Raw genomic sequence first — 72,089 nt, 5'->3', positions numbered from 1 at the left:
AGGCGAAGATCGAGGCCATCATGGCCTGGGAACCCCCCAAGACTCAGACTAAGGTCCGAGCTTTTCTGGGCCTCACCGGATATTACCGCCGCTTCGTGAAGGGATACGGTACCATTGTGGCCCCCCTCACGGAGCTTACGTCCAAGAAACAACCTTGACGGGTAGTCTGGACGGAGGCTTGTCAGCAAGCCTTTGTAAAACTGAAGCAAGCCATGTGCGAGGCCCCGGTCCTACGGGCCCCAGACTTTTCCAAGGAGTTCATTGTCCAGACGGATGCATCGGAACATGGCATTGGGGCAGTGTTATCGCAACTCAATGAAGAGGGTCTGGATCAACCCGTGGTCTTCCTATCCCGGAGACTACTTCCCAGGGAACAGAAGGGGAGTGCAATAGAGCATGAAGCCTTTGCAGTGGTATGGGCTCTGAAGAAGCTGCGGCCATACCTGTTTGGCACGCACTTCCTAGTTCAGACCGACCACAGACCCCTTCGTTGGCTGATGCAGATGAAGGGGGAGAATCCCAAGTTGCTAAGGTGGTCTATCTCCCTACAGGGAATGGACTTTCAGGTGGAACATCGGCCTGGAGTGGACCACGCCAATGCAGACGGTCTCTCAAGGTATTTCCGCCTTAGTGATGAGAACTCCCAAGGGGTTGGGTAGCTCTCCCCACTTTCAGCTGGGGGGGACGCGTGTTAGACCTGTCAGCCCTTTGGGTGGTCCCTCCTCATCATTATTTATTTTGTCCCACTTTTGCCTCAAACCCTGTTAGTATTTTTCCTTTTTGGGAACCACCAGACTTTTTAGTGTTGATGCAGGGTCAGGGAGCCATTTTCCCTACCCCTGGAACTTCTGTCTGAGGGCCTGAAACACAAAATGGTGGCCACCCATTGTCACCTGAGACATAGCTGGAACCTACTAGTACCTTCCAGAACATTCTAGAACCCTGTGACAGTGTGAGGCAGGTTTAGAATGTTGGGAAGCCAGCTCAGAGTAGGCAGTTGGCACCTGACTGGAGAGGAGAGAGGACAGAGAAACAGAAGGAGGAAGGAGTAAGGCAGCAGGGGTGGAAACTTGTGCCTGGAGTGGGGTCCAGAAACCCACCCTTGATACTAGTCCCTACTGACCAAGCCCAGCCTAAAGCCCTGTGTGGGATAAAGACCAGAAAATCATCTTAAGGACCTGAACAGCCGGAACAGGCCTTAAAGGAAAAGAACAGCAAGTTCCTGACCTGTTTGGTGGAATCCTCCTGGAGACCCGACGTCGAGTAGCCTGGAGACCTGGAGCCCGAGGTGGAGAAGCGGCGCTGACAGAAGGCAGACGTCGTACCCGGGGCCGCTAGAGGTCGAGTGAGGGCGCCGACGGAGGTCGTGGAGAGACACCGGAGGTCGAGTAGAAGTCACCTGAGGTCGAGGTGAGGCGTCGACGGGGGAGTGAAGTCCGCCGGAAGCTGAAGTAAAGCGCGCAGGAGGTCGGGAGTGGAGATCGCACTCCGGAGTCGCCGGAACCCGAAGTGGAGCCGACGGAGGTCGGGAGTGGAGGTCGCACTCCGGAGTCGCCCGGAAGCGGGGGAACCGTGACCCTGTGACGCCGGAACACAACATCGAGCCGAGGCTGCCCAGCGACATCCATCCGGAGCCGCCTCACGGCATCGACCCGGCGTCAGGTAAAGCAGATCGACGCAACATCGAACCGAGGCCGGCCAGCGACATCGAATCGGAACCGCCCGACGGCATCGACACGGCGTCAAGTGGAACAGATCGACGCGACATCGAACTGGAGCCGCCCAGCGACGTCGACCCGGCGCCGAGCGGAGCCGATCTTCGTGAAAAGGGCAGTAAGTGGTAGAAAGGGCATCTGAGGCCCTGTGGAGCCCTAAAAGACCATTCTTGGGGCTAGAGGGGTGTTAGGACCAACCTGAGAGTGCTAGGGGGTGAACTGAGACTGGTGCAGGGACCTGTGTGAGGGACTGTGTAGTTGGAAGAATCAGAACCTTAGGTTTCCCTCATTCTACCTCAGCTTAGGCCCCAGCCTTGACCACTCTAGGTGGGATATCCCCAGGCCACCCCAGAGACCATAAGCTGTACTTGGGCATGGTAAAATCAATCTACCTCATAAATGTGATCTGATTTGCAATTGTTTGATGGCTATATTATGTATTGAAGGTGTTTTATTTATTGTCTGACCGTATTTATTCCTGCCTTGTATTTATTGTCTGACAGTATTTATTTGCCCTATGTATTTATCGCACCTCTATTTATTCCTTGTGTATTTATGACCTAATCCTATTTATTGCACCTGCAAAGTGTTATTATTTAATTGACCTGCTATTTCTGAAGAAAATCCTTTTGTATTGTATTTGTTTCATACCCCTGCAACTAAGAGAAAAACTAAGATAAACACAAAGAGATTCTTTCATAAATTTTTACGGTGTAGAGTCGTTTTTGGAACGGATGAACGCATGGTTATTGTGAGGGTGTGACGTACGCTTAACACGGTGCCTGACCCCCGACCGCTCGAGCCAAGCTACCCCTTGTGTTGGGAAAAACCGGGTGACTGCTAACCCGGTTGCCCGGGGTTTTCTAACATATACACTATCTTATTAGAGTGGGAAAAGGGAAAGACCCTTTTCATTATGCAACTCTCACCCACTCTAGTAGTGGCATGCTTCATTATCGGGTTCAAAGGTCAGGGTGGGCTTGACCATATTTGTGGGAGCTCTTATGAAGAAGGCTGTTTAGGAGGGTGTAATGTTAAAGATACAATTCCTCACCCACTCCCAAGGTATCCTTTTATTGGTGGGGTGGATGGGAAAGTTAAAAATGAGGGTGTAAGGATGTGATGGTACCATGACCCTAAAACATCAACATGTTTCAGCCCTGTTTTATCGGCCTACCTAAGAACCTGGGCTTTCGTCAGGGTGGGTTGGTAAGTAAGTTACTCCCCCAATGAATGTCTAACGTGTGGTTCTTTTTATGTGGCATGCTAATAGTCAAGGCATGCATGTAGCGTGTAATACTTGCCACTATTGGGGTATTACCCAAAGCTTTTAAGAAAACTTGCATTGCAAGCAGAGGAGCTGAGCCATATAGGTATTTGAATGGGACGGGACCATTGATGTAGGTCTGACTACAGGGCCGCCCCACTCAAGCCCCCGTGGGAACAGTTTTATCAAACACTTTGGGTAATATCCCAATAGTGACAGAACTGCTTAGTGAGTACTGTTTGGAAATAAAGAGCCCGGCACGGTAATACATCAAATCTAGAGCAAGTTCAGTTTGCTTAGCCCTGCACAACACAGTCCATGTCACTCAGATAAAGAAAATAAATCAGAGCCCTTCTCCCAGTTTCACCTGATCAAGAACACAACTAGGGGCAGCTGGTGTCAATGGGCATCGCACTGACCTGCCCCTACTGCCCTTAGGGATGCGCCAAAAAGATAATAAAAAATAAAAAAACAAGTAGCTGAAACTAAACTACTACTTGGTGCTCTAGTTTTTTATCGGCAGCTGTGATGAGCTTTGCAGAGGGCCTGCTGCTCATGTACCTGCTGGGCGAGGTAATCTTCGACCTGCAGGCACAAGCTACAGCTGTGACATCATGGCAGAGGGTGTGCCGACTTACAATGCCGGGGATAAGGCTGGATTTCGGTAGCTCACACAATGACCCTGGGAGGAGTTCACAGAACTCCATTCATTTCAACGGTAGAGGGTGGGGGAAGGGCAGGTTGAGAGGGAGAACAAGGTAATTTGGGTGGTAACAATTTATAGCGGTGGTTTCCAAACGTTTTACTGCGGGACCCCGGTGCGCCGTTAGTAGCAGCCAAGGGTGCCGCACATGTCTTTGGAATGCGCAAATCAGGTTGTGAGCAATTTCGAAATGATGCGTCTTTTGACGCCCTACCTGTCAGCCAGAGTCAGGAATAGTGGTATGGCCCAGTGATACATTATTATGCTTAGCTTTAGAGCCATTTGTGCCTGCCCCGGTAGGACAGCGAGATTTAATATACCATTTTTAGGTCTCGACCTTGCTATCGCGTAAGCGATCGCAAAGCGAGACTATAGAAAGCGGGTTTGAAAAGTGCTCCCAAAAAGCGGATTGCATGGCTAGCACGCGCACAATCACGCGCATCGTGCCGCCATGCAATCCGCCTTTTGGGGGCCCTTCAAAGGGTCCGCTCCCCCGCCCCCAAGCGCGTGCGCGCAACGCTCTGCCGGACTTGTCTTGTTTTTCATTTTTTTTAACTTTAAGCGCGAGGCGCGCGTGCGGCCAATGCTTGTTCTTCTGCTGCATTGCCGTTTATTCATTCTTCTTTCTGCTGACTTGTGACCTTTTTTGTCTTCAGGCTCATGAGGTGTTATTAGTCTGCACTAACATAAGCTTCAATAACGTAAGCTCGGGAAATGCTGCAATGGGAAGTGGGGGCATACAAGGACGCTGCTTTTATCCTGGCTGCTTTGGGGTGAGAGGTCTCCCTGGCCTCATAAGGTTAATCTGTGTATTTCTGAAGTTGCGGAACAGAATACAAATAGCCCAACTCCTCCCACACCATCCCCAACCACTGCTTGTGGAGAGCTCCTCACCCATATCTCTTCTTTACATTCCAGGAAATACGTTTTTAACCCCGGTGCTGAGCAGCAGAGCTGGGCCTGGCACAGCGCCCAGACCCGAGCTCACTTCCTTTGAGAGCAGACAGCAGCAGCGGCTTATTTCACTGGTCCCAGGACTAGGACATGATCCGCCCGGGACTCTCCGCTGCCACTGTAGTATCAAGCATTTGCAATGCATCAGGTCTTGCATTTGCGACACTCTGAGCTATTGCCATTGTAAATGACAATGAATAAAAGGCATTGTTCTTTACAATGCCAATAGGTCAGACTCTCGCAAATGCGAAACCTATTGCATTGTAAATGCTTGTTTAGAAGGTGGCTGCATCTGTGATTTGAAACAATTAGCTTGTCTAGCGTTAGTTACGCTCTCGTATCGCCTCATGGATGGACTGATTTAATATTAACTTGTATGTATTTAGCGTAGAGAGGAGTCACGCATTGCACTTAGAATCCATAGCGGCAGTAAACCAAAGAAAAACATCCTTCGGCAGCTCACCCGTTGAGGTTATCATTGAACATTAACTGCCACAACTAGTTATGCTGTCTTTAGCTTTTAAAGAACACAACTTTTTTCCTTCGGATAAAGGATGCCACCTTTATGCAGCGCGGGCTGGTGACGTAGATGGACGCGAGTAAACCACACAAGGGCATTGTAGAGAAACCGCTCGAGGGAAGCCTTATGTAATTTGTGGTTTACAGGCTGTGTGAGTTGCACATTTGTTGATGTTCACAAAAGTGTTGCCTATGAAATTATGGGTTATTGTTTATATGTAGTGCAGACTCTAAGACAACTTATGTACACGGAGTTGGAAAAAGAAATCGGAACACTCGGGGAACGTCAGTAATCTGAAAAAACCTAAATGAACTGGTTGGTCTCAGCTCTGCAGTCTGTCAGATTTTGTCTGGCAGTGCTGACTTTAGATTCCAGGACTTGCACTTAATCCCTCTAGATTCACAGGTTTGGATTTGCTTTTCAGTTTTGGTTAATTCCAGTTTTGAGACGGTTAGAGGTTAATCAGAAAGAAAGTGAAATAGATTCCTCAGATTAATCTCTAATAATCAATTGTTCAAGTAGAAACCAGTTATGCATTTCACTAGTGGCAGTTAATTACATCATCATTTTGTGCTAGTTACAACAAACAAGCATTTTCAATGCAATAGGTCTCGCTTTTCGAAACTTTGACCTATTGGTATTGTGAATGACAATGCCTTTTATTATTGCAGGTTTTTTAAACACATCAATAAAAGGCAGTTTCATTTACATTGCCAATAGCTCAAAATCTCGCAATTCCGAGACCTATTGCATTGCAAATCCCAGCTTTTTTTTTAGGGGGGTAAGGGGGAAGGTCGGTCTTCCGCCCCACTCCCTGACATCAGATTACCCGTTTCCCGAGTTTACAACTAAACACCGGTACTTTTCCAACTTTGTGCGCAGTGTTTTACTGCTGTGAAGTGCTTTGATCTGTCAGCCCGTGTTGAATTAAGCGCCCAGGGCAGTACTCTCATCTGTGGTGTAGCCATTTTGAATCCCAACAAAGCCAACGCACTCTTTCATCTTTCTGATGCGGATACAAAGAGCAAAAGTGAGTTTGGAAAGAAGGCAAGCATGTTTATTTGCAGAGACGGCTGCGCTGCATACATCTGTGAAATATTGGTTAAAGGGGCCCTCGAGTTTAGATTAAAAAAATGAACAGCAACAATAGGCTTCTGGAATGTTCTATTGTTTCGTGATGTCATCTGAGGTTTAGAGATCTATTGTGATGTCTATCACTGTAAGGCTCCTTTAAAGGAAGGTGTTAGCGCTTACTGCAGATTACTTGATTCTAACAACTTCTTAACTATAAGAAAACTGGGGCGTGAAATCTTTAACCGAGGATTTGTTTACACTGGTGAATGACACAACTAGGTCAGTAAGATTAGAACGTACCTAGTTACTTGGGTAACTTGGTTACTGGTTACCTGTGGAAACAGTAACTAAGAGTGCGTATTGAAACGCTTTACATGAGCACCAGTTACATTACACAAGGGCACATTCATTCATGTGGAGATTATTTTAAATGATTTGCCCAGAATCCCAGGATGTTGAGCCGACGTCAAGATTCGAACCAGGATACCCAGTTCCAGAGTTGGCAGCTTTGGTTGTTATGCCACATCCATATAGTCGCTCCCCGCTTGCACCTGCCTCTGAATGTTGCTCTTTCTCCCCTAGTTCAAGCTTGACAACCCTCCTCTTACCTCCGTCTTCCCTCACCCTTCAATAGAAGTATTCTTTGAAATAACGTCACTACCATATCATTGCACATTAGTCATTTGCATACGCATGCGTGCATGCCTCTGCCTCCCTGCAGCTTCTCTTGTATAGCCCAGCATGGGTTACCTCGTATGGCATTCAGTGTTCTGCAGAGCTTATATATATATATTCAGGTACTCACTTTTTAGAGTACCGATTTCCTGAAAAGTGCCTGTAGTCTCCCATTAAATATACTTCCATAGTGCTGTGAGGTGCAGGTACTTTCCATTTCAAATTAAATCTGGTGAAAAATATATTTTATACCTACGCGTCGTACAATTTTTGTCGTGATACGTTTGCATTTTAAAAGCACTGTTTTGATTTTCCCACTCAAAGCACATTTTTATTTCCAAGCACCGAAGATGATCTCTCGAGGCCGAAAACGCAGCAGCACGCTGTTACCAGGAAATTGCAGCCTTGAGGGAAAGTGCAATGCTTTTAAAGTGAAACAATCAAGAAAACAAAACGCGAATACAAGCCAGCTGAGGATCAATTCCACATTAATTCCATCAAAGCCAAGGTGACAAAGCTTGCTGTCCTGAAAAGTCAAGCAAGGAAAACGCTGTCTCAATAGAGCGCTCCAGTAAAAATCCGTGGGTCACTTTAGACACTTTAAAAAAAAAAAAAATTTAATACTTACAACTTTCTTTTAATATACTTATATAACTCGCATTTTCAAGAAGTAGACTGTCATGTCTGTAGCGGAACCGGGCTTCAGCCATTCAGACCCAAAGCTTCAGTGTGCCTTTGACTCAGTGTGCCTGCGTGTGTGATCATGTGCTTCGGTGCACCCGTGTGCCTCTATGTATTAGTGTCTGTCGCACCGCACGGGGTGCGTGTGTTTCTCAGCATGTGTGCCAGTTTGTAGTGCAGTTTCTATGTATGTCTGTATGCGGGGGTCAACAGGGGGTAAAAAGACATTGTCATTTACAACGCCATTACTTTTCTTTTTAGAAGTTGGTCAGCAGCTGTAAGGCATGTAAGTAGCCAGATGTGAGACGTGCGTGTCAGGCTGACAGACCTTCCCATATGAAACGTGAAGGCACTGCTGTGCCGGCTGCTCCGTGCTGTTTTTCCTCATTATTGTTGATAGTGGAGGGCGCTCCCTGCAGAAAACGACAACGTGTGTCAAAAGCTAACATCGGGGAGCCAGTGTCCCACACCATGTAAACGGCAATTCATTTATGTTCTCAGTTCAAAGCATGGGACGGGCGCAATCTTCTGGAGGATATGGAATCTGTTTTTTTCTGTGAACTTTAATTTGACAAGGATTGTAGAGGGTTTAATCTTTATTAAAACTCAAATAACACATCTGAAGGCATGCAGTGTTGCAAAACCTCACTTGGCTGGTAAATCAGAATATTGGTTTGATTTTTACGTGAAATTGATTTAGCGCTCCCTCTTTATGCGTCTGTGACCTGCTCTTCACTTCTTTCTCTTTCTCACACAGTCTTTCTGCTCCCCTGTCTATTTCAAGCTCATTCACCACTTCGTGCACAAACTTCCTATGCCTCTCTATCTATTCTCTGCAGCTCTCAATCCATCTATCCACCACATCATTCAACTATACAAATACACTACACAAATCCATCTATCCACCACATCATTCAACTATACAAATACACTACACGCCACAAAATTCCACAACTAACAATTCCAATGTAACCCACATAATTTGACTCCACACCATATACATCCACTCCAAACCAAAACACAAAAGTAAAAAACATTGTCATTTACTATGGCAATAGCTCTAACTCTCACAAATGCGAGACCTATTGCATTGCAAATGCTTGTTTTTCCCCCCTTCTTTTGATCACTATCCGTCATGCTGACAGGGCGGAAATGAGTGAGAACCATCAAAGTACACACAGAAATTAAGACTTTTTCAATGTGTTCCGGTATGGCTCTGCCTTTTTTCTAACACGGTGAGGGCTAAGTTCCACAAAATACGTCACACGATGACCGGAAATGAGTGATTCCTGCTCGAAAAGGAACCCAGCGCAAACATGCAATTAGGTGTTCAGTGCATAATTTTCAAGTGATAACAAAAGCCTACAAACACTCACTGCCCGATCTCCATATTTTGTGCGAACGCAGAAGGTTGTCTTTGGGTGTGATTCAAGGTGAAAGGGAGCTTTAGATTCTGGCAAAAGATCGCGCTCTTTTCTTGGGATTTTGGATGGGTGCTTTAATTGTAAATCTAATTTTCCTTGGTACACAGTGTCGCTGTTGTGTGATTATTAGAACTAAACAGAGGAACGTACTGCCTACAAACACTGCTCTCTAGTGGTAATATTTTGTAATGGGGTCCTGTTGTTTAGGGTCCAAAATATAAGTAGGTCCAGTAGTCAAATTTGTAGTAGAGGACGATTGTCATGTGACAGCTGCTGTTTCGTTTCCATAGATGATTTTTTTGGTCCTACTGACCAACTCGTAACAGACTCATGTATAGGTCTCCCCTTTTTGTCGGGTTCTGCTGAATCGAAGATAATTGCATTTTATTTTAATTCATACTGCCAGCCTTGGCTTTGTAAATCAGCCTTTCAGTAAGTGAACCTCATTTAAATATATCCAGCTGCAGCGAAACATACAGGGGAGTTACACGTGCCACCTGTATAATCGGAATCATGGTTTGGCCCAAGAGCGCATGGTCGACATACGCACGTACGTGTTCATGTAGTCTCCGCATACACAGATGACTGTCGAGCGTTATTGCTGCCCATGTTTTGCCGCGCCTCTGAGGACCCTCTTAACAAGTTACATCAAGTAGGTTGCTAGAATAACTGCAAAGACAAACTCGTGACCACCAAGCCGGTGTATTTTTAAAGAGGCAATCATATTTACCCCTCTCCACGGGAGAGAAATGAAAAATGAAAATGTGACGGGGTAAATAGGTTACCAGCAAAAATATCCAAAATGTCGAGTATATAATAAGACACTTATTTTTCTCTACATTTGTCGATAAAAAGTACTTGTGTTTGGGGCAAAAAGGCAGCGCCGAGTTTTGTCTGGTTCACCTGGTACAACATAATACGACCAGTCTTACCAGGTCCTGGTATTTCAAATTCTGTTAAAGGCCGAATGGGCCCATAAGATCAAGGGTACCATTTGCCTTTGGCAATTAATATTGTACTGTTTCTCACTAAACCAATTAAAGTTTTTAATAAGCGACTGTTATATTTTACTTTTGTTACAAATGTGATTATAATACCTTCATTGGCTTCATTCCAATTAATTTCAGGGAGAAAACTGGAAGTACTCCTGAGGTCAGGCATACATCCCCCCCACAGGTAATAAAAAATGACATGATGGGGCGCCACAGCCAACATGCAATTATGTCAAGGGAGCCACAGGTCGAAAAAGTTTGGGAACCGCTGATTTATAGTCATCCGGAGAGAGGGCGGGATGTAGGAGGGGAGGAGGGGTGCAGGTGGCTTCTCTCTTCATTCCTTATGAAGCTAAAGCTGATCCTGAGCCCTTTCTCTCAGGGCACCTTTCTCATCTTGTTCATTGCAGCACAGGCGCAAAAGAATACAGGTTGGCACCTATGTTCCCTTTAAACTGAGATTACATGAGCCCCCTGGCTACATTAGAGAGTTCAGATATTTTTAGGCACCAGGTTAAGCGATTTGCCCAGAATCATATCACAGGATATACAGCGGGTGCCGAGACTCAAACAGTGTTTAGTGTTTATTTTTGTTTTCTCTCGAAGGGTAAGTTACTTACCTGTAATTCTAGTTCTCTTCCAGGGGTATCCTCATCAAAGTCATAAGCACTGAATATTCCCGCCCATGTGCGGGGACCCCGGAAATAATAAAATTATATATGTAAAAAACATACATATATACAGCTCTGTATATGTATAAACATATATCATTTTTTCCAAGCAAATGCAGCTCCCATAAAAGGCTAGGCAATGTAAATATACACATCCAATAACACACATATATCTATATATATGTATAAAGGTATAACAATACACCCAAATCTCTTTTTTTTTTTTTTTTTTTAATGAGGTAAACACTCATGAGAAAGCAAAAAATAAAGAGAACAAACTGTGGAAAAACACAGATGTATAACACATTGCCAGCCTGCAGGCTGCATTGCAATACAATACCATAGAGACTAAAAAGCCCTGTACAGGTAAAAACTGGCACCGTGCCTTTAAGGCAGCCCTGACTTCCATATCCCATCATGCCTCAGGGGTGACAGTTAGGTCAGTTGTTCTTTGCGGGACCGTAGTCCTAAACACAAAGATATACCTTTTCCATAATGAATAATACACCTCTTCTCATTTGCCTGGGGAGGTGGGTGGGTTGCTTATGACTTTGATGAGGATACCCCTGGAAGAGAACTAGAATTACAGGTAAGTAACTTACCCTTCTCTTCCAGGGGATCCTCATCAATAGTCATAAGCACTGAATAGAGTAGCAAGCTCCCCTTCCACCAGCAGGCAAATGAAACTAAGGTTGTATCACCCATGGAGAAAAAGAATCATGAAAATGATTATGTTTGGAACAGATTCCTCAAGGAGGCTTGTCCTACTTGAGTGTCTGCCCTGGTGTCCGAATCCAGACAATAATGCCTGGTAAAAGTGTGGACAGATCTCCAAGTGGCTGCCTTGCAGATCTCGGAGAGTGGGACATTATTGAGAAAAGCCGCGGTAGCCGCTTTTCCTCTTGTCGAATGCGCTTTAGGGCGCGCCCCCAATGGTTTCTGAGCCAGTTGGTAGGCCAAAGTAATACTAGAAACAATCCACCTAGCAATGGAACGTTTGGATGCAGCAAAGCCCATACGGACAATCCCATAGTTCACAAACAATTGGTCAGATTTCCTGATATTCTTAGTCCTATCTAGGTAGAATTTTAGGACCCTTCTGACATCCAGAGAATGCAACGCCCTCTCTGCCGGAGAGGAGGGGTTGGGAAAAAAGGTTGGTAAGGAGATGGCTTGGTTTACATGAAACTCCGATACCACCTTGGGTAGGAACGAAGGGTGAGTTCTCATCACCACCCTATTTAGATGAAAAACAGTGTAGGGTTCTTTAGAACAGAGGGCCTGTATCTCACTGACCCTCCGTGCTGAAGTGATGGCTATTAAAAATGCTGTCTTCCATGTGAGGTGCTGTAGGGTAGCCTTATGAATAGGCTCAAAAGGTGAACCCATGAGCTTCGACAGAACCAAGTTTAGCTCCCAGGAAGGAGAGGGAGGTCTAACAGGGGGATAGACTTTCTTGAGTCCTTGCAAGAAATCCTTCACTACCTGCACTTTAAAAAATGACTGCTGTGAAGGCGAACGCCTGTATGCTGTTATGGCTGCTAGGTGAACCTTTATGGAAGAAAATTTCAACCCTGCCCTTGCTAAATGTAGAAGATAGGGCAAAATTACATCCTCCTGGCATTTAGTGGGATCATAATGATGCTGAGCACACCATATATAAAATCTTTTCCACTTACAGAAGTAGGAGTGTCTTGTCGAAGGCCTCCTGGCTTCCTTCAGTATGGACATACACTCTTGAGGGAGGTTCAGATGGCCATACTGGAGGACTTCAGGAGCCATGCTGTTAAGCTCAGCGAGGGAAGGCTGGGATGGTAAATCTTCCCCTGCATCTTGGATAACAAGTCCGGCCTGCACGGCAGCCGCTTGTGGGGGCGGATCGACATGTGTAGGAGATCCGTGTACCACCACTGCCTCGGCCAGTCCGGTGCTATGAGTATCATCTTGGCAGATGAATTCTGTAGCTTGGTCACCACCTTGGGAATTAGTGGGAGAGGCGGAAAAGCGTACACAAATGTCATTGACCAATTGATCAAAAGGGCATTCCCTAGGGATCCTGGTCGATGGTATCTTGAGGCGAAGCCTCGGCATTTTGTGTTTTGCTCGTCCGCGAAGAGGTCCACTTGCGGGCGCCCCCATTCCCCGAAGATGTCTTCTAACACTTCGTCGTTGATTACCCAGTCCTCTGGCTCTTGAAAATGCCGACTGAGCAAGTCTGCTTGCACGTTGAGTTCTCCTGGTAGGTGCACCGCTTTCAATGAGATGTTCCTTGCTAGGATCCAGTGCCACAGGGACTGAGCTTCCAGCGAGAGCGTTCTGGATCGAGTACCCCCCTGCTTGTTCAGGTAGTACATTGTGGTGGTATTGTCCGTCTGTACTAGAATGGTACTCGTCGTTATCGCAGGTAGGAACGCTTTGAGGGCTAGGTGGACCGCCCTGAGCTCCAGCATGTTGATGTGGTACAACTGTTCGCTGCTGGACCACCGTCCTTGAGTTTGCAGAGTCCCAAAATGCGCACCCCATCCCTGAAGGGATGCGTCGGTGATTAAGGTCTGAGTTGGGGGCTCTTGATGGAAAAGAATCCCCACTTGCAGATTCCTTGGCTTCAGCCACCACTTGATTGACTGTTTGGCTGCAGAGGAGAGGCAAACCTTTTCTTCCCACAGAGAGTTCCTTTGATCCCATTTGTCCTCGAGATCTTGCTGGAGAGGACGCATCCTTAGCCTGGCATTGGGCACTAGGAAGATGCAGGATGCCATGGCCCCTAGCAGAGATGAGATTTGCCTTGCCGACGACAGATTGCTGGTCATAATCTGTCTGCCTTTTAGCATAATGGATGACTGTCTTTCCTCCGAAGGAAACACTTTTCCTACTACGGAGTCTATAGTTGCACCCAGGTAGTGTATTCTCTGCGTTGGTGAAAAATTGGACTTTTTGACATTCACTCTGAGACCCAACCTGCGACATAAGTTCAGGCATAGCGACAGCTGTGTCCGCACATTCTGTGGCGATGAGCCCTTTATTAGCCAGTCGTCTAGGTAGGGATAGACGAAGACTCCTGCGCGCCTCAGAGCAGCCGCTACTACTGCCACGCATTTTGTGAATACTCGAGGAGCTGACTTCAGGCCAAATGGGAGGACTTTGAACTGATAGTGAGCGTTGCCTACCACAAACCTGAGAAATTTTCGATGATTCCTTAGGATGGGAATATGGAAATATGCATCCTGAAGGTCCAGTGAACACATCCAATCGCCCATCCGGAGAAGAGGATATATTTGGTGGAGCGCCAGCATGCGAAATTTTTCCTTTCTTATGTGCTTGTTCAGTATCCGTAGGTCTAAAATGGGTCTGAACTCCGCCTTCACACTCCTCTTTTGGATGAGAAAATATCTGGAGTAAACTCCCTTTCCTCTCTGGTTTATGGGCACTTTCTCTATTGCAGATTTGAGTAGTAGCGTCGCTACCTCCTCTCTGAGCTGCTTTAGATGCTGGGATGACTTGACAGGAGGAATCGATGGGGGGTGACTTTTGAAACGAAGCGAGTACCCATGACGCAGTATATTGAGTACCCACTTGTCCTTTGTGATTGTCTGCCACTCTGGAAGATGATGCGCAACACTTCCTCCCACCGGAGCGGTGGACAGCATCGGAGGAAGCGGTTTCTCATTGCTTCCCCGGTGCTTTGTTTCCAGCATTAGACTGCCTGTTGTTACCTCGTCCCCTGGATGGCTTGCGGGACTGGTATTGCTGTTTCTTTTGACCTTGCTGGTCCTGGTTCTTTTGCCAATGAGGGGTTTGAACCCTCTGTTGGTAATTGCGCCTGTCATTTCCCTTGCGGCGTCGAAACTCTTTCCTCTTTTCAAGCCCGACTGCTTTCATGGTCTCCAGCTCTGCTTTCATACGGGCCATTTCCTCGTCTGCATGGGACCCAAAAAGAGAACTACCGGAGAAAGGCAGATTTAAAATTCTTGCCTGCGCTTCCGGTTTCAGGGCCGTCAATCTAAGCCAGGATGATCTTCTGGCTGTGACTCCATGTGCATATTCATGCGCTGCCAGTGTTGCCCCATCCGCCGCTGCACTTATGATCTGGTTAGAGACTAGACTCCCCTCATGCAAAATCTCTTCAAAGTCCCGTCTGTCCTCTGATGGAACTTTTTCAACGAACCTCTGAAGAGAGTCCCATAGTGACCTATCATAGCGCCCCAGAAGAGCCGAGGCACTTGCCACCTTCAAGCTTGAGGATGCTGAGCCGCAAACTTTCCTCCCCCAGGAGTCTTGCGTTTTACTGTCCTTATCTGGTGGCACCGTTGAAGAGCCAGCTACTGCATGCGTCTTTCTGGCAGCGGCGGTGATGACAGAGTCCGGTGGAGGATCTGTTTTAAGGAATAGCGGATCCTCCGGAGCTGGACGGTACTTTTTTAGAATTCTCGCCGGCGCCGTTTTGGTGGTTGCTGGCGTGAGAAAGATATCCATTACCGGTTGTAGCAAACCGGGGACTAATGGCAACAACGGGCGTGTCACTGTGCGCTCATGAAGAGTTTCAAAAATTATGGATGTGGTGGTCTCCTGAACCGGCATAGGGATACTTAATTTTGTAGCTCCTCTACACAACACTTCTTGAAATGTAGAAATGTCATCTACCGGAGATACCCGAGAGGGTGGCGTCTCCGAGAGTGTCGGTGAATAATCCCTTTTGGATGATCTGGAAGAAGGGGAGGTAGAAGGGGTCCTACGGCGCCTTCTCTCTGATCTGGTCGACTCTCTTCTGAGGGAGGCAGACCTGGATCGCCTTCTTGGTGCTCGAGAGTGACTTCGGGATTCTCTTTCTCGAGATCTTGGTCTGATCGGTGTCGCTGGGAATACCACGCCCCTTATTCTTGTTAGCGATGCCTTTATTGTGTCTGTCATAGCAGGGTCCTGAGGCATCTCCCTTACGGGACTTTGAGGCACAGCATTGTCCTCCTCCTGCGAACTTTCTCTTGCAGGAACTGGAGATTGATGTACAAGCTCTGGTGATGCTGACCTTGAACCTGAGCCCTCTGATCCTGAAGGCGAGATAGAAATGATACGCGGTGACTCCGGAGCTGTATATATCAGTCTATGAGGAGATTTTCGCCTTGAGACTGGTCGAATTGTGAGGCGAATATGTGAAACCTCCTGCGTACCCTCAACAGAGGGCTGCCTCGACGGTGATAAGCCTATCACCGGAGATCTTTGACTCGAATCTTCGAGGCTCCGAGCTTCCTGTCTCGACGTCGAGATTACCTTCGACGGAGGCTTCATGTACCTCACCAAAGCTTTGGAGACCTGTGAGGACGGAGGCACCTGCCTCAACGTCGACTCCGACGGAGGCCTCTGCCTCGACGTCGACTCCGACGGAGGCCTCTGCCTCGACGTCGACTCCGACGGAGGCTCCTGCCTCGACGTCGACTCCGACGGAGGCTCCTGCCTCGACGTCGGCCCTGACGGAGGCGTCTGCCTCGACGTCACTCCTGACGGAGACTTCTGTCTCGACGTCGAAAGCTCCGACGACGTCGAAAGCCTCCTCGCCGTCGAACGATGTTTCCTCGACGGCGATCTTGATCTTGACGGCGATCTTGGTCTCGACGTCGACTGTGGAGATCGTCTACGTTCTTCTCGCGACGTCGAATGATGTCTCGCCGACCTCGACGTCGAACGATGTCTTTCTTTCGACGACGAACGATATCTCTGTGCAGACGTCGATCGATCTTCTCTCGACGTCGACAGATGCTTCTTCGACGTTGAACTATGGCGCCGAGTCCTCGACGCCGAGCTTTTAGACGCCGTCGACGTCGAACGCATCCTCTTCGACGCTGAATATAAAGTCGACGTCGATTTTCTCTTTGCAGCATGACTTCCCCTTGACTCCTCACCTCTCAGCGACGATCCCGCCGCTGGAGTCTTCGACGCCGAGCCCGACGTCGATGGAGAGCAAACAGGGACCAACTGCTTCGACGTCGACCGTTCTGCTAGGCCATACAGCCTAATCCTCTCCCTCTCCTTTAAAGTCCTTTTGGAAAGGTCTTCACAATGACGACATGTTGCTGGAGAGTGAGAGTCCGGCAGACAGATGATACACACCTCATGTGTGTCTGACGCAGCCTTCTTTTTTCCACAAGATGGGCATGGAACAAATAAAGAAGGCATTTTTCTGACAAAATGGTTGAAAAATCAGTCAGAAAAACACAGGATACTGACTTCCTCACAGAAATTGTAAGAAGAAGTCCAAAAAAAATCTTAAAGTTGTTATAATTTTTGACTAAAGAGTCAAAAAAGAAGAGAGCTGAATTCCAGGGTCCTGACTGAAGGAGCCGGAAAGAACAACTGACCTAACTGTCACCCCTGAGGCATGATGGGATATGGAAGTCAGGGCTGCCTTAAAGGCACGGTGCCAGTTTTTACCTGTACAGGGCTTTTTAGTCTCTATGGTATTGTATTGCAATGCAGCCTGCAGGCTGGCAATGTGTTATACATCTGTGTTTTTCCACAGTTTGTTCTCTTTATTTTTTGCTTTCTCATGAGTGTTTACCTCATTAAAAAAAAAAAAAAAAAAAGAGATTTGGGTGTATTGTTATACCTTTATACATATATATAGATATATGTGTGTTATTGGATGTGTATATTTACATTGCCTAGCCTTTTATGGGAGCTGCATTTGCTTGGAAAAAATGATATATGTTTATACATATACAGAGCTGTATATATGTATGTTTTTTACATATATAATTTTATTATTTCCGGGGTCCCCGCACATGGGCGGGAATATTCAGTGCTTATGACTATTGATGAGGATCCCCTGGAAGAGAACCTCTGGTTCCCCTCGTGCACAGCCTGCGTTTTTCTCTTTCGGCAGTGCACATCCTATGTCTGTGTCTTGTAGTGCTCACCCCATGGCTGTCTCTGTCTTGCTGTAGCGTGGCAGCCTGTACCCGTCTCTTGTGCTGCTCTTCTTCTGCCTCTCTCTCTCCATCTCTGCATATACAGCGCCTGTGTCTGTAGAGCACGACCTGTGTCCGACTCTTGCTGTAATTCTCATCCTGTCTGTGTCTGCAGAAGCAGTCTGAGTCCGTTTGTGTGCAGTGTCTAGCTGTAGTGCTCATCCTACGTCGGTCTCTGTAGTGGATAGCATGTGTCTGTCTCTTTCGGTAGAGTCTATATCTGTGTCTTGCTTTAATGTCCATCATATGTCTCTCTCTGAAATGCACATCTTTAGAACTGCTGTGGCTGTCTGATGTGACTGGCACTGTCCCTTGCTGTGGTGCACATCTTATGCATATCTCTTGTTGCAGTGTTCATCTTGTGTCTCAGTGTCTGTCCCTGCAGTGTAGAGCCCGTCTTTCTCCTGCTACAGTGATCATCTTGTGTGTGTGTGTCTCTGTGTGTGTGTGTCTCTTGGTGTGTGTGTGTGAGTGAGTGTGTCTCTTGGTGTGTCTGTGTGTGAGTGAGTCTCTTGGTGTGTGTGTGTGTGTGAGTCTCTGGGTGGGTGTGTGTGTCTCTCGGTGTGTGTGTGTCTCTTGGTGTGTGTGTGTGAGTCTCTTGGGGTGTGTGCATACATGCCAACACTCCCGATTCAGGCGTGAGACTACCCATTTCAAGGCTAGTCTCCCGCCTCCCGATTCCTGCAAGCAAAAACCCGATTCCTCGGGGTTTCAGCTGACAGGGCTTGGTAATGTGTAACGTGCTAATTCTTCCAGCAATAGTCAGAATGGCGATGCAGGGGCTCTAGAAGGGGTGAAAAACCAACAAAGCCCCATTAACAACCGAATGGTCTTTTAAACACCTGTGAAGCAGGGGGGGGGGGGGGCGGCTGTGTGTGTGCCCGGAAGCTGTTTCAGCCCGGGCTGACGGGGGAGGGGCGGTGTATGCACTGACCGCAACCTGCCAGGCCAGTGCACAACTCTTGCGTCCCCTCTTTCTCTGCCTGCCATTGCGCTCCATGCTTCTGAAAGGTGATTTAAAAAAAACACGTGAATTTGCTTTCAAATGTCCGATCCTGCAGCAGCACACTTCCAATGTCCATACATGACAGAAACCCGATTGAAGGCCCCATTCTCCCGATTTTTTTTTTTTTTTTTAAATCTCCCACTTTGCTCTTCTGAAATGTTGGCATGTATGTGTGTGTGTCTCTTGGAGTGTGAGTGTGCGTGTGTGCCCCCCTTCCCCCAAGGTGTAACCAAGTGTCCTCTGCTCCTGCAACCATCATTTCAATTGTTCGCTGCCAGTAACACATTTTACTTAAAAACACACACACGTTATGAAACAACATATCTATGCCGAGGAACCGAAAATAATGTGTTTAAAGCAGAATTCTTTAAATGTAATTGTAGATACTTACTTGCTCAAATGTAAATTGACGATCATCGAGGTCCAAAACGTTTATTAACCAACTCTATATTGGAATTATAATTGATTCCTAAATATTTCATGTTAACAATTTTGGATCCGATAGTTATAAACATATGTAAACAAACATCTAGTGGTGTCCACATGGGTTATCCAAACCCTACAGCTTTATCCAGGAAGGAGGCAAAGATCTCTGGCTGTCCGGGAGGGAAAGTCTTCAGCGACGCTGGGTCCATGGACTGCAATGTGTCCCGGAGGGTGCTAAAAGAGAGACAAGGAGAGGATTACCAATAGCGCCCCAAAGAAATCTCATCAAAACCGTACATTCCAAAGAAACCCACGCTTGCAGATTAGACACTCCCTGCTATCGAGCTAAAGCTGGGTTTGGGGTGATGTTTACACTAAACGCTGTTTATGAGAGCAGTAAAACCCCTGCCAGGCCACCATGGCGGGATCATATAACCCAAAGCCCTGCTGTTGCCGCATCCTCAAACAGGCCCTGGGGTGGTTCAGCGGCGCATGCCGTTCCAATGACACAACTCGTTAAAGAACAAGGGCTAGAGGTCCGATTCTCTTCTCACTGTGTCTCCGCTGAGCTAATGCCCTGCTCTTGATTGATTGGCTGCTGTGATCACGCACCGAAACTGACCCGGTGGTGGTTGTGCGTCATCGCGCATCTCTCCTGGGGAGTGCCCTAGCCCACTCCAAACGGAGGCCGCCGACCACAGCACAACATGGGCCAGGAGAAGCCTCGGAAAGAAACCTGTCACTTCATGCTGTTAAGTCAGTGTGCGACTCACAAAGGACCTTTGGCTTTGGGTACTATGTGCGGAAAAGTAAACAAGCATTGGCAAAGCCAATAGGTCTCGCCTTTGGGATCTTATAAGTGTTTAGCCAGAGCTATTGGCTTTACTAATGTGTTAAAGCTATATTGTGGAGTATTGTGGCTTGTGTTCAGCATGTTGCAAAGTTTTAATAATAAAAGCTGGAGGTGAGTGGCCCTGCAGAAAAAGTAATGTGGGAAGGATGCTGCTGCAGGAGAATGTGTATTATGTGGATTTTCTCATAGGATGATGTTCATTTAGGATAAATTGTCTTATGGGTGTGGTAGGCATAGAAGGACTGTTTGAGGGTGGTGTGCTTCTAAGAGGGTCGATTCTATATGGAGCTTAGTTTTATAGGGCACGATGTTCTAACTGTAGTGTGCTTTTCAGTGAATGTTGGGGGAAGTGTTTTAAAAGGGGAATCTTTCCCATACGAAAAATAGTTCGAGGGTGGGGAGTTGGGGGAGATTGTTAATGTGAAGGTAAATTTGAAGAGAGAAGCAGCAACACATGAAATGTGAACTTTATTGGCTGCAATATCGGAAAAATTACCCTAAAAATGTAAGTTTGCATTCACAGTGAAGGGTGAATTAGGAGGGTTATTGGGCGCTGTACTGATGTTAATTTAGGGTGGAGTGGCTTTGTCGCTTGTTTACTAGCTCTGACTCCAAAAAAGGAGGAGGCGGGAAGGAGCCGGGGGAGGAAAGGAAGGGGTAGGGGAGGAGGAGGCGGGGAGGTGTTTTCCAGCTTTAACAAGTCAGCGAAACTGAAAGCAACATTTGTAACATGACAAACGCAGATGGCACCCTGCGAGTCTGCAGTGGTACAATAAAAAGAAATGTCGCCCCCTGGTAAAGATCGTTATTATTGGTAGGAGCTGTAATGTGGCTTTCATAAAGTTGTACATATGGATGCTGTTTAAACAGTAAGCTGGCAAGTTTCTTACTGAGATGAGAATGTTGTTCGAAAGTTTCCATTCCGTTTGCGCTGTAACAGTTTCACTTAAAAAGTTAAACAAATGACTCTTCCCAACACTGCTTATTTTTTCAGACCCACTCTTTAAACATCCATGCTGACATTAAGACAAAGTCCCTCGGTCAGTTGTGATAAAATAGGTGATATCAGCACCTTATATTCTTTGGCAACGCTTAGAAGCAACCGCGTTAATTTAAAATATGAAACCGGGCGCAGTGGTGGGCTGCAGTAACACAAAGAGAACAAGCAGGAAGTGGGATAAGGGAGGGGGTAAGGGGAGAGAGGCACGCAGGCTGGCAAATGGTGAGCACTTTCGCGGCCGCTTTGATGTTCTCAGTGGCCGCGCGGCTCACTCAGAACATCAAAGCGGCCGCAAAATGATCACGCAGGCTGCCAAATGGTGCGCGCGCCCGGCGCACATGCACTGTATTTGGAGGCCTGAAAGCACTAGTTTGCACTTCCAAATCCCCCGTTTACTAAAGTTCTCGCCAGAGCAGCGCTAAAGCGCTGGCTCAGGCGAGACCTAAAAAGTGCAGTATTTAGCATTCTTTGTTGGCAAATGGACATTACTGTACAACCTGTAGGGAGAGGGTGTGGTGTTAGGGCTAGAGCTCTGACCTTGGAACTGGGAACCCAGGTTCGAGTCTCGGGGTGGGATCAATATCCTGTTATGCTGGGAAACAAAGTAATCTCTCGATCCTTAAAAAACCATAAAGTGGCCTTGTATGGAACTGGTGCTCATGTAAAGCGCCCAAAGCATGTGGGCCGAGTTCGAATTAAATTAAACTGCAAAGGCCAAATTACACCAAATCTGCCAAATTTGGTGTAATTTCATTCAACAGTTTGGTCTGTAGTCGTGTCTAAAGTTTTCTATGGAAATTAACATGGGGGAAACGTGTTTTCGGACCACCCCCTTTTCTCACACGCTTGGCGGATCAGCACAGAATTTTCAAGACAGCAGCTGAAGTGAGTGACAAACTAGCTTTGAAAATGTAGTGAGGATTCATCAAACAACGCCAAAGTTATCGGCAAATGAAAAAAAAAACACTCTTCCTAACAAAACTAGGTCTTAACTATAACTACCCACTCGCAACTGCGTTAGGGAAAGGGTGTTCTTAGGGTTTAGGGTGGGTGTTTGTTTTTTGTTGAGATGGGAATTTTTAGGGTTTATGGTGGGTTTGGTTTTTTCGGTGGTAAGGTGTTTTTTAGGGTGGGTATGTGTTTCTGGGTGACAGGGGAATTTTTAGGATTTAGGATGGGTATGGGTTTTTGGATGAGAAGGGACTTTTTAGGGTGTGTATGGGTTTTTGGGTAGCAAGGGAATATTCAGGGTTTAAGGTGGGTTAGGTTTTTGGGTGGCAAGGCCTTTTTAGGGTTTAAGGTGGGTATGGGTTTTTGGGTGGCAAGCGCATTTTTAAGGTTTAGGGGGGGTTGGATTTTTGGCTGGCAGGGTATTTTTTTAGTATGGGTAAGGGATTAATGGGGTGAGGGTAGTTAAGGATTACGCAAATTATATATTTTTTAAATTTTACTATTTGTACATATATGTATACAATATTATAAGTATGCTTTAACCACGCATGACTTTTCAAAGAAAATGCATCTATTTCACAGATAAGTATAGAACCATTATATATATATATATATATATATATATATATATATATATATATATATATATATACACACACACACATTATCTACTGGCGGTCGCCAGTAGATAGTTATAGTTAGGACCGTGTTTCCATAGGAAATCCGCAACATTCTATTTTGAATAACTTTGGCGCCGATTGACGAATCCTCGCGAAATTTTCAAAATAGGTGGGGCGCTCCGCTCCTACCCTGAAAGTCTGGGGGGGATTCGTCAAGCGGGGGCTGAGAAAAAGGGGGGGTCCCAAAACACGTTTTCCCCATGCATTCTCCCATAGGACCTTTAGTCCAAGCTACAGCCCGAACGGCTGAACAGAATTACTTGAAATTTGGCAGAGAGGTAGACCTCAGGTCAGGGATGTGCCTTGTGCAGGTCTGGTGTAAATCTGTTCAGTATTTCCTGAGAAAATAGCATTTAAATAAATATATATATATATCTATAAGCGCGCTCCGAGCGCGTCCGGTAAGCTTACCGTACGCGCACGCTGCCGTGCGCGAGCTTAATTCTGATTGGTGGTTACATGACTGTAAACATTCGAATCGGTCGAAATCAGGAAGTGTCGGCCGCCATTTTGTGTGTCTCACACTGATAAACAAAGGAGGAGAACGTGAAAAGGGGGCAACAAAGAGAGTTGCAGACCCCCTAGCGTTTGTCAGGGGGTCCAAGAAGGTCCCAAAAGTATGAAAAATATATTCAAATGTATTTTTTTTTTAAATCGCGGGGTGCGCGTACGGTAAGCTTACCGTACGCGCACGGCAGAAAAAAAACAATAAAAAAAATAGAAGTAAAAATCAAATTTAAGTGTTTAGATATTAGGGGGCTCTAAAAAGAGCCGTTGTGTTTATGAAGTGTTTTTTTTGTGGTACCTACAAGTAAGTACCGATGCAGAGTCTAAAGTTCAAGAGCAAGACTCTGTTGCCTTCATCAGTGAAATGTACACCGTCTCCTCTATAAATGTCTTGCATGTTGTAACGCAAGTTGTTGTGGTATATAGAACCCATACCATAGTCTCTGAGGAAAGCAGAAATAGATTTGTTGACGTGCTTTCTTGCTTTGTCAATCTGTGGACAAAATTGGTTGGACCAGTTCCATTTTTGCCTTTGGCATATATTAGAATATACAAAGGCAGATTGAGGAAAAAGCGACATCAATTGCACAAAGGTGTCCTTAACAAGCACTTCCAGACCTACCCCAGTTAAAGTGCCTAGGTCATTTCCACCAAAGTGCACAATAATAAGGTCAGGCTGTGGGAGATGTAGAAAGGTTTTCACCAAAGGCATTAATTGGTGCCACTTTAACCCTCTCTGACCAATCCATTTAATGTCTACATTTGGCAAAGCAAGGTCTCTCACCATACCTCTTTTTTCTGCATACTTTTCACTCCAGAAGACATAGCTGTGACCTACAATCCACACTGTGAACATCTTTCAAGGAGATCTGGATGCACTCAGGAGGTGTCTTTCAGTAGAATGGCAATATGAAATGAAAGACAGTTGTAAAATGGAGGCATACATACTTTTTTTAAATAAAAAGAACTCATTGGCTGATTCAAACCATTTTACAGTTAAAACTAGGCTGTATGTGTACATTTTTAGAAGCATGTTTTGTATTGGTTCAGAAAATTGTGTTCCCACAGAAGATTAATTTGGATTTGCTGTTAGGTTTGACAGGTGAAGTACTCTTGCTGTTTGGAATAGAAACATTGTGTGCTGAACTTCTGACCTCTCTGCTCACACCAGTGTTCCATGAGCTGTTGCTATGGTAGCAGGCAGAAGTCAAGTTGGGGGAAGGGTTCATTTGGAAAGGGGTTGCAGTTTTCAACCAATAGAAATGTGTGATTTCATTTGAAAAAATGTTGGAAGCACTGAGATTTGTAATTAACATGTATATGTGTGAAAAAAGTGAGGGAAACATTGCCATTTACTGGCTCTGGTGGGAGGAGAGAGGTGTACAGCTCTGAGATTCTCACTCTGATAATCTGCTGTTTGAGTGCCACATTTCTTTCTCAACTAACTAATTTTAAAGGTGAGATATGAGTTTGAGAGGGGATGTATGTGGTGAATTTTGATATAAAAAATAGAATTGTGATTCTTCTTTAAAAGTTGTGTTTTACATTTTGTGGTTTGGGAGATATTTAACTGTCTTGAACTTGTAAAATATTATGGAGTATGTTTTCACCATAAGTTAAGGTGTACTGGTATCACTGAGGAATAATGTTTTGTGCCTAGAATCAAACCACGAGTCTGTGTGCACACAGGAATTGTTGAAGAGATTTTATTTGTGTTGGTCTGGTTCTGTAAGAATGGCATTTGTAGGAAAGGGGCAGCTTTTATTTTTATAAATATGATGGTTTTATTAATAAATAAGTTATTTTGTTGGTCAGGTAAGTGTGAAATTTCTGTATTTATCACACATTTAGTTTCATGCTCCCTTTTTTTCACTTCTCCCCTATCTGCTTTTCTCTTTTCCGTTGTACTCCCTCAAGGATCTTGTAGGGTGTAAACATTTTTTTTTTTTTTTTTTAAATAAATAAATACGCGTACCGTACGCGTACGGTAAAAAAATTTTTTAATTAAAAATGTTTAAAAAAAGTTGTGAGGTAAGGTTGGCTCTTAAAAGAGCCGTTGTGTTAATACAGGGACAGAGGAAAGAAAGAATGGGAATATTAACAAGGACCACAGATGTGCTGGTCTATCTTATTGTTTATTAGGGAAACACTGGTCTCCCCATGAACAATTAGACCATAACATCTGGTGCACCTCATTTGTACCCTCTGAAATCGAGGGTTCGTTTCCAGAGGAGCAGAAGAGGGTGATGCTCCCACCGCAGAGGAAGGGCTCGGCTGAGCTGCCGAAGATGTACTCGGCTGAGCTTCTGCGGGTGTGCTCGGGTGACTTACTGAGGGTTTGCTTCAGTATGTCGAGCAAAAGTCCTGGGATGTACATCCCTAATGTGTCTCACTATAGTGTGATTACCAAAGGAATACTTCTTCCTTGGGTTACCTCTAGATAAGACACACTCACAAAGTGAGCAGGTGACTAATGGAGCATTTACCTTTTTCTGCCCCTCTGGAAAAGTGAAATACTCCCAAACAAAAGAATTCTTTTGTTTCCTCCTTCTCTGTCTGATGATGCTGCTGCCCTGCTCACTCTCAGAAGAGGACTGCTGCTCTGCCATTGTATCCCAAAGACAATTCAGCTCCTTCTCCTAGGAAATCACAAGCAGTAATGAGGGGAATGGGTGTGGTGTAGGAAGATTCTGGAACTGAAAGTAGTTTAAACCAATCAAAAGTGTTGTTTCTTGATCACATGACCAACCGTACGCGCACGTTAAGCTTACCGAGCGCGTACGGTAAAAGTACGCATGCGCGTACGAAAGACACGCGCACGCGCACATGCGCATTACAGTCACGCTCGTACACTTCCGCGTAACGTGCGCGCGCGTATGAAGCATGCGCTTACGCGTCGCGTAGGAATTACGGACGCGTACGCAAATTGCGTAAGCATGCGCACACGGAGTATAAATATTACGTACGCTCACCATAAATAAAGCGAAGCGTGCGCTTACGGTAAGCTTACCGTATGCGCACGCTAAAAAAAATAAAAAAAAGATAAAGGTTTGTTGAAGATATTAACTATGTTATACAACTATATCTAACCATTTATTTGAAAAAGGTGAATCTTTCTATATTGAAGAATGCATTAAAACCATGAATATATACATAGGTAGAATAGTGTTTAAAGGAAAAAAAAAAAGAAAAAAATGATGTAAACAAACAAATTCAATGAAAAAACCATAGGTATCACACACATTATAGTTAGGAATTAGAATTCAAAAAACCATGCAAAAACACAGAAAAAAACATAGGTTTCACACACGTTATATTTAGAAATTAGCTTTTAAAAAACCTTGCAAATTCACTGAAAAAATCATAGGTTTCACACACGTTATAGTTAGGAATTAGCATTTAAAAAACCTTGCAAATTCACTGAAAAAACCATAGGTTTCACACACGTTATAGTTAGCTGGACATTTCTCTCGTAAAAAAACAATGAAATTCCCCCGTTATAGTTAGTTCAGATAACTATAACTCACAAGGATGATGTCATCAGTGATGTCATGAGTGATGCCACTGACCATGTCATGAGTGATGTAATATGTGACGTCATGAGCAGTGGATTGCAGGCGCGCGAGTTATAGTTATCTGAACTAACTATAACGGGGGAATTTCATTGTTTTTTTACGAGAGAAATGTCCAGCTAACTATAACGTGTGTGAAACCTTTGGTTTTTTCAGTGAATATATATATATAAGTTTACAGATTATTGCTGACAGGATGAGATACATCCGTGAGTTCAGGGCTCCTTGCTGGAGCTCCAGGCAACAGTTTAAGGTTTTAATCCCAACACAGTCAACCCAGTTCTTCATACGTCTGTGGTCAATAAAATTGGTACAATTGAGTTTGATAATTATAACACCTGTTATTCACAGAACAATGTTGCACTCTTTAGTAAACAAACCCAAATATATTTTATCCACGTAATAAAAGATGCACCATTTTTATTCTGTGCATCCTACCTAAGTTTTAAAACTGCACTGGAGTTTGGCGTTTGCATTATTCTGTGTCCATTGCTTCGGGGTTCCTAGAAACCCCTCTTTTTATTTTATGATTAAAGACTAGAGAACTTAAAAAGAGATGCACAATGTTTCGTACTCGTTTGAAATCTCGAGTACTCTGTAAAAACGAAGAAACAAAACATTTCGTGAAAATAATAAAACATTTTTCCACCTACTTAAGTAAAGGAGTGTTTCCCGTTTCTGACAAATAGATTTCATCCTATCAATAATGCAGGATGTTAACACCATCTGGGTGAATGCTGCCTTCTCTAGTAGCAGAATGCAGCCATCAAGATTTAAAAAGTGACCTTTAATAATCAGGTTTCAGTGTGTGAGGGGTATTTTACAATTTTTTGAAACATTGCCCTTCCCACAAATTGAGAGAAGGAGCTCTGATCCTTTTGCACCTTTTTTCACGTATGACTAAACACTTCAAATAAAAATAGCAGCACACACATGGGTGCATATATATTCGCATAATACATGGTAGAATCCCTATGTTGGATAACATTAATATACATAAACAGGAGTGAGCTGCATTGTATTTCATAGGCATCATTCATGAAATATGCAGGTTATGCAGAAGGCAATGGATTTAACGGTAAATAATTGTGCAAAACCAGAAAAACTGTTGAATTACATAATTACGGCCTTGATTATAGCTTAAGAAGTTAGCAGAATCCCAGCCACTGCGACAAAGACGCAAGTCACTATAAGGATCTCCTGGTGCTCAGTGTGAACTGCTATTTTCAGTTTCTTGCCAAGATTTCGACACCTGGAGCCCAATAAAGTCCCCCCACGAGACTCAGATGCATGTCTGCTCTATGAAAGGTGTACCTGCATGTGCAGTAGAAGAGATGGCCATCGTTGTAAAGTTGCAGTGCCAGCTCTGCTTGGTGATTGGACATGAGCTTGTCATTGATAACAACAATGAGCGGCTTTCCCTCTTCAAGGGTTTCTAAACAGCTCCCAGCTCCTACACAAGGGATGAAAAAGGTAATCTATCATTTCCAGCAATCCACACAGAGACATCTTCAGCAGATTAACGCAACCTTTAGAAAAACACTGTAAATAATTTCATTATTTCAATAAAACATCCCACTGGCAGAGGTGGAAGTGTCCAGAGGCCACTGTGATGGAGTAATGGGAGGAATACTACGGACCCCAAAAAGGAATCCCCGCCCAATATAAACCAAGTTACTCACCCGTACTCTTGCTCTATAGACTTCCTTTAATGCCAACTTGTTCATCGCTCTTGTGAGGTGAGAGGAAAGGAGAAATCTCTGTACAGCTGTATATACCATTTCAGCTCGATCTAGATTGCAAGGGATCAGGATGTCCACAGACCTACCCAAATGCCCCCTGGATTACACTGCAGGGCAATGGAGTATTGGTGTATTTGTGGAACCGACCGCCAACACTGAATTTTCAATTTCCTCCTCAAAGCCTGCCAAGCAGATTTAGAGCCGTGAGGATTTGCTTTGCTAGATTTGGGTTTCAAGCATCTGTTGGGAGAGGGGAGCAAAGAACATTTGTGCCTGCCATCAAAAAGGCCCATCACAGAAGAAGAAGCTGTCCATGACACAGAGCGTGGACAGGGATGTATGAAACCATCATCTGTAAATCCACTCAAGGCTCACTCAATGAAGATAATCTGTAACCAGGTGGGCACTGAGTGAACATTGCGACAGATTTACTGTATCATACAATACTGTTTCTACTCGCTTTATGAATGATACCAGATTGGACATTGTTGCTACTGTCATTTAAGTGCCACAAACATGCTGAGTCCTAGTTCAGCCACGACTATACTGACTACTAGAGCATCCAAACAGAGAACCTAGGTTGAAGGCTGCTGTCCTTTTACGCCCTAACCTTGGTGCACTGGGTTAAGCAAGTACTGGGTTAATGCAGGGCTCGACAAATCCACTCGCCCGCTCGCATTTGCGAGGGAGAATTGAGGAGGACAAGCTATTTTTAGGTCCTACTCGTCCTTTCTGGGGAGTAGGAAGAGAAACTAACTTTTGTCCTCTGTCTGTGAAAACGAAGCAAAAGTGACAAGATAACAAGATTTAAAGGCATTTTTATTGCTCACAAAGGGAATGAGCAATAAAGATGCCTTTAAATCTTGTTATCTTATCACTTTTGCTCCGTTTTCGGAGATGGACGTCAAGTAGGTTGAAGTGAGGTCGAGGGAATTTTCCACGGCACTAGACCTGCAGGACTAGTACCATTTTTCGAGCCCTGGTTAATGTGTTTGCCAACTGACAGAGAGATACTCCAAGCCTTGATATCCTGAAGCCCAAGCATTTAGGGAAAGAGCTCAGCCCTAACCTCACCCATCAAATCTCTCCTTATCCGCTGGCATACAGATCAAGAGGACTCTTGAAAGACATGTCTGGTTGTGACATTGTGGGCAAGGGATGACAAGGTGGTCTTCTTTCCAGGCCCATCTCCAACATTGTGATGAATGGAGCAGCAGACCAACTCCAATACGATTGTCTCTGGTCTGCCGTGACAACCCAGACAATTTCTAACTTTGTCAGGCCCTAATTCATCCCATGGTCTTTTGCCTCTGACCCCTGTATCCTACCCTCTCCATTACCCCATAGACTCTCTTTTTTTCACCCTCACTTTGTGCAGTCACATGTCCCATAATACAACATTGCTAACTATTGATATTGTAGGACATCTTGAAAAACAATGGCAGGCATTTGACAAACATAAATGAGAGAAGACAGTCTGTAAAAGATGAGAGTACGGGTCTATGACCGTTAAGCATCTTTGAGAGATGCCAGTCTGTGATGGTTAAATATCTTTGATAGACAATGGTCTTTGATTGTTAACTACACCCTTTGCCCCTATATCACTTTAAAAACCCGTTCTAAAATAGAATGTAGCTATAAGTCTATGAAAATGACATACAATATAAAAAATGCATTGTAAATGTAACACTAGGTAAATGGTTCACTGTAAAGGTAACACACCGCCAAAATCACATTGCCAAAGTGATACTCACCAACAATACAACTCACTCCTTCCACAACAAAACAGGTTAGATAGACCTTCACCCACATCTGCCACCAAGGATGCATAGGTAGCATCTCTCACACAGACACAGCACTACTCTACACAGCTATCGATGGCATTTCCCACATCAACACAACCCAAAAATATCAACCGTGAAATGAGTAACTTTTCATCCTCCTGGAATGACGGAAACAGCAAAGTCCAGTGGCTCCCTCACTTAGACATCAAACATATACCGCAGTAAAAAATTAACACCGTTATCCTCCTTTAAGCCAACAGGTTCCATCCGTAACTGATGCACCGAACAAACCTATCTTTGCACAGACCTGACAAAAAGCCATAAATATTTATTTACTTAAGTTAACTTCAGTAACACGGAGGGGTCCAGCATGAGCGGGGGATTAAAAAGAGATGAAACAGACAGATTTCTAATGCGCCTTGTTCCCTTCGTAATCAGCTTATGTTGTGGTGGGAAGAGGGCGCCTGTCAGCTGAGATCATGCAAAGCTGCCCCCAGTGTGTGAACAGAGCACGTGCGGGCACGAGCGTGAAAGGGTGGGGGTAGTCACAAAGACGTGAGGATGGAGAAGGGCGGAAGAGGCGGTATTAAAATGTTTCTAGATCAGCACTGGGAATGAGGAAGAAGGGCGGGGCTATGAGGATAGCAAAGCAGCACATGGACAGGAAGAGGCGTGAGGAGATGGAATGGGCGGGTCTAGAATGTAGAGCAGCTCACGGGCAGGAGAAGGGGAAACAGAGGGGATTGAAGGAGGCAGGGTTATAGCAGTAGACAGACCACGGAGAAGAGTGGGGCGGGAATAGAGTGATAGAGCAGTACACAATCATGGGGGAGAAGAGAGAAAGGGGCGCAACTGTTCCTTCGTTTTCCGAGTCTAACTGAAGTGCTGTAATGGCAAGTGTAGGGTCAGTCATGCTTGGTCTGTTGTTCCTTTGTTGTTTCCCGGCCGGCGGTTGTTAGGCGTTAGATTGTGAAGGTGAGCGGATCTGTGCTGCTTGCTTTGTGTAGACAACGACGCACTCTGAACTACCCCTTACACACTGACAATCCCTCATCGCGATCACTCTAAAAGCAAAAGTGATCGCGATGATGCACGCTAGGCATGCGCGCGCAGTAGCGGGGGAGGGGTATGGTGCTGAAGGCTGGCGCAGGAAAGGCAGATGGCTGGGCGAGAAGGGAGGGGGGAATGCGGGGAGCAGCTGTGCGCGTGCACACCATCGTGCACTGTAGCTTGTTGCCAGCACAAAAATGTGGGTAGCACTTTCTAAACCCACCTACTAAATGTCTCGCCAGACCAGCGCATGGGCTGGGTCAGGCGAGACCTAAAAACAGGAAACCATATACATGCCGTCACGCACTCAGGCAAGTGAATGACTACATCGTGCAGGGGACAATCCTGTCCTAGCATGCGGCTGCTGCTCTTCAGAACCTGTTCTAGGAAGAAAGTATATACGCAGTGATACTGGACCATCTGCACTTGTTTTGTGATGGCGAGAAACTGGCATTGTTGTTGCAACAGTTTTATCTAGTCTGTGACGGGAGGAAGCTTAATCAAGACATCTGTGTTGTACCTCTACTGTGAGTGTAACAGAACCTTGTGTCCCACCTTCTGCGGCAGCCATGTATTCTTTACCTATTTTTGAGTCACTGACGTTTGTACTGATGTTGTCAATGTGAAATCTTTGTTGTGTACTAGTGATGCCTGTGATAACACTTCAGTATACAAAAGCTAGGTGACACACCGCCAAAATCACGTTGCCAAAGTGATACTCACCAACAATACAACTCACTTCGTCCACAACCAGCATTAACAGAGACAACAAAACAGGTTAGATAGACCTTCACCCATATCTGCCACCAAGGATGCATAGGTAGCATCTCTCACACAGTCACAGCACTACTCTACACAGCTATCGATGGCATTTCCCACATCAACACAACCCAAAAATATCAACCGTGAAATGAGTAACTTTTCATCCTCCTGGAATGACGGAAACAAAAAAGTCCAGTGGCTCCCTCACTTAGACATCAAACATATACCGCAGTATGAAATTAACACCGTTATCCTCCGTTAACCCAACAGGTTCCATCCCTAATTGCTGCACCGAACAAACCTATCTTTGCACAGACCTGACAAAAAGCCACCTGGCTCCTGAGACTCGAGTCACTGAGAAGGTCCAGAATTGTGTGCAACGGTACCCCGATCGCTGAAAGAAACAACAAGGCAACAGAAGGAGAAACATGCCATTCAAAAACTAGGCTGAAAATATAACCTAAAATAACCTAATATGCATTCGGCATATAGCAATGCTCATTAATTGAAATTCATGGCGCCTTGCTAGTGTCAAGTTTTATGTATCCAAGGAGCCTTCATCACTCTGGCTCACTCACACATACATCCATGCATGTACCAAGTAGGCTATACATACATGCACAACATACATCCAGGATGTCAGTGTAGTCAAATGAATACAGACAAAAAGGCCTGGTTACAACTGTGGATTCACAAAACATGGTACAGTGCCACAACAGCTATATGTGACAAGACAGGGATAGTAGTCCACTCTCTGTCAATGAGGGCACTCCAGGTGTGCCCCTCCAGGTCACAGGACAAGTGCAGGGCCTTTCTTGTGTCACAAGAAAAGTTTAGGCCTCTGTGCATATGCTATTTTATTGTGATGCTAGAGCTAAAATAAAAAAACAGGAAACCAGATACATGCCGGCAAGTGAATATGATGACATCATGCAGGGGACATTCCCGTCCTAGCATGCTGCTGCTGCTCTTCTGAACCTGTTCTAGGAAGACAGTACAGATGCAGTGATACTGGCCCATCTGCACTTGTTTTGTGATGGCGAGAAACTGGCATTGTGTTGCAACAGTTTTATCTAGTCTGTGAGGGGAGGAAGCTTTATCAAGACATATGCGTTGTACCTCTACTGTGAGTGTAACAGAACCTTGCGTCACTCCTTCTGCGGCAGCCACGTATTCTTTACCTATTTTTGAGTCACTGACGTTTGTACTGATGGTGTCAATGTGAAATCTTTGTTGTGTACTAGCGATGCCTGTGATAACGCTTCAGTATACAGAAGCTAAAATGACTTCCGCTATCAATGCTGGCGTCAAGCCATGCAAGATTTCTGTATGTCACTGGTTGAACACCAGGTGATGCGTTTTACAAACTGCATTACACAATTTGCTGAAAATGCTCATTTTTAATTTGTGCGCTTCTGCAACTGGAAATGTACTGCGCAACTTCTGTGGTGTCCATTAGGGCTGGAACCGTGCCAGTGTTTCAGAGTAACCAACAACTATGTAGATGATTTTCGATTAGATTCTTTGCATGCAAGTCTATCTTATGTGGATATCCTAAAATTCTGGCCTAGTTCTGACTTGCCTGGATTTAATTGTGAAATCCCTGAATGCTTAGTGAACCTTCTCACGGACTGCTAGACATTTAAGGGTGAGATTACTTCTTACTTTAATGTTCCAGTCCTTTTCATTCCCAGTTTGTTGGGACCAGATTATGAAACAGGCCGAAAAGTGGTGCAAAAATATTCCACTAGCACTTGGAGAGGGAAGGTACGCCAAAGATGTATCTTCTGCAGTACAGAAAGTGAGCTATTACGGCTGCATGCTTGTCTGTGTGTTGTATGGCGTTTTATTCTCCCACAGTGACACCACTTGATCTAGGTGCCACCAATAAAGTTACCACATTGTTCCAGAAGTGTGACCTTATGTAGAAATACGGCTCAATAATCTGATTTCGTGATCATGGTAACAGAAACAGTGCTGCCTTGTCAAGTGTCTTAATGAAAATTTTAAAGGCAAGCTAATCTCGCCTTATTATAAGAAATAATCAGGTATTTTAAGATAAACGTTTTTGTTATTGTGCTGCATTGTTGTTATGTTATGTTATGTTATTTATTCTTTTGTATAGCGCACGGCTACTCAAAAAGAGTGTCCCGGCGCTTTTGGAGAAGGAGGACTGCAACACAATAACATAACGACGTTAAAAAGACAAAAGGACCAAAAGCCAGACAAATACATCCAAGAAAAAACAGGCTACTGGGTAAACAGCCAGGTTTTAAGGCCTTTTCTGAAGGCCAGTAGGCTGGTAGCTCCCCGCAGAGTGAGCATTAGATCATGCTTCTTCGTTCAAAACTTTCTCTTGAGGCAAGAAGCTACAAGTCTGTCGCTTCACCCTTAACAGAATACCACCAAAGCAAATGCTTGTTCTCAATAAAGGCGGTTTCATGGAAACAAGAGCTTCTGTGTCATTTAAGATTTAATCATTTGGATTTAGATCTGAAGGGGTGTGCTCCTCTGAATCACTGGAGCATTAAATGTTGGTTCCATCACCTCCTCCACAGTTTTTCTCCTGGCATGGTGTTTCTCTCACAATCTGTGTCAGTCTGGTCTCAAAGACACAAAGGCCCACCCTATCTCACATCCCTGGAGACCTGCTGGTGAGAAAGGCGGGGAAAGTGGGGGAACTCAGAATCAACTTATTCGTGACATGCGTCAACTTCCCCACTAGGCTCTAGCAGCGCAGTGCTGAATTTCTTATGGGTAAAATTGTTACACAGGTACTAGGGGGAGGGAGCAGTGATAACATTCCCTCCACTGATTAGATCCAGACCAGGGAATACCTACACCATTCGTGAGGAGTATAACTAAAGAAGCCTGCATCAGGATATCACCTCAACCCCGGTTAGATTTCTGCTAGTGAAATTTTAATTCTGTACACCTCTTATAATGGCATGCCCTTCAGCACTTACCAGCTTGTGTTAAAATAGCCTCTTCGAAAAGTGCCACAGACTATGGTGAGCTTGCAGCTAACACTAAAGGCCCCATTAGAATGTCAGGCGGACCGCCACCGACTGCCTGTCGGTGGCGGTCCGCCCAACAGCCATGATAGCGGTCCGACCGCAGCATTAGGATGCAGTCAGTCGGAACGCAGCGGGCGGAGAGACCGTCTGACACCTCTGACAGGCTCAAGGAGCCCGTCAGAGCATTGGTCGGACAGTAATCCCTACAATGGGGGTGGTGCCTGCGGAGACACTGCCATTGGGATTACAATGTTCCTTTCCTTTCTACCTTCACATGGTGGTCCGACCACCATGTAAAGGCAGACAGAAAGGAACAGAAAGATAGCATTTTTCCGTTGAAATGGCCACAAACATTCCCACTGAAATGCAGTTTTACTGATAAAACTATATAGTATACAAACGATAAATGTGTGGTAATTGGGTTTCAACAAATATTTATCATTTGCACATCACTAAAGTGTTCTGATTTATTTTGACCCTATTAAAATCTTTGTTTCCATCACACTTCAGAATTTAAAAAGTTTACCTAACAACTGAAATATATTTGGAAATATTTGTACAGTTCATTTACAAGCTGTTTAAATGTGTGTTAGAAAAAATACTGACATCTTACAGGCTTTCATTTCACTGTTCCTTTACCACAGCAGGACTGTCAGACAAGTCACTTTACTTTTCTTTCTCGAATTGCAAAGTTAGAGGATATTGTAAACACTAGTCTCCAGGATAAAATAAACAGCAATTTGTAAGAAGACATAAGCTGACATATGACCTCTGTTTTTGAACACAGCAAATGTGACAAGATTTAAAGGCACCCCAGAATTTACTTTATTTGATTAAAATATAATCATAAAAGCAGGACATACATACCACACATATACAAAAAAGATAATTAAAATATCCGAAAATAATATAAAAATTCTAATTTTAAAACTAAGTAGCAGCAAAAATGTTAATGATGTAACAAGGAAATAAGTGTTACTGTCAGAATCTAAGAAGAAGGCCCAGAGTTGCAAGGAGACCCAGAGAGTGTAAACGTTTCATTAAAACAGCTGTCAAAAAGTAGACTCGCACGAGATCGCATACCCTAATATTGCAGGCATAGAGAGCACAGTGGAGACCAAAATAAAGTTTTGTGGGTCTACAGTTTTGTTTTAAACACCTGTGGGCCTCTTTAAAATTGCTACCGGGCCTGCAATTTGCTGGTTAAATTTACGATATACGTGATAGATAAAAATGGTAAAACTTATATTTAAGGCTGTGTTCTCTGGATCATAAGAAGCAATAATTGCCTGCCTGCAGGACCGAACTCCCAGTCTGTTCCATTCTGGCCTCAATTTTAATCTGCGCTGAGTCAGGAGAGCGGGGCAGAGGCATACAACATGCTCCATAGATTCCACCGGGGCCCCGCTACCCCTGCACTGTTGGTTATCTGACGAGCGACGCCAGATGGGTAAGTGTTTCAGCAGGTGCCATTCCCCCAGTCTAAGTGCCAAGGATCGCAATTGTAGATGCAAAGAATATGTGCAGGGCAGGTATAAAGACGGTGATGCCAGCGGATAGGAATTAATTACTACCCATGCATGCTTGCGTTTGGCAAGAGAAGCTTTGTCGATGGTGTGGGACAGGATGCGGGTGCGCTTCTTGATGCTGATTTTAAAAGCTGTTTGACTAGGGTTTAGATTCCAAAGGTCACCTGCTGAAAATTGCTGTACACATTCATTGAAGAATTTACTGTAGGACCCACTTAGATTATTAATGCTAATGTCCAACCACAGCATTGACTCAAGGGTACCAGCTTCAGCCCGCCTTATCTTATGGCACAGATTTAAGTAGGCACCTAAGCTGAGGATTGCATAGTTTAAGAGGCCCAGTTCTAATCTAATCTGTGCGGCGGAGGCAGATTTCGGCATATGAAAAACACTTTTATAAATCTTGGTCACGTGTTGATTTAATGTTGTGCTGATTTTTCCCCTGAAAATTTCAAAACTGTATGACAGCGTGGGGCCAACTTTGGCTTTCATAACTTCCATCATTGGGGTTAAACTCGGACCCATCAGTTTTTTTGAGAGTTTTGAGAAATTCAAATTGAAGAGCTGTGGCTTTCATTGAAATGTCACTACGGTGTATGGCGAAAGTGCCACTAGAGTCAAAGTTAACCCCCAAGTATTTATAGGATTTTCCTACAACAAGACTGGAGTTGTTGTATGACCAACCACCACCTCCATAACGTTTTCTGCCGAATATAACCACTTGGGTTTTCTTTAAGTTAACCTCCAAGTTGTTCTTGACGGTATAACTATGTAGTTTGTTTAACAATCGTTGCAGATCCTACTCGGGTAAGGCTGAAGAGAACAAGGTCATCAGCGTACAGTAGATTACTTAACTGCACACCACCGATCTTGGGGGAATGGCTATTTGTCTCATCCAGTTCGGCTGAGAGATCGGCAATAAGCAGGCTGAAAAGCAGTGGGGCTAGCACACACCCCTGTTTCACTCGTGTTGTTGGAATTTTTCGAGACAGGTGTGTGCCAGTACCAAGCTTAACTTGAATCCAGGTGTGGGTGTGTAATTGGACAATGGCCTCCAGTAGTTTGACCGGGATTCCCCATTTCATTAACTTTGCCCAAAGTGCTGCTCTGGGGACCCGGTCAAAGACAGCTTTAAAATCAACGAAACAACAGACCAGCTTAGATGAAATACGCGAATAATCAATAAGTATTGATAATGCCAATAGATTGGACGTTGTACCTGAGTTTGCAGTAAAGCCCATTTGGTTTTTTGGAATCAAACCTTTTTGGTCCGCCCAGGAGCTCAGTTCTTCAAGTAAGATGCTCGTAAAGTACGTTGCCTCATTGTCTAGTAAGTCTATCAACCTATAGTTCTTTGGGGACGAATGGGCGCCGGACTTATATATTGGGTGAATTACTGCCCCTCGCCATCAGTCTGGTATGGTTGAACAACTCATCACAGATCTAAAGAGGGTTGCTAATTGTTGTGCCCAGTAGGGAATATTTGCTTTAAACAAGGCCTGTCGCAGACCATTTGGACCTGGCGCTCTGTCTGGTCTAGCTTTTGATAATATTTTGACCAGCCTTGCTTGGGTAATAAAGATCGTCTCGCATTGATGCTGCATCAGCTCTTGGGAGCAATCCTGGTGCTCCGAAGGCCCGTCTTTGAACATAATGGAGGTGTTTGTTGCTAGAAAGTCTACACCTCCATTGGCCTTAAAGTGGTCAATCAAAAATGTGACCCATTCAGCCTCAGCAATATTTGCACTCCCCTGTCTGGTTGTTCCATTAAGTTGTTTGTTCAGTAATGCCGAAAATTTTCGTGAGTTGCGATTTTTGCTTTCCCAAAGACGTTTGCACCAAAATTGATCAAGATGGAATTGTTTGTCTTGTTGGTATGCCTGTCTATAGTTTTTTTGAGCAGTTTTGTAGTCGATCAGACGGTCGTTAGATTCTGGATGCTTCCTGGTTGCCCGCAGGGCAGTATTTCTGATCTTTTTTAATTTCATGGTTTGACTTGAAATAGAAAACTGGGAACTACAAATAGTCGTGTGAGGGTGCCAATGCGATGGAAAAAGTTTTAACAGATGGTAACAAAAATTTGACCAATCAGCAATATGAGAAGCTATGAGAGAGGGGCCACCTAGCGTAAAAGACAGACATTCCTTCTTGATGTTAATACTAATTTCATCGTTCCATCTTAAGCGTTTTACATTTTTGGAGTGGACTCCTTTATGAGTTATTGGGGCGGAATTATGAAAAACGGGATTAGTATTGATGATGACGACTTGTGGTCGATGGTCGCTCTCTGATCGAGCTTTAATGCTGTAGTTTTCCAAGTGAGAAAACATAGCTAAGTTACAAATGGTATAATCTAAAAAAGAAAACTTTCGGCCATTTGTCCACGACCAATTTGGGGGAGTATCCTGCGCGAACCTGCCGTTCATTACAATGAAACCTGCACTGAAAAGTTGCAACACACAAAGCTCCCCCAAAGCGCAGTATGAGTGATTTGGAGGTTTGGACTGAGACTTCAATGCCGACAGAGACAATGAGGGGAGACCTTCCAAATCCGACGGGTTTCCATGAAACAAGTTAGTATTGAAGTCCCCGGTAAGCAAACAGTCGGCATAGGGAAAGGCCACAACCAGTTTGCTCAAGATATTAAGCAGGCGATTTAGGTGAGCTCTTTTTGTCCGTACGCTTGGATTGATGTAAACATTAAGCAACAGCAGAGATCGCTGTTGTCTCCACGAGCTAACTTTAACTCCGAGCAGCCAGTCCTCATCGAAGTTTAATAACTCTGTTGGGCCCTTTAGGCTATATGAAATGTAGATAGACAATCTTTCCTTGGGGAGACCATGGTTGCTGACTCTAACAGCTCGTTTCCAGTATTCAATAAATCAATCAATAGGACAATTACGAGTGGCCCATGTTTCCTGAACAGCAATTAGATCGTGACTAAAAGTAAAGTTTCGAGTCTCTGGTGAAGACATTTTGAGGTGAAGGCCACTAATGTTCCATTTGTTTATTTAAGCAATTTATTGAGCGCGCAAATACCCTGGGGCGTCTCGGCGCTGCGAACTGGTAGAGGTTGGAGCCAGAGATGAGGTGCCTATTGATTAAAAAGCCAAGTCTTGATTAGTTTCCTAAAGGCGAGCAGGGTTGGGCATGATTGAATATGCTGGGGAAGGGAGTTCCAAAGTTTAGCGGTAGCGACTATAAATCTTCTGTCACCCCAGGCTACTTTCCTTGTGCGGGGGATGTGCAGGAGGTTGGCAGTTGAGGACCGGAGGGTTCTATTAGGGGTGTATCCACACAGAGATTTCTTCAAAAAGTCCGGTCCGCTTTTGTGAATGGCCTTGAAGGCAATGCAGAGGGCCTTGAACTTAATACTGCTTATGATAGGAAGCCAGTGAAGGTTTCGTACTACTGATGAAATTGAAATTGGCTGTTACTTAGGGGTACCTGTTATCAGTCTAGCGGCTGAGTTCTGTACCATCTGGAGTCTGTTGGTGACCGTTTCTGAGCATTAATTAGGAGGCCATTGCAATAGTCGATTTTCGACATAACTAGTGTGTTAATGAAGGTTTTAACAGCGTTAGGTGGAAGGAAAGGTAAACGTTTTTTAATCATCCTTAGAGTGTAAAAGGATGAGGAGATGATAGCGTTAGAGTGGGAGGTGAAAGTAAGTTTATCATCAAATAGAACTCCTAGGTTACTGACTTTTGAAGCCGGGGGAGGTGGTGGGCCCAGATCGGTAGGTCACCAGATGGAGGACCAGATCCTTGAGTTCCATGAACACAGGGAGAGGCGAGGCTGCGACTGGTGTTTTATAGAATTTGTAAGTTGAGGCTGGGGGATGTTAAATTTGACAGATTCCAGAGGGTTCAATTCTGACCTATTTTGTCTGAAAGGTCAGGCTGAGTTTTTACAAGACAAGTCTGCTGATAGCCACCCCCAGTCTTGGGTTTCATTGCAGTTCGGGAGCGCAGACCATAGGTTTCCTGTTAGGGGTGCATCCCCAACTGCATTTTTTAGAAATGAGTATGGTTTACTTCTATCACTGGTCAAGGTCTGACAGACTTATCTGAGTTGCTGGTTGCTTGGCTAGTGCCAAAGGGTAGCCTGGGTTGGAGTGGGAATAGATTTTGATTCCCCATGACCGAAAAATGTCTTTACAGGCTAGGAGAACTCGAGCCCAAGTAGCAGGTTTAAATGTCACCAAGGTTACTTCAGAGGGTTGCGACCCTCTTGGCGGAAGAAATTCTATATATTCAATATCTTCAGATGCAAATTTATAGAGGCCCGGAACTCCTTTCGATAATTTGATGATGTTTGCTCTATTGAGAACATCATGATGGCCTTTTGATTTATATTCAGGAACGAGGAGAATTTTAAAACACTGGAAATCGTCGGCAGGACTTGATTGACAATGACCCTTGTCATTTGAAGTGTTTTTTTCAATTGGAGGATCGGGTACTATTCCAGGGTGAGACAAAGGATTATCCCGAAGCCCTTCCGATGTTATCAAGGAGTCCTCAGGCAGCATTAAAGTGTTCTTAAAGGTTACTTTTGGTTGGTAGCCTCCAGCTCCTGATGGGACAGTTTGAATACAAGAATAAAGAATGGGTTGAGGTTGAATAATTGTTTCAATAAGCAGGTTTGTGTTTGCTGCTTGTGTTTGACCAGTTACTTGGTCCGTACCAGTTAAAAACTCTTTTGGTTTATCAACGGCCGCAACTTCATAAGGATTTAATGCAGGACTTCTTCGGCCGGAAGGCGGGTTGGTTTGAGCCTGGTGGTGTGCCGGAGTGAGCTGCTGGACATTTAGCGTTGGAGGGGCTGTTGTAGTCAACTGGTCCTGATTTGTTGGAGTAGGGCTCAAAGCTCGTTTATTATCCAAGTTCTTAAACAATGGGAACAATTTAGGGGATACCACCACAGGTTTTATTATTAATTTGTTTCTTTGTTTGCATTGTCGTTTTTTCTCTCTCTTACTAGAGGATGGAGTAATTGAGAGATAATCTTAGGAGGGGGTGAGGCCGAGGTGAATGGTTTAAGGTCCAGGTCTACCTTAGGGGCATTGACCGCCGCATTTGTTGAGCCACTCACAATTTGGGGGCTCAGCAACAGTGGTGGTGTCTGCTTGACCGGCTTTGTCAGCCCTTGGACTGTATGGTGCGATTTAAGTACCTCAGGGTATTTTGGCTCTTTGCTTTCTAGAATCCCATCTGCCCCTGGTATCGGTGACTTGTCATTTATTTTGACGGGGTCTGTACACTGTACTTGGGCCTGAACCTTACTCTTGCTGGCACTGCCTCCTGATAGTTGTTTGACTTCATCTAAAACACAAGTTTAAAAAGCTGGAAGTGCTGAAAGGCTGTCAATGATGGGTGAGCAACAGCAGACTGACTGGACCAAGTTTGAAGATGATGGAGCCCTTATTATTAGGTTGTTTAAATTCTCTAACTTATTGTCGATGCTTGCTGTAAACAAGGCTAAGGTGTTCAAAAGGTCAACCTCCAATTTATCATAATGGTAGTTTAATGCCGTGACTGTGGACTGAAAAGCTTGCAACAGTTGTGGCCAGATGATTGACATAGATGTCGGGGGCAGCTTGTGGATCAGGTTCTAATTTCAGATCGGATAATTTATCTGAGTCTTTAAGAAAAAAGGATAGGTCCAGTGATGACTGGTCTTTTAGGTCTGTTTTAACAGATCCTTGTTCGGACTTTGTGAAGACTGTGGCTGCAGCTGTAGCAGTAGCTGTGAGTGCTACTGTAGTTGCTGCTACATTTGAAAGCGTTTGCAGTAATGGTGGTGTAACATTCTCCTTTGGAGATCTTTCCCGTTGGGTTACGGTGGGATTAGGTATTCTGAAACTTGAAGATTGGTTGTTTTGTGCAAGTAAAGGGCTTGAATACAATTGTTGAAGTGACATGGACATGAAAATATCTGAATGTTGTAACACAGCATTAGATTTTGATCCAGCTGTTTCAGTCCATGAATGATTTTTTAAAGCAAGAGACATGCGGCTTTCCTGTGGTGAAAGTGAATGACAAAATAAAGACTGTTGGGTGGCCGGAGAAGTTACCATTGGAAGCGCTGGAGGCGTTTTCAAGTCGTCCTCAGATAAGCGGACGCTAGAATTAGTACTGGGGGTAACCAATGACGGTGTGGTTTTACTAGTTGATGACGTATGAATGGTTGCCTCTGTTGTTTGTTGGACGTTGCTAACCTTGGGCTCCTCCAAGGTTTGTAATGGGTTAAGGGGCTTAAGTGGTCCAGGTGTTTTTTTTTTAATATTCCAGGATCGAAAAGGGTTGAATGGTCTTATGGCACAATGAAGAAATGCGGTCTCTATTACCAACAAGGTCTCGTCCATGGGGGAAAGGATTCAATAAGTCAGGTGGAGACATGGACATCGGTTGATTAAAAGTTTTCCCGGAGGCTCCCTCTGCCACTGCTGCCAGCTGTTTTAATTTTTTTTGTTTCGGTGATGAGAGCACCTTCCTTGTTCTCCTGGATCTCATTGGTCTACTTGTTTTGACAGCGTTGCCAATGAAGAGCTGGTTCTACTTCTGTTGGTTTTGCAATGAGTTCACGAGGCTTGCGGCTGTGAGCACTGCTTCTTGGACACCCCCTGCCCATGATGACCTGCCTTACGACCCCTGTGGCCCTTGTAGCCCTGCCAACACGATCAGTTCAATAATGAAATGGAACTGGGGTATATTTAAGGGTCCCAACAAGAAGCCAGTAAGGTCAGTGCCAAAGTGTAAGCAGGGGAGTCGGTTCGGTGACGGAGCAGGGGGAGCGAAACCAGGCATATCAAGCACTAGAGCAGGACTAGGGCAGCACAGGGCAGGAGTGGGGTGACCAAGACCAGAGCCAACCAAGCCAGACCGGCTGGGCAGGGCCAGCAGGTTTGGCAGCTGCAGTTCAAGGCACTACAAGTAGGCACAACCACACTATCCACTGACTTCGACACCGTAAGTAACACGGTGAGTAAGGCGGATGAAAGAAGGCAGCTACAGGCTGACGCTATGATATAGTGTTATGCTGGTGGATGGGGATTGTAGTCTTAAGAGCTGCGGGAACTAAACCCACAAGGGGAAGCTACTAGGGGTCCCAGGAGATCGGGAAATCAGGAGACTCACCTTGGCAAGCTTCCCCAACTCCCTCCAGCTCCCTCCGTGGTAGACTGCAGGAAAATCGCAGGAGCCCCAACAGCGTTATCCCGCCGCCGCCTCCACACCGGCTCCACACCAAGCGTTATCCCGCACAGCTGCAGCCGCCACAGTCGCCAATACCGTCACCGTTCTCCTATGTAGCTGACTTGATACCACTCCATAAAAGTAAATAATTTTGAATGGCATAAAATACTGCCCTGAGAGTGCAGCTCAGGGCACAAAAACGAGGAATATAATTCCAGCTCCCCTCTGGATGGATTTAAAGGCATCTTTATTGTTCACTTATGTGCTGAATTTATCGGATACCTGTTCTTCCCCAGAGCTCTCGCCTGACCAGGACCTTTAAGCCATAACAATAGCTCACCCTAATAACATCTGACCCTCTGTAGCGAGTGGAGAGTTGATTTCTAGAGGCCTGCAGTGCTTGTTTCATAAACACACTGAGAAAGAATTCATGAAAGATGGTGTGTGAGTATTCAGTGTTCAGTGTGACGTTTATTCTCAGTGGGTAGATGAGGTGATTTGTGTTATCTTTGTAGATTCGTCACTGTGCACACATATGATGTGATCGGGCGTAGGTGGAGTGGAGAGAGGAGGTAATGGATCATTAGGATGGGCATAATTGCCAGAGGCCTTGGGAACAGCGCAAGGCAGAGAAAGAGGCAGCATTATGTGCAGCAGCATAGTAAGTGGTGAAGGGACGGTGTGTAGCATAGGTAGAGGTAGTGGTGCACCTTGCAAATAAAGGTACATTTCAGGCAATTCTCTTGCTGTAAACATAGTGGAAACTTACACAGGTGGAAAAGGTAGCATAAATTGCAAACGGTAGGACCTTATTTTGGAGTTACTAATAAACAGATGATCACACACACGTCACCGAGGAGCGGCAATAATGGTGGACTACACCTTTCACCTCGTTTTCTAATTGTGCAGTAATGTATTGGGACCTTGGGACTAGCCTAGGAGTCGTGTATTTGTTTCTTTACTTCATTAGATGTCTTTCATCAGACTTTGATCTAGTTTGCAATGATGAGTACTGAATTACAGGAGTTTCATTTGATGAGGATTGATGCTGGGATTAGTGTTTTTGCTGTATGGAATGTAATGTCGGGGCACACTTTGCATATATTAAGTACTCGGTATGTGGTTGCAGTAGCTGTAGAGGTCATGAAAGATACCACGCCCACGACTGGGATGAATGTAGGCAACGAAGTGTCTAGCTCATAGTGTTGACGTAAGAGTTGCAGACCAAAACAATATGAGGCTTGGGAGAACAACTGGTGCCAGGTTTGCAGGTAAATAGATTACTTCCATTTAAGATGGATTCAGCATGAGGGAGCCGATAGCCATCTAGTGACAGATCCCAGACCTTCAGATGCTGTCTGAAGGGTGGGATGACCTGGTGTCATCCGGATATAGATGTAAAGAGAATTTGAAAGATGAGCTAGTGTTACCTAGGCCCTGGTGTAGAAGGGGAAAGCAAGAGGCCCCAGAACTGATGCCTATGTTTCTCCAACTGGCCTTAGGGTAAAGTGAGGAGAGCAATTAGCACCAAGAGAGCGCGAGTAAGCTAGCTCAGGGAGAAAGAAAAACAGTTGAGAGCGTATACAATGCTTCTGTTAGGGGTTCTGTGCAAAGCTGTGGTCGGGGGAACCTAGCCAGCCTCCCATAAACTAAAACTGGCCACAGAGGATGAACATCTCTGTTTGAAATGCACTCCTTCTCGCCCAATGTACAACAATGCGACTCCTCCAAAGAGTGACGTGTTCCTAAGGGAGGCAAGACAGTCCAGTTCACCATGAATCGCCAATTATAACAGACGCTCATGCACACTCATGGGTTTTGCAAATATCCAGTTACTTAGCGAAGAGTTACCTGCGTGACTAATGACCAGATCCGCTTTCTTAATATCGTTTGACAAGGAGTCTTTGTACCTGAAGACCTCCACACTGAACTCAGTGCTGCTGGATGGCTTCACCTCCACTTTGCCTCGACCGATTTGTAGGATAAGTTTTCTGTAGCCAAGGTCTTGGAATATCTGTAATAGGAATATTATGAATTGCTGTTTAGCAGAAGTTCCTTCATGTATACACCACCCCATCAATATTTCAAAACAAGCGGATACTTTCAGTTAAAGTGCTACTGGCTGGTATTTAAATCAGGGGTGCACCTAGCCAAGAGACGCAGTGGAGCCTCTTACACAGCACAAGGGTAACGAGCAGGAATATTGTGGCTACAAAAGCACAAACAGCCGCTTATAAAGGTACAGGAGTAAGCAGGTGTGCTGAAGAAGATGCATACAAGGGAGAACTGGACTCATTTGGGGAAGGAGTTGGCAGAGGGAAGGGATAGGTTTGGTTCAAGCCATGAGTGTGGCAGACTTTTATCTCAATATTTCCTTTATTCGTCATTTAAACAGGTCATACAAAATATAAACGTATAGGGAAGGGATACGTTTGGTCTCAAGCCATGAGTGTGGCAGACTTTTATCTCAATATTTCCTTTATTCAGCATCTAAACATGTCATACATCATATAAACGTATAACAGACAGGATCAAGCATGAGTAATCATTATGAAGTTAGTTAGGTACATCAAGCAAACAACGTATTAACTGCAGTAAGTAAAATATAGTAGTATCTTCCAGATTCATACATTATATGTAATATGACATTGTTCATCACTTGCGATCGTACACATAATGACGTATTTACAAGCAATGTGAATGAATCGTTGCTCCACCAGTCCAGTTGAGAAACAAGGGAAGGGGGTGTAGTCCCATTCTAGAATGAAATGAAATGAAATGAAAAGTGAATTTATAAAGCGCGAATTGCTGCCCAGGGGCGTCCAAGCGCTAGTGTAGACTAGTGGCAACTGAGCACTGAGGGGGGGATCAGCCAGAAGAATTAAAGGGGGGTAGTGAACAGGAAGGTTTTTAATTGTTTCCGGAATGACAGCAGATTGGGATTGGACCGAAGTTGAAGAGGGAGAGAGTTCCACAACTTGGCAGCATTTAGTGCGAACATCCTGCCACCAGCTCTCGCTCTTTTTACTTTGGGTATTGAGGCTAGAAAGGCCTGGGTGGAGCGGAGATTTCTGGTCGGGTGGTAGTGAGCTATTAAATTGCGGCTAATTGCTGGTCCCGTCTGCCAGAAAGCCTGATGAGAGATGCACATTGCCTTGAAGGCAATTCTCTGTCGTACCGGTAGCCAATGCAGCTTGCTAAGTCCGGGCTTGACTGATTGTCTGCAAGGCAGCTGCAGCAGGGTGCGGGCTGCGCAGTTCTGGACTACCTGGAGCTTTCGCAGTGTGAATTCCGGGGCACCAAGGTAGAGGACATTACTAAAGTCCAACCGGGACTGGATCAGACCCTGAACTGCTACCTGTTTGGCCTCCATCGGTAGAAGGAGAAGAACTTTCCTCAACATTCTGAGGAGGCCAAAACAGGTCGCAGACAGTTTGGTGGCCTGGGTGTTGAAGGAAAGGGTCTTGTCAAGCCATACCCCTAGGCTCTTTATGTTGTCTTTGGGTGCTGGGGCGGTGCCCAGGCATGGGGGCCAGAGGGAATTAAATGGTACTGGAGATGTTGGTCCTAGGAACATCAGCTCTGTTTTATCCCCATTGAGCTTTAGGGAGGACGTTGTCATCCATTCCTTGACTTCCTCCAGGCATTTCATAAGACCTGATGAAAGAGGTCTGTTGCCCTCCTGCGCCAAGGAAACCACTAGCTGAGTGTCGTCAGCATATGAAATGATCTTAATACCAAACGGCTGGACGACCTCCGCCAGTGGTTTCATATAGATGTTAAATAGCGCAGGGCTTAAGGAGGAGCCCTGCGGTACCCCACAGCACAGTGATCTGCTGGCAGACACCGTATCCCCGTCAAAAATCTGGAATGATCTATTGCTCAGAAATGATTCGAGCCATCTAAGTGCATTGCCTGTTACTCCGATGTTAAATAGGCGGTTCAGCAGGGTGGAGTGACTGACCGTATCAAAGGCGGCACTTAGGTCAAGGAGGACCACTGCCACTGATCCTCCTTGATCCAGAATCCTTCGGGTTTCTTCGGTGACCGCCAGTAAGGCGGTTTCGGTTCCATGCCTGGGTCTGAAGCCTGTCTGGGTAGCATCCAGTAGCAAGTTATTCTCGAGGAACTTCATCAGATGGACATTGATGTGCTTCTCGAGAATTTTGCTATCCCAAGAGAGCAGCGAAATTGGGCGGTAGCTGCTAGGATCCTCTGGGTCGAGATTTGGCTTCTTAAGCAGGGCCCGAACCATGGCTTTCTTCCATGCAATGGGCACGGTGCAGGATGAGATGGAAGCATTTAAGAGGTTCAGCACTACAGGCAGGGTGGCCTGGCTCACCTGTATCATGGCCTCTGGTGGAGCTGGGTCACGTGGGGATCCTGATTTTACTTGGTGGGCTAGTTGGTCACGTTTTTTGTCTCTGAGGGTGTCTGAGAACCAGGGGGGCGATTTATGTGCCCTTTTAGGTGTAATCTTGCGAAGTGGAAGGGAGGTTTCAAGAGATTTTATAATCCAGTCTTCGTATTCCTGGTGTGCTACGCTAGGGTCTGCGTTGTGAGACGGGCAGGTGGATTCTAAATTGTGAATCCATGACTCGATGGGTAATCTGGCCCAATTCCTCGTGTTCTCAACTAGAGGTACAGGAGGTGTAGATTTGCAGGTGGACCAGGTAAAAGGGATAAGAGAATGGTCGGTCCAGGGAAGGCCGATCGATTGGCCGACTACTAACTCTGTGCAATTGCTAAAAACTGGGTCCAGTAGGTGACCTTTTGAGTGTGTGGGGGCTTTGACCCGCTGATCTAACTGTAATGCCGCTAGGTCATCCACCAGTTCCATAGCAATATGATCTAGGGTGGTGTCAAAGTGTAGGTTAAGGTCGCCTAATAGTGTAAAGTTAGAAGTGGCTATAATTTGTTCGGCTAAAATGGTGGGGAGTGATCTGTGAAATAGTTTGGGTGGACATGGGGGGCGATAGACCAGAGTGCCAGAAAAGGAGCTGTTAGGAGAGAAGTCTATACTGAATGCTAGACTCTCGCACTCCGGGATTGATTCGGGAGTGGTGCGGCAGTGATACTGATCTTTGAGTATGATTGCCAGACCTCCCCCTCTCCCCTCCATCCGGTCTAATCTGTTAATTTGAAAACCGGGGGGCAGGGATATGACTATGTGTGGCTCAGAGTAGGGTGTAAGCCAAGTTTCCGTCAGGAAGACTGCATCGCGCTTGCGTTCTTCTAACAGGAGGGCGATTTCTGTCCTGTGTTTTGGTAAAGACCTACAGTTTAGCAGGAACATACTATATTCCTGTCTGGTATCTGATAACTTGTTGGTTCTGAATGTATGTCCGCAACCGAAGCAGTATGGAGTAAGTTCAGTGGGCGTGTAAGTGTGCATGCAACATACCGGACCTATTGTCCTCGCGTTATAGATGGTCTCTGGGCTGTAGGTCCTGGTGTGTGGGGAGCGGGATATAGGGGGTATGGCCCCTGGTCCCGTCCGGTCGCGGACGGGCTGCCTTTGGCGCGCCCACCCGCTGCGCCCGCCCGCTGCACGTCCGGGGGAGGCACATTGTAATATAGGCCAGGGGGAGGGGCGTGGCCTAGGTCGGTGGGCGTGGCCTGTGCTCCGGGGGTGACGGGGATCCTCCTGCGACCCGCTGCAGTGCCTTGCTCGGCTGCGCGGGGAGGAAGGATCAGGGAAGTGCTTCAGGTGAGGTTAAAACACACAGAGTATTTCACACACACAAGTAATTAAAAAAGATTCGTAGCTCCCAGCTTAAACGCCTCAGGAGATGGTTACGGTAGCCTACAGAAACACACCCTAGGTAGTGAATAAAGTACTGATAGGTATGAGAGAAATCCACGAACGGAAAATATACAATTAACAATATGTAATGCATAAACGACAATCACAGAGATAGCAAAAACAAGGCTCTTTCTTTCATTAAATTAATTTGATTAAAATAAGTCTTTATCTAGTTCACGCATTTCCGTCAAGCGTGTACTGGTTTCGGATTGAAAGATTGTCAAAGTAGACATTTATTTGGGTGTTTAGAACAGCCCAATGTCTAAAATAATGGCACACCTGTCTTGTGCAGCAGTCATGGGATACTCCGACTTTACGGACTCCCTAAGAGTGCGGTATTAATCACCTGGAGTTACATGCAGCCCCGTTATGAGGACAGTATTGGGATTCTGCCCTCAGCCTGCGTCTAAGAACGCTTTAATCTGTCCACCTTGCGTAGATATCACATGGTTGTCATCTGAACAACAGACCACATCGTATAGTGGTCCCACTTCTAGAGGAACAGGAGGGGTGACAGTGGGGATCCTTGTTTGGTGTTTATTGGTCTGGCTACACCACGCCCCCACAGTTATTAGCAGTCAAGGAGTCATACAACCATTGATCCTTGGTAATAAAGTTCTTCAATAGAGATAGGCCTACCCTCGGCATTCAGCCAGGTGTCTCTTTCTTAGGTTGGGAAGTGTTTGGTTTGCCAAAAGAGGTATGCTAAACTCCTGAGATGGGTCCCTGATGAGCGACCAGGTACAAATCCCACCTGTGTTAAGGGCACCAAAGATAGTAGAACGTTACGTAATGCACTCGCTAGGATCTTTCCCTAGATCTTGACGCCTATGGTGACTAAAGATTTCAGGTGGTAGCTACACCTGGTTGCGGATCTTTCTCTTTACTATGTATGAGAGTAATGGTAACCCAGTAAGAAAATGAGCCAAGGGAGCTTGTGATCTACACCTCCTTGAATGTGTTGTGCAGTGGAGGTGTTATGAATGTTTTGTCTGTCTTGCAAAATTCTCTAGGAAAGCCACCTCCTCCAGGTAATATGCAAGTGGGTAAGTCAGATATGGCTTCAGCAACTTTTTCCGTAGTACAGTGATATTGCCTTCAAAGGACAAGGTGGGCAGTCCTAGTGATTGCACAAATTCTCTCTTTCACATTGGTGTATACGTGACTTCTGAGCTATAAAGCTCTCAGCAGGCAGACAACTGGACACGTATTCCTTACCCCTGCCCTGATTGTATAGGTCCGCTCTAGTTATTGTGTCACCCCCTTTCTCCCCTCCTTTCAATTCTTTCATTTGCGACCACCTCCCCCCTTTTTAGGTCTCGCCTGACCCAGCGCATGCGCTGGTCTGGCGAGACATTTAGTAGGTGGGTTTTGAAAGTGCTACCCACATTTTTGTGCTGGCTACACGCTACAGTGCACGATGGCGTGCACGCGCACAGCTGCTCCCCGCATTCCCCCCTCCCTTCTCACCCAGCCATCTGCCTTCCCTGCGCCAGCCTTCAGCACCATGCCCCTCCCCCCGCTGCTTTAGCGCGTCATCGCGATCACTTTCGCTTCTTAGAGTGATCACGATGACTTTCGCTTTTACGGCCGCGCAGCGTTACTTTTACTGCCGCGCGGCCAATGCTTGTTCTCTTTTTCAATTCGCCCTCTTATCCTCGCTTTTCTTCTTTCTTCCACTTACTACTTTGCTCTTCTCCCTTTGTTCACTCTTCTCTCCGATCCCCTTTTTCTTTCTTCTTATGTTCCGTCTTATGCCTTCCTTCCCTCTCCCTCTTCTTCTTATCACACCTCCCCACTCTATATTGTTTCTATTCTCCCACCTTGTACAATAATTTTCACCCCAAGAAGGGTGACTGTCACCCCTTTCAGTTCTCTTTTGTGATTTCTCTTAGAGCCTCCGCTGCCTCTCTCTCTGTCTCTCTTTCTCCTGTCACTTCTCTGCTCTCTCTGCATTTCTGTCACCTCATCTCTCCCCGTTGCTCCGACACCCCTTCCCTTCTTCTACATGTATACTGGAGCATTTACCAAACATTTCTGCTCTGCGGTAGCGTTTGGTAGCATCCATGTACCCTAGTCAATAGTTCATTCACTCTAAGTTATTCACTAAGCGAAAGCCCTCTCTGCAGGTCCCCTCTTCTTAACCCCTTCCATGCTGCGCAAATTCCGCCGCTGTGCTGACGGAATCTTGCGCGGGCGTGGTCATGACGGAACGGTTCCGTCATGAGCACAGCTCAACCGTGGCTCATGACGGAACCGTTCCGTCATGAGCACCGAAGGGGTTAACAAGCATTTGCAATGCAATGGGTCTCGCATTTACGCGAGTTTAAGCTATTGGCATTGAAAATGACAATGACATGTATTTATGTTTTAAAAACGAAAAAAAAAAAGGCATTGTTATTTGCAATGTCAATAGCTCAAACTCGCGTAAATGCGAGACCTATTGGCTATGCCAATGCTTGTTTATTTTTCGGATAGCACCCACCTACTTCCACCTACTTTCCTCTTACCCTTCACTCTCCAAGTCGCTCTTCACTTTCACGCTCTCCCCCCTTTTCACTTCCTTATTAACTTTGCTTTCTGCCAGTCCTACAATCTACGATCTGTTGTTTGACTAATGTTTTCCTAGGTAATTTACCTCATTTAAAAAGAATACTGTTTGATATTTTCAAATTGCCTTGTTTATTACCTCACTATACAAATGTTATATTGCAATTCTGCATTACCAAACCTTGTACAGCGCTCTGATACTCTTGGGTCCAGCCAGCGCTATATAAAACTTTTTAAATAAATAAAATAAAACTTAGTGGTAAACCTGAGATCTTTAACCTTGGCTGAAACTGAGCTACAAGTAACAGACAAAAGGCTAGGATTTGTACCCACCCCTCAACCTGACTGGTTTGAACTCAGACATGAATTGGCGCATTTTCTTTTTTTTACAAAACTTCGCTTGAAACCATTTTTCCAAAATAATGCTGAGACAATCACAACGGACTCTAAAATGAATACTGGCTTGAAATCTAAGTCCACACTTCAACAACCCCTCTCATCTATACCAGTAGAGGTAATCACATTTGAAAAGATGGTCACTCAAGAAGTAGAATCCATAGGCATTCGAGGTAAACACTTCTTTGACAACCTTGCAAAAAAATGTAAGAAAGGAATGCACTTAGAGATTTGAAAAAGACAAACAGGCAATTGTGATTAAATCAGCTGATACGATAGGAGCCATTGTTGTCATGGATAGAGAGACGTATGAAGCTGAATGTATTTGCCTTCTATTCGACAACAATAGTAATGAAATCTTAAATATGACCCGACCAGGAGTCTCAGGAATATAATTACCAACGTTACTGAGGAAGCATTATCCTCTGGGTTGATTAAAAACAAGAGGCTGAGTTCCTTGTACCCAAGGAACCTCTCTTTGCACAATTCTAGACCCTCCCAAAGATACATAAGAATAAATTCTCTGCACCGGTTAGAACAATAGTGTCCAGGATTGGGTCAATTTTAGAGCCCCTCTCACAATTTTGTGATTGGGTTCTCCGTTCTTTAGCTAAAAAAAGTACAGTCATATCTTAAGAACACCAAGAATGCCAGTGTTCTACTGGGATCTGCATATTGATATGACCAGCACCCTCCTCATCACTATGGACATAGAAGCTCTCTACATCAGTATCTCGCAAGAGCGCACACTAGAGGTGGTGAAGGCCATTCTTAGACAAACTGAGATAGATAGCATCAACCCCATTGAATCTGTAATATAATGTGCACGTTTTTCCCTTACTAGAAACCTTTTTTTAGTACAATGGAACAATATATCTCTACAAACAAGAGACATCGATGGACAGTACTTTTTACCCAAGCTTAGCCTGCCTGTAAATACATCAGTTTGAAACTGGTTAAATCTACCCTTTGATTAATCTCGTTTCTGATCATATTGTGATAAGGCACACGTATATTGATGAGGTCATCATTATCATCTCTACAGAGCGGCGCAGTTCTCTCCTCATCAAGATTGACCGAAACTGGGGGACCTCGCCACATCCGAGGCAGGCCCCATTGCCCAATGGAGGGGGGGGGTTGTTCGGCAACCCGTATGTCCAGGAGCTAGGTAATTTTGTGCAAACCTTTCATTCACTGGACAAGGCCCAGGCTTCCATAAAACACATATTTACACCATGTTTTCACCAGGGCTGGCTGAAGCAGGGGGAATGTGGCCGGTTGCACACAACAACCTGCCTCCTGCAGAGGATACAGTTCTAAGAAGGGACGATACCAGGACGCCTCAACGTTTGCCACCTTTTAACCCACCAGAGGCTACCCTGTCACCGGGGTGCGAAGGGAGGACACCGAGGTGGTGGCAATCATGGAGCCAATCAAGGTGAGTGTTCAGCTTTTTCCTCACCAACGTCTGGGGGGTCAGACTTTTTCATATGTCCCGTGCAGGCCCACTGTCGTTTTCCCCATGGGAGAATCTACCTACAAACTGTTTTGAATACTTTGCTTCTGCTTATCACCTGATTTCTGTCATCATTTGGTACTACCATCTTGACCCAGGGGAGGGTGTCATATGTCCCATGCAGGCCCATTGTTGTTTAGGTCTCGCCTGACCCAGCGCATGCGCTGGTCTGGCGAGACTTATTGAGAGGGCTCCAAAAAGTGCTACCAGGCCAGCCTAGAGCTACAGTGCATGTGCGCGGGCGTCGCGCTTTACCGCGATTACTTTCACTTTCGCGGCCGCTTTGATGTTTGATCGCGATCCCGATCACTTTCGCGGCAGCTTTGATGTTCTCCGTGAGGCTTCAATAGATTGCAGCAGTTAAAACAAGCATTGGCATAGCCAATAGGTCTCGCTTTTGGGACCTTATAAGTGTTTAGTTGTGCAACTGTTGCATGGCTAAACACTTATAAGGTCCCAAAGGCGAGACCTATTGGCTATGCCAATGCTGGTTTCCCTATGTTTCCATGAGCACGTTGCAGACTGCCCTCTGTTTTGCACACATTACTATACAAACGAATTTTGCTTTGGGCCACACTGAACTTTCACACAGAACCTGCTATTGTTTTTGCATTCTGTCCTTTCCTGGGATTTAGTCTGCACACCGTAGATAAGGTTAAATGACAATACCACTTGCTATTTTGTTCTAGTCAGGCCTCAGCACCTAGACAAAACACACAAATGCAGCTGTTTGGGAACACGTACTTTGTCATATAGCTATGCACAGAATAGGTAACAACACACTTGCAGAGGAATCTTTCCAGGGAAGAGATCGTGACAGCACCTGAGATGTAGAATGTTCATCTGTGCATGCTAAGGTATGGGGTCTGCTGCCAACACTGAGAGCTTTTCTGATATATAATCACTTTGCTTCTGTAGAAGAGGCGGGGGTTAGGCTAACCTGTCTTATATAATGACAGATCCTTTTATGATTTATGTACTATTTGCTATGCTGCCCATATTTGCGTTAGGCATCGTCTTACTTATTGTGGCGTGTATACTGCATACTAGAGCACGATAGTTAAAATACACATTTTACATTTTCTCGTGTCTCTGTCAGATCTAATTGTGGACTAGTACGAGTGTGAGAGCAAAAGGGTGTGTCCTGCAACCGCGATTCCTGAGAGGGTCGGGAGTGGTGTGTTCTGGGGTGTCTAATCACTTGTTTCTCTGTGAGCGAGTAGGAGGGCAAGTGAAACACTATAGCTAGTCGTCCCGGGCTCATGGATACTCAGGTGGTAGGATGATTCAGACCCTGCCTACTAACATTATATGAACCCAAGCATAGTTCTGTTACTCCGAGGAATTCGTGCAACAGCTTCAGAATTTTGTCCACACTTGGGAGGCTCTTACCTCCTATGCATGGACCCTTCAAACAGTGCAGGGATTCCACATAGAGTTCTATGGCTTCCATGTCCAGGAACAGTCCTCCATCCCTTTGTGTTTTTTCTCCTGCTCACGCCGAGCTAGTGGATGTGGAAGCACCAGAGCTGCTCCACAAAGAGGCAATAGTGCGATTCATCCCTCATCCAAGTAGATTTTTAAGCAATCGCTTTGTAGTGGACAAAAGGAATAGCGGACAGAGCCCTATGATGAACCGGAAGGAGTTTAGAGAGTGGTCATTTTACCGCCACCTCCAATAGGAAGGAATCCATTAGTTACTGGACCTCCTCGGCACCAACTACTGGATGAAGCGTATAGATCTCAATCACTCTTACTTAAGATCACGATCTTCCTTGCCACTGGCGCTTCCTCCAATTTCAATGGCAGGGTGGATACGTTCGAGTTCACCACTCTCCCCTTTGGTCTGCCATCAGAAACCTGCAGCTTTCTCTCATTTGCTATGTAAGGATTTCGTATAAGAACCCCTTGTTTTGGGGGTGAGCCAGAAGACTTTCCCTTTCTACTAGAGATGATGTCTGATTCCTTATGATTCTAACAGAAGAGAATTTCCTGAACTTCCTACAGCTGGGTTGCTGCCCGACTTCCTATGATTTTGCTGCTTATTTGGGACTTTGACTAATTTCAGATTTTGACTATTCTGTACTCTGCATTTGAGAGGTTCATGGCATTTATTCTGAATCAATTATTTTTGAGATTTTGTAATAAAACCTGTAAACTTTTCCTCTGATCTAGAACTCAGTTATTGAGTGGTCCCAATAACTCATGATTATTGCTCTGCTGAATGGATGGTGGAAAGTGTGCCTTTTAGCAAAAGATCAGACCCGGAGTGGATCGCCCGAGGTGAATTCCGGATTGTTTTGAAGTTTGGGGTACTGGGTTCAGCTTCAACAGAACCATAATGATAACCACACTCAAACCCTCAACTGTAGGATGAAAGTAAATGACGTAGCCATCAAACCACAAATAAAGCGGTCGAAACACATCCAAGGATGAATACCGACAGCTCAGATGATTGTGCTATACACATGACACACGTAACTACGTGGGAAAATAGAATAATGCATCCACAAGCCCTCAATTGAAGGGAAACTTGTAGCGACAACCAACCACCACAGAAAAAAAAGCGCAGGCAAGTAGAACCCACAGGACCAGGTCCTAACAAGAGCACAGCTGGCTCTCCACAGCAGGAACTACACTGCAGGGAATATAGGGAAAGTCGAGGCTCCAAAGTCTATGAGGAACCAATAGACCATAGACTATAGACTAAACAGCATACATTTGAATGCAATGAAACTAAACCTAAGCAACTGAAAGAAACCGCATCAACTGGCAATGTGCTTTCTCGACAATTCCATTAAATAGCAAATTAATGAATGTATGCATCATGAGAATGACGAAAAATCAACCTACGGACAGAACCTTAAGGAAGGTGAAAGGAGAAGAGAAAGACTCCACTCCACAGAGTGATGAAGTGTACACCCGAAAGTGACACTATGCAAAGTGTGGAACTCCAGTGGGGCAGATGTCACCTGACTATCCTCAGGCAAGAGGAACACAGTAACCATCTCGCCATCTAACTGTAGATGTTCATGCACTTATGTAGTCACTTAAAAAGATACAGGGTCCAGCCCACACTGTGCCATTGAACAATTCTACATCCGATTGATGAGCCCCAATCAGGGTGAAATAGTCTTAGGTTGCTTGTGTTCTGGTTAAGGGAGGATCTGGCCTGGCAGTTTGGAACAGGGTAAAGACTGATTTACATAGGACTGGGTCCAAACTGAGGTTGCATGATGAACAAAAAACGATGGATCGGGAATGCGGTCCCCCAGCGATTGTCAGTGGCTAAGATTAATTCTAGCATTAGATCCATCACCTTAATGTTGTTGCAGTTAGCGGCCTAAGTGTGACGACTATGCCAAGCGATGGATCAATGCTCACTGTACCAGTGGAACCAAGCTACAGCTAACTGAAAAGCCTCAATCAGGGTGAAACCGGTCTTGGGTTGCTTGTGTTTTGGTTCAGGAAGGGCCTGGAGTGCAGCCAGGAGTGATTGGCATTGGCTGAGATTAATTCTAGCATTCCCTACAACATCTTATTGTTGTTGTATATAAAATGATGTGGCCGTGTCATCAGGTCCAAAAGGTGAGACACACTGCCTTTGCCAATGCAATGGAACAAACATTTACGCAATGGCAGGATGGCTGCCCCACAGAAATGGTTGTATAATGCAGATGAAGCGGAGGCCTAAAAGGGAGAAAGGTGGCTAACCATTTACCCAGCCCACCAAGGAGGCAGGACCTAAGCACAGAAATACCAAGCGTCACTAAAAGCGACTATGTTAAAACTTCAATTACATAATATCCACAAATTATAGAGAGGTGGTGTTTGGAGCTTGGGGCTGCGTTCTGTATGGAGGGGTGGGGCCATGGAATACATGGGGAAGAAAGGCTAATCCAATGAATGGGAAAGGAAAAAAGCCTTCTTCTCATCTAAAATAGTTAGTTATTTGTCTAAAGGTAAGGTTCTCACGTCAGCCAAGGTAAGAAAAGCACTGTTACGAGGAAGACGGATGCGTGGGTAATGGTTTCATTGGGGGAAAGTATTTCAACAGATTTTATATATACATATCAATATTTGGAAGCACTGAGGAGGGAGGTTTAAAAAAATTGGTGGGGGATTTAATTTTCCCAATTACTTGTATGGCCGTGGAGGAAACCTTTTGGCAGAAATAAGCTTTAAAAAGCAAAAAGCATTGGCAAAGGCAATAGTTCTCGTCTTTTGGTCGAATATATTTGGACCTATTGTCTTTTTATTTGGAGGGGGAAGCACACAAGGGACAGAGCAACACGAAGCGGGGAAGCATATGAGAGAAAAAGCATCAAGGAGCGTGGGGTGATTTTTGTGGGGAAACTAGATGGAGAGTGACAAGGAATGCGGTGGTGTTTTCAGGGGAAGCACACAAGGCAGAGAGCAACACGGAGCGCAGGGGAGCACACACGGAGAGAGCAATACAGAGTGGGTAAAGCAAAGGGACAGGTGCAGGGGTGTGTGATGGGGAAAAGTACGCAAGTGCTACACAACACATGCACTCTCATGCTTTACCAAAAATAAAGATGCATTGGTAAAACCAACATGTCTCACCTTTGGGGCCTATTGTCTTTGCCAATGGCTTTTATAGATGCTGCACAGCATGGCTTTAGGAGAACACAAAAAAAGAAACTATGACATTGCAGCCACATCCTTTTGTGATATGTAAGCGTGTGCATCACACATGCACACACCTACAAAATGACAATTGTGCTTTTTTCTTTATCAATCCAGGTTGAGGCCAATAAATTAATAAGGAGAACTCAGTGGCTCGGCGCTCGCTCTAAGAACCCGTCCAAGAGCTGAGACTTGAAAATATTTGTCATAGAAATCATGCAACAAAAATCAAGTTAGACTATGAAATTGAAATAAGCTTTATTTCGATAAAAAGCATATCTTAAAAGCACATACAGACATAACATAAACGAATATGTGAAACCAAGAAACGAGCCATAGGAATATAATATCATCGTAATCCCAAGATGAACAAGAGGTTAAAAGTACATATAAACATTATAAGTAAGACAATTTAAAAGGAGAATGCAAACAGACAATAAAAACAATCAGGCTACTTAGTTTGGGGTTACAAGGGCTTTGGTTCTTATAAGCCAAGACCACCTCAGGAATTTCGATAGAGCACAGACGTACAGAGATCGTGTGTCTGATTTGAGAATGCGCAAAGCTATGAGATGGTCACGTGTGCCCAGATCTCTACATAGAGGTTTGAGCCGATGGGATCTTGGGATTTTATATTCTGGGCATGCAAATAAAACGTGTGCAATTGACTCAACTTTAGTCTCACAAAAAGGGCAAAAGGGTAATGTCTTAGAGGGTGGGTTCCAGCGCGCGGTCAACTCGCGCACCGGAAGAGTACCAACCCTAAAGTTAAAATAAAGGGCTCGATCGTATGGCTTCTGGATAATGTCAAGGTAAGGCTCGTAGCGCACTTCATCTTTGAGCCTTAGGAACTCAATGGTGCTTCTACCACCATGTGCGTTAGAGTTCCTTTGTGCGATAACCCAACTCCAATATAATTTCTTCAACTCTGCTTTCGGGGGTGAGGTTCTATTTACCCAAGCATCTTTAAGGCCAAGGTCAAAGAGCAGGGTTTTTACGTCTTTCAACCATTTAATTTTGTGCCAAGAAGGTATAGACAATATTTCGGATAGTCCCTCCGCATACTTGGCAAGCTCAGGAGTTCGCCAAAGCCGGGCCCAAAGGAGCAAGGGGCGTATTTTAGCCAAGTCTTTTAACGTGTGACACCCAAGATCCATTAATAGGGGCACTAAAGGAGTGCTCTGCGGTAGTGCCATCAATTCCTTGTAAAAACTAGAATCTGACTTGACAAGCTCGTCAATATTATTTAGGCCCCATAATTCGGCACCATAAAGTGCTGAGCTCACGCCTTTTGCTTTGTATATCTCCAGAGCTGGGGCTATTGGCCTGGATGTGGAAGAACGATGTTCCCTGAGAAGGGCGCCAATAATCCTCTTATGGGTTAGGAGCATCTTTTGTAAATGGGATGACCAGCGCATAGTGTCTGTGACACGAATACCCAGATAGTCAAATTCTTTTACCCTTTCGAGGGGAGCTGCGTTCAGAACTGGGGGCCGCCCTAATTTTTTGGGTGGATTCAGGATTAAGTATTTTGTTTTGGCGGCGTTTATGATAAGGCCTCTACCATTACAGAAGGTTTGGAAACTATCAAGAAGAGTTTGTAAGCCCATGGGCGATTTGGACAACAAAAGAGTATCGTCAGCGAACAGGAGAGTTGGAATACGTTCACCCGCCAGGGATGGTGCATCAGAGGGAACTTTCATCAGATGATCCACTACACCATTCACATAAAGTGAAAAAAGGGTAGGGGCAAGAACACATCTCTGGCGGACGCCCCTGTTCACTGGGATTCTCTCTGTTTTCTGGCCCTGTGGGTCCCAACGTACTTGAGCATAATTTCCCTCATTAAGTTTTATTAGTAAGGCCAGCAAGTAAGAGGGAATATTCATATTGGCCAGGACGCGCCACAGAGTATCGCGGGGAACAAGGTCGAATGCTGTTTTGAGGTCTATAAAAGCAAGATAAAGGCTGCCCTTTCCAAGAAGGACAACCTTCCAATAAATGAGGAACAGTCTAAAGACCTGTTCTATGGTGCCTGTCCCGACCCTAAAGCCTGTTTGGTAGTCTGAGAGGATATTGTTATCATTCACCCAAGATAAAATCCTCTCCAAAATCACTTTTCCGGTCACCTTCTGGGATGAGTCAATCAGACTGATTGGGCGGTAGTTAGCAGGATCGTCTCTAGCCCCCTTTTTGTAGATGGGAACAACCTCAGCCTCATTCCAAGATTCGGGGACCGGAGCACCATTGGTAATGGCATTAATTAGGGTAGAAAGGATCTTCCCCCATCTAGATGGATCTAATTTGAGGACATCGCCAGGGATGCCATCCGGACCAGCTGCCTTCTGGGGGACAATGGACTTAATAGCATGAAGCACTTCCCCATCAGTGAAGGGGTCAGTGCTCAATGCGTCCACGGAGGAAAATGCCCTTTCAGAAGAGAACTTCCCCACGTCCATAGGCCGGGAAGAGTAGAGTTTGGAGAAATGCTCGAACCAGAGCTCGCTAGTGATATTGCATGTCAGGAGCTCATGGGCTGGTCTGTACTTAGATCTAATTATATCCCAGAAGGAGCCAGAGTCGCGTTTGAGGGAAGCCTCCCTTAATGCCTGCCAATGCTGTTCCTCCCAAAGCTTTTTAGCATTAGAAATGGAGATCCTGTACTCCTTCCTGGCCATCTGGATCTTAGGTATAATCCTACTTTTAAGAGCAGCAATTAGGGCAGATTTCATCCTTCTGCAATTTTGCGTATACCAACCATCCATAGAATTACGCTTGGCCCCCCCTCTCGATGGCCCACCTTTGTTGTGTACTCGAAATAAGTTACCCAACTTGTTAATGGTGTCTTGGAAGACAAATGGAGCCTTACCACAAGCAGTCTCATAGTCGCTTAGTGAGGCCAGCTCAACTTGTGCTGCATGCAGTATTGCCCTGATCGATTCGACTTTTCCGTCGTCCAGCATCACCTTGCGCCACTTGAGGCGCCTCTCGCAGTTTGCAGGACACACCTCAAGGGTTTGCATAGAGCTGACTGCTGACGAAAGCAAAGACCCGTGTACTTCCTCCCATAATGGTTTAATACTTCGGGATAGCTGATTGTGGTCGCTATCGTATGAGGGGATTATTTCCATATCCACCACATACGTCCAAAGCTTAAAATCGAGGAATAGGTAATCGATCCTCGAAGTGTGGTTTGTCCTATTATAAGTATGGGCGCCTTGGGAATCAGAAGCTGTTCTGCCGTTTACCGCCCTTAGTCCAAACTCTAGAGTCATAGTATTCATGAATATGACTGATTTTGTCCATCTCCTAATAGGGGGCAATGATAGTATCGGAATGCCACTTTTGGCGTCATCCTCGAGTAAATCGGGAAGATCTAATGAGGCGAGGGGCTCAAAGGAGCAATTAAAGTCTCCTGCTACCAAGACGTAGGATGCGTGATGGCACTTTCGCAATTCGCCCTCGAGAAGTATGAGTGCAGGTGACAAGGCTCCTCCACTAAGGCCCCTGGCATAGACGTTGAATATATCTAGAGACTTCCTTCCCTGAGCTCCCTTAAGGGTAAGCCTTAAAATATCAGGAGAAACAGTATGGACCTGCCTAATGGTGTACCCAAGGGAAGTACTGACCCAAATTAGGAGGCCACCCGAGGGGCGTCCTCTTCCTGTCGGGGGTTGAATTGCCGGTACAAAAAAAGTAGTGAAACCGGGCACTATGGTCCAGGTCTCTTGAAAAATACAGATGCTATAGGGCCCTATTAAGGAGTTCCAATGTGGGAGATCTAATTTGCTGGCAAGGCCAGCTATATTCCAACTTAAAACTCTTAGAGGAGGAGGATCAGTGGTTGCATCTCGTATTATGGAGGGAATAGGGGAATTGGGAGTAGCCTGAAAAGAGCTATATGTGGAAGGCGATGGGAAATGGTTAATGTCCTGAGGAGTTGGGGTAAGCTGTGATATATACTGGTGGGCATTGGGGCTCAGATTGGCTTGGGAGGGATCCCCAGCTAGATCAATAAGTACTTCTACATCCTCCTTAGTTTGGTCTCCAGCTAAGAAATGGGCACCGTCCCTCTCAAAGGTTCCATGTCAATAAGAATCATAGTGACCGTAAGGTTCACAGTATCTATTGGAGGCAGATAAGGAATAGACATTCTTACTGGGGGTCCAAACTCCCTTAAAATACCCATCATGAGGCAAGTGAAAGAAGGAGTGTGAGTGGTGAAAGTACGCAGAGTCTGAGTAAAATTGGCTTAAATCTAAGCATCCTATGCCATTGATATTAGGATCTGATTGTTGATGATTACAGATTAGCCTAGTAACGCGAGGGTCCCTGAAATTTACGATAATGCAATCACCAGACATTTTCTTCGGTCTACTGCCCACCCAAGAAACCCTTCTGACATGGAGGACATGGCCATCCAGGTGTCTAGGGAGCGGCCTATTGATGTTTAGCCAGTGTGTTGTTTTATTTTTTAGCTCGATATAGGATTCTAACTTACCAACTTTAAGGTGTGGAACCCCAGTTAGGATAACAACAAAGGGTAGGCACTCCGGTGGGAGGTTAATATGGGGTAGGTTTTGCTCGGGGCAGGCGATATAGTCCTTCGATTGGGCTTGTGCGGGGTCCTTGCTAGTTGGTTTAGGAAGATTCTGTGTAGGCTCTACCTCACACCCCAATGTTTCAAGATTTCTGCGATTGTCAGTTGAATAAGGGACTTGCTCTGAAATGTTGGCATGTATGGACAGGTAAGGACAGCTTCAGTCAACACTGTTACCAGTGGCCAGCCCAAGGTTCATAAGCGTTCTCTCGTTAGACTATGATAAGGTGTCTTCAAAATTCAAATAAGTATTTCTTTAACTCGCTGAAATGTTTTTGCTTAGTACATAAGATTATAGGAGAAGTATTTATTGAACGTGAGAGTTTTTAAAAATAACTGAGAAACATCCCTGCCCCCACTCTACTAACAATGATATTAGTAAAGTAAGAAGCAAGCCAGTTTTGATGTGTACTTTACATGTGCGTAGATTCTTACTCTGATGGAGCAGCATTACAGCCTGTAAGATCGAGCACAAGAGATGTCTTTGTGTAGCGCACATCCAGAGCTTGCGTATCTGAAGGTGTGATGTTATATTTGACCATAAACAAAAAAGGTGGCATCAAAGGTTAATGCTTTTGTCATTAATTCTTGGGTAATTAGATCAGTGTGGGTGACAGTATACATGCCAACAGACCCAGTTCAAGGAGGAGACACGATCTTCACGCCAAAAATTGCATTTTTTTTTTTTGCTCTTTCCTGCCTGAAATTGCCTCTGCTTCAATAGAAGACAATGTGGGAAACACATTCCACCGATTATTTTTTCAACTGCTCACACTTTCTTGCTCTGAAATGTTGGCATGTATGTGACGTGCAGAACCCACACATTTTATTTCCGCCAGGTTTACAAATCTTGCCCAAGGACATAACGGTGCTTCACAACATACACAAACTATGTAAACAGAGTTTTCTTTTTTTTTTGTACTAGGAGATCTGCTGGGACACAAAGGACATAACGGCGCTTCACAACAGACACAAACTATGTAAACAGAGTTTTCTGGGGGGTTTTTTGTACTAAGAGATCTGCTGAGATACAAAGGACGCTGAGGAGAGCTCGGGATTCGAGCAGGCTGCTTTTTCGGCAGTTGTAGCCAATAATACCTACTGTCAAATCTCGACACTTCTGGGCTCGAGCTGCTAGGCATCTGGCTGGAGCCTGCCTCGACCTTTCAGTGGCTCCCTGGGCAGATACTGAATTATATTGATGCAGAATTTCAAATGTGCTTCTCCACAAGCTGTTACTACACAATTCACCTTCTCTCGCCAGCAACTCTACCTGTTTACATTCCTCTGACGAAACGCAAGAAATCAGCTCATCAAAACTGGTTGTCCCCACGGTCACAAACACCGACTTCTCCATGATCTGGACATCGAGACGTTTTATGTCCAACCCCGATTAACGTTTTAACAACACGCTCGTTAAAAGAAACGGCTTTCCCTTCTAAATGCACATGCAGTTAGAGCGGTGCAGCACTTCCTGGTTCTGCAATGACAGCCTGCTCTTCATTGGACAGGTGATCCTGTCCTCGCTCCTGATTGGTCTGAAATGTTTCTATTCTCATACACTAGCAGTTTGTCGTGCCCATGGGAATGATTGTCATGGCCCATCTTTGAGTGTAACTTAATTAGGGATTTAAGAGAAAAGAAGTTGTCCAGAGAGGCCTGCTCAAATCTCTCGAGCCTCTCAGACAATATTCTTACTCTTTCCGTTAAGTGGAGTATAAGAGATTTAATGAGTAGCTCGAGATGGGCTACAAGAGGAGATTGGAACTCGGAGACTTGTAGTCCAGGATGTAGGGGGAGCTGCTTAGGAGTAATTTGGGGGGGTCAGATTGGTGGAATGTGCAGAGGATAATCTAGTTGTTGGAAGGCGGACCCCGAGGAGTCGGTGAGACCACCAAGGGGGGCCCTCGCACTGCACGAAGTAGCCGAGCGCTGCCGAGAAGTCTCCTGAGAGATCCCTCTCCTATCACGTACTAGCACAGTAACACCACCACACCGGACTCAAGGAGGTTGTCTCAAGACAAGCAATTCTTTATCATCAATAAAAGGTTACGAGTTCAATATTTACACGAAGGGATCGAGGGATCCACCAAAAGTCTCAATGTCTCTTTGGAAGGGTAGGGGTAGCGGGACAGTCTTTGGCAGGAATGTGGTACGAGGGTACCTGGGGCCCAGTTCTTATCCTCAAGCTGGAGGACCTCCGATCTCGGAGGGGTCGAGCCGCGACGGCGTCAGCAGGGCTCTGGCGTACAGTTCGTGGAGAGCCGCGATTCAATCAGCAGGGCTCTCAAGATGGTTTCCGCTCAGCTCGAGCCGCGACGTCGTCAGCAGGGCTCCGAGGAAGGTCTCAGCGAGGTGGGGCCGCGACGGCGTCTGCAGGGCTCCGATGTTCCAGGTGGTTCAGGAAAGGTTCACAAGAGGGAGCCGCGACGCAGTCAGCAGGGCTCGTGATGGTTCCGACAAGAGTTCTTCTCCGTAGGGTCAGCCGCGATTCGATCAGCAGGGCTCTCGACTCCGGGATACAACCGCCGAGCTGTGGTGGGGTCGCCCCAGATATAGGTCTGGAGCCCTTTGATGTCCGGACCCTTGCGCCCGAGGGGGCGGAGTGGCCGGGTGGAGGTGGCCAGACGCCCAGCAGGAGAGGCGCCAGGCCCATGGGAGTTTGCAGGGCGATCACACCTCGAGAGGGGAGGACAGTTGGGGGTCCCAACGATACCGTCCTCTGCCGGGGGCGATGAATTGTTCCTGCGGCACCCCCTGGCCAGTCCGTGGTGCCTCGAGGTCGGGGCTTCGCTGGGGTCGAGGCCGGGTTGAGCGGGGTCGCGCCGGCTGGTGTACGGGGTGACGTAGATGCCAACAAGATGGCGGAGCCATGAGGAGCATGCGACCACATGCAGTTCCAGGTGAAGGGCCTTGGAGCAGTTCAGACGGGTGGCCCGTGAAGGCCGGGGCGGGGAACGGCCACAGTCCAGGGGGGTTAAGGACCACGCCACGAGGCCGGGTCCAACAGGCGTCCCCCCCCCAGCCGAAGGCATGGAGAGTCACCCATCTCCTTGGGGATTCTCCTCGTCAAGGCGGAAGAAGCGGGACAGGCCGTCGGCGTTGGCGTGGTCATTGCCGGGCCGGTGTTCGACGTCAAAGTCCATCCCTTGTAGCGAGATGGACCATCGCAGCAGTTTGGGGTTCTCGCCCCGCATTCGCATTAACCATTGCAAGGGCCGGTGGTCGGTCTGGACCCGGAAGTGGGCGCCAAAGAGGTAGGGCCGGAGCTTCTTGAGGGCCCACACCACAGCGAAGGCCTCGCGCTCAATAGTGCTCCAGCGTTGCTCCCGGGGCAGTAGTCGCCGGCTGATGAAGGCCACTGGTCGGTCGAGCCCCTTTTCGTCAGTTTGGGAGAGAACGGCCCCGATCCCATACTCGGAGGCGTCCGTCTGTACCACGAACTCCTTCTGGTAGTCCGGGGCCTGCAGCACCGGAGCAGTACACATGGCCGTTTTGAGGGTGTCGAAGGCTGTTTGGCAGCGGGGTGTCCAGTGTACCTTCTTGGGCTGCTTTTTGGACGTTAACTCTGTGAGGGGGCCGACAATGCTCCCATAGTCCCGGATAAACCGGCGGTAGTATCCGGTGAGGCCCAGGAAGGCCCGGACAGCGGTCTGGGTAGTGGGGGGTTCCCAGGTCTGGATGGCATCTATCTTTGCTTGGAGGGGGGCCACCTGCCCGCTCCCCACTTGATGGCCCAGGTAGGTCACGGATCCGTGGCCGATTTGGCATTTGCTGGCCTTGATTGTGAGCCCGGCCCGCTGGAGGGCGGCCAGGACGGCCTTTAGGTGGAGGAGGTGCTCGGCCCAGTGGTTGCTGTACACGGCAATGTCATCTAAGTAGGCCGCGCTGAAGGCCTCAAGCCCGGCCAAAACTTTGTTCACCAGTCGCTGGAAGGTGGCCGGGGCGTTCTTCATTCCGAAGGGCATCACCCGAAAGTGGTAATGCCCATCCGGAGTCGAAAAGGCGGATCTTTCTTGGGCGCCGGGGGTGAGCTGGATTTGCCAGTACCCGGCGGTGAGGTCCAGCGTGCTCAGGTAGCGAGCGGCCCCTAGGCGGTCGATGAGTTCGTCGGCCCGGGGTATCGGGTGTGCGTCCGTCTTGGTTACTACATTCAGGGCTCGGTAGTCCACGCAGAATCGCAACTCCGGGGGGTGGCCGGGAGCTGCGGCCTTGGGCACCAGGACGACAGGGCTGACCCACGGGCTGTCGGAAGGCTCGATGACCCCCAGGGCCAGCATCTTCGCTACTTCGGCCTGGATGCAGGCCCGCACTCTGTCAGGCACCCGGTAGGCTCTGTGTCGTATGGGGGGGTTCTCCCCGGTGTCGACGTCGTGGACGCACCAGTGGGTCACCCCCGGGGTGAGAGAGAAGAGGGCTGCGTAGTCCCGCAGTAATCGCTGGCAGTCGTTGCGCTGTTCCGGGGTCAGGGACGAGGCGAGTTGGACCCCTTCGATCGATCCATCGTGAATGTCGGCTTGCAAGAGGTCGGGCAGGGGCTCGGAGTCGTCCTCGCCCCCCTCGTCGGTCGCCAGCAGCAGGCTCAGTTCGGTCCGGGCGAAGTGGGGTTTTAGCCTGTTAGCATGTAGGACCCGGAGGGGGTTCCGGGGGGACTCCAGATCGACCAAGTAGGTGACGGGACTTTTCTTCTCCACCACCTTGAAGGGCCCGGTCCACTTGTCCTGGAGGGCGCCGGGTTCGACCGGGGCCATGACCCATACTTTCTGACCTGGCTCGAATTCTACAGTAGAAGTGTTGCGATCGTACCACCGCTTCATGTCCTCCTGGCTGGCCTCGAGGTTGGCTTCGGCGAGGGCTCGGAACTTGCGGGTCTGGTTTCGGAGGGTCAGGAGGTATCGGTAGACGTCAGGAGGGGCGCCTCGGGGCTTCATCTCCCAGCCCTCCTTGACCAGACTGAGCGGTCCGCGGACCGGGTGTCCATACAATAGTTCAAACGGGCTGAACCCCAGGGACTTCTGCGGGACCTCCCGATAGGCGAACAGGAGGCAGGGCAGCAGGACATCCCATTTCCGCCTGAGTGGTTCTTCCAGGCCCTGGATCATCCCTTTCAATGTTCGGTTGAATCGCTCAACCAGTCCGTTCCCCTGAGGGTGATATGGGGTCGTGAACTTGTATGTGACCCCGCACTGTTGCCACAGGGACCGCATGTACCTGGAGATAAAGTTCGTGCCGCGGTCGCTCACCACTTCGCTGGGGAATCCCACTCGGGAGAAGATCCCCATCAAGGCCCGGCCTACCACAGGGGCCGTTATGGTTCTGAGCGGGACCGCCTCCGGGTACCTGGTGGCGTGGTCCACGAGGACCAGGATGAAGCGGTGGCCCAGGGCGGTTTGGGGGTCCAGGGGTCCCACAATGTCGATTCCGACCCGTTCAAACGGGGTGCTGACGGCGGGAAAGGGCTGGAGGGGGGCCTTGACCCGACCCCCCGTCTTTCCGCTGGCTTGGCAGGTCTGGCAGGACCGGCAGTGGTTGTCCACATCTCTCCGCATCCGGGGCCAGTAGAAGTGGGTCACCAGACGACTGTACGTTTTGTCTTGCCCCAAGTGTCCGGCGAGGGGCACATCATGGGCCAGGTTGAGAAGAAACTCCCGGAAGCGGAGGGGGACCACCAACACGCGGCTGGCCCCGAGTTCTGCTACTTTCTGTTCACTGTACAACAGGCCCTCGGCCCAGTAGATCCAGTGGGTGCCGGTCTGGTCACCGTTGGCTTGCGCGGTCGCCTGCTGCCGGACCCCTTCGAGAGAGGGACAGGACTGTTGCTCTTGCTGGAACTGCTCTCGGGTGGGGCCCCCTTCGTGTTGCCATTGCGTCAGCTCTGGTAGGGCGCTCGGAGAAGTCATCTCTTCGGGGGAGGATTCGCTGGACCCAGGGTCGGTGTCCGCCTCCTCCTCGCTGCTGGCGGGAGGGGGTGTGAGCCCCTCGGGTCGGGCGGTCCCGGAGGTCGAGGATGAGCGGGGGGCCTGGGCGGTCATGGACCGGGTGATGGCGCAGGCCCAATCAGCCAGTCCCAACATTCGGAGGTGCTCTCGTCGTTCTACTTGAGCCCAGGGGGAACTCTCCAAGTCGTTCCCCAGGAGGCAGTCGACCGGGGCGTCGTCGCGCACTGTCACCTTCAGCAGGCCCGTCACCCCTCCCCACTCGAAGGGGACCAGGGCCATCTGGCATAGGCTTTCACTGTTGTCGGCCGTCCGGACAGGGCACAGCACATTCGGTAGAATCTGTTCAGGGGTCACCAGGTGGCAGCGGACAGCGGTGATACTGGCGCCGGTGTCGCGAAGGGCTTCGGCCCGTTGTCCGTTGACCGTGACCTGCTGCCGGTACTTCTGGGTGTTGGTTGGGATGGGGGTGCAGGGTACCATCTCCCGGCTACCCAGGCAGACCAGGGACATGGCTGCCGGCTCCCACTCAGTGTTTTCTCGGTCGAGGGCCTCTTCTTCCTCTTCTCCTCCCCCCAAGGCGGCGGCTGTCAACTGCCGGGGCGGGGGCCCGCCGGCCCCGTTTCTTCGGTTCAGAGGGCAGGCCGGGTCGCTGGCAAAGTGTCCGGTTTGTTGGCAGCCATAGCAGGTCACTGGTGGCCGTGGTCCGGGTCGGGCCGGGCCCACCCTTCGTGCTAGGCTCGGGGAGAGATGTGGCTGCGGTGGCCCTCGAGGGGGGCTCCTGGGGGCCCCAGCGGGAGGGTCTCGGTTCCTGTTCGGCCCTCCCCCCCCACCGCGCTGGCGTGGGGGTCCGTTGGGGTTCCTCTGGTACTCCCCCATTGAGCTCCGGGGGACCCGGGAGTTGACCCATCGATCGGCCTCGACGGCCAGTTTCCGCGGGTCGGTCATTTTGCTGTCGAGGAGGTGCTGTCTCAGCTCCACGAAGCAATTGTTGGAAAGATGTTCCCACACGATGAGGTCGACCAGCTGCCCGTAGGTGGTTACTTTGCTGCCTTTGATCCACCCTTCTAGGGCCCGACTAAAAAAGTCCACATATTCCACCCATGTGGTACCCGGGATTTTCTTGCAGTCTCGGAACCGCTGGCGGTACATCTCCGCTGTTAGCCCGTAGCGGGTGAGCAGGGCCTCCTTCATGTGATCGTAGGAGGTCATCACTTCCTCCGGTAGCTGGAGCAGCGTGTCCCGCCCTTCACTCAGGAATCGCCCCCACAGGCCTGCGCCCCAGTCTTTTCGGGGCACTCGATGGGAGGTCATGGCCACCTCATAGGCCTTGAACCATTGTTGGATATCGTCATTTTTGTAATACTCCTTGACGACCTCCTTCGGGATATGTACTTTGGCCTCGGCAGGCGGTAGAGTGTCTCTCGTACTGGGGGTGTTGGTCCCTCCGTTCTTGGCCTTGATCTCGAGCTCCTTGAGGCTGCGCTCGTGCTCAAGGGTGAGCTTCTTTTCCTCCAACTCCCGGTGTCGTCTCTTCTCTTCTATCTCTTCTTGAAGGCGTAGCTGCTCGAGGGCCAGTTTCTTTTCTGCCAGCTGGAGTTCGCCGTCCAGTCGCAGTCGGGCGAGCTCTAGCTCGTGGCTCCGGACCTTTTCCCGCTCTCGTATTTCTTCTTCGGAGAGGCCGGTTTCTAGGCTCTTTCGTCCTCCGGTTGCCGGGGTCAGTGCGGTTGCTGTGGTCTCCGTCAGGGGCAAGGGCCCTTCTTCCTGGGAGGGGCCTGCCCTGGCCTCCAGCCATGTCCTCAGAGCTTTCTGCATCTCTTCCTTGGTACCGAGGCTGGTGGTTGCAATGCCTTTGTCTCTGCAGAACTGTTTTAATTCTTTGTGCGTATATTCTTCCAGCCGTTCGGGCTGGAACTCCATTGTCGCGTTGTTTTCCTGGCTGCTCATGATGCTATTCGTTTGGATGGGTAGCTAGTGGGTACTGGCTGGTACGTACTGCGTTCGGCTCGGATCCCGTCGCTGGCCACCAAATGTTGGAAGGCGGACCCCGAGGAGTCGGTGAGACCACCAAGGGGGGCCCTCGCACTGCACGAAGTAGCCGAGCGCTGCCGAGAAGTCTCCTGAGAGATCCCTCTCCTATCACGTACTAGCACAGTAACACCACCACACCGGACTCAAGGAGGTTGTCTCAAGACAAGCAATTCTTTATCATCAATAAAAGGTTACGAGTTCAATATTTACACGAAGGGATCGAGGGATCCACCAAAAGTCTCAATGTCTCTTTGGAAGGGTAGGGGTAGCGGGACAGTCTTTGGCAGGAATGTGGTACGAGGGTACCTGGGGCCCAGTTCTTATCCTCAAGCTGGAGGACCTCCGATCTCGGAGGGGTCGAGCCGCGACGGCGTCAGCAGGGCTCTGGTGTACAGTTCGTGGAGAGCCGCGATTCAATCAGCAGGGCTCTCAAGATGGTTTCCGCTCAGCTCGAGCCGCGACGTCGTCAGCAGGGCTCCGAGGAAGGTCTCAGCGAGGTGGGGCAGCGACGGCGTCTGCAGGGCTCCGATGTTCCAGGTGGTTCAGGAAAGGTTCACAAGAGGGAGCCGCGACGCAGTCAGCAGGGCTCGTGATGGTTCCGACAAGAGTTCTTCTCCGTAGGGTCAGCCGCGATTCGATCAGCAGGGCTCTCGACTCCGGGATACAACCGCCGAGCTGTGGTGGGGTCGCCCCAGATATAGGTCTGGAGCCCTTTGATGTCCGGACCCTTGCGCCCGAGGGGGCGGAGTGGCCGGGTGGAGGTGGCCAGACGCCCAGCAGGAGAGGCGCCAGGCCCATGGGAGTTTGCAGGGCGATCACACCTCGAGAGGGGAGGACAGTTGGGGGTCCCAACGATACCGTCCTCCGCCGGGGGCGATGAATTGTTCCTGCGGC

The 72,089-nt window shown here is 46.8% G+C and overlaps 1 protein-coding gene across 1 annotated transcript; it reads right to left on the bottom strand.

Moving 5' to 3' along the window:
- Window positions 1–19,057: 19,057 nt before the first annotated feature.
- On the bottom strand, window positions 19,058–64,723 carry LOC146829514 (UDP-N-acetylglucosamine transferase subunit ALG13-like). Its single transcript, XM_085608214.1, has 4 exons — window positions 64,502–64,723; window positions 45,562–45,724; window positions 27,945–28,083; window positions 19,058–19,301 (listed from the first exon to the last, which is right to left on the bottom strand). Exons 1-4 carry the CDS (start codon window positions 64,583–64,585, stop codon window positions 19,190–19,192), a joined length of 498 nt encoding a protein of 165 aa, XP_085464340.1. The 5' UTR covers window positions 64,586–64,723; the 3' UTR covers window positions 19,058–19,189.
- Window positions 64,724–72,089: the final 7,366 nt, after the last annotated feature.

The sequence above is a fragment of the Triturus cristatus genome, chromosome 5_2, assembly GCF_964204655.1.
Source record: "Triturus cristatus chromosome 5_2, aTriCri1.1, whole genome shotgun sequence".
NCBI lineage: Eukaryota > Metazoa > Chordata > Amphibia > Caudata > Salamandridae > Triturus > Triturus cristatus.
The sequence above is the reverse complement of the archived record's forward strand: the minus strand, read 5'-3'. Positions and strand labels throughout refer to the sequence as shown.

Bases quoted from the DNA above. Each gene is read 5' to 3' on its own strand.
- LOC146829514 (XM_085608214.1), bottom strand. From the start codon at position 64,585: ATGGAGAAGTCGGTGTTTGTGACCGTGGGGACAACCAGTTTTGATGAG. The intron at 28,084-45,561 runs GTAACTCTTCGC...TCCCTTGTGTAG, and splicing joins TCTGGTCATTAGTCACGCAG to GAGCTGGGAGCTGTTTAGAA. The intron at 19,302-27,944 runs GTACACCTTTCA...TCTCTCTTTTAG, and splicing joins CTCTTCTACTGCACATGCAG to CACCCTCCGGGACACATTGC.